Source organism: Hylobates moloch, unplaced genomic scaffold, assembly GCF_009828535.3.
Source record: "Hylobates moloch isolate HMO894 unplaced genomic scaffold, HMol_V3 SCAFFOLD_5, whole genome shotgun sequence".
NCBI classification, from domain to species: domain Eukaryota; kingdom Metazoa; phylum Chordata; class Mammalia; order Primates; family Hylobatidae; genus Hylobates; species Hylobates moloch.
The window spans coordinates 141,896,295-141,968,383 of NW_026652280.1; the positions used below are offsets into that span (position 1 = coordinate 141,896,295).

Sequence of the window (72,089 nt, forward strand, 5' to 3'; positions counted from 1 at the left end):
CCTGTCCCTAAAAGCTCACAGACTTGTAGGGGAGACAAACATATAAGCAAATAATTACAACACAGTAAAATAAAAAATAGAGGCATGTGCAAGATATACAGTGGGGAAACTGAGATGAAGAGAAAAAGTGGTGGGGGAAGAGTGTTAGGGAGAAAAGGGTACCCTAGAAGTTTCCCTAAGTAGGAGGTGTTTGGATTGAGTAAGTTCTCCAGGAAGACAAGGAATAGGGAGGGAGATTCCAAACAGAGAGAGCAGCATGTGTAAAGAGTCATAGATATGAAACAGGATAATGTGTTCAAGGAAATGCAAATCCCTTAATATTATGGGGACATAGGTGCAGGGAAGGAAGAGAATTAAAGTTGAGAAGGGTTGACTAGGAGAGACTAGAAGAATATGAAGGAATTTGGAGCTTTACTGGAGGTAATGGTGAGCCAATAAATAGAAGCAGGAATGACACAATGAATTTGGTGTTCAGATAAATTGAACTCCAACTTCTTCCAATTGATTATCACACATAAGCAATGTATTAAAAAGTAATTAAATATATGAGATTTTTATATCTCTAAAGTGGCCATTTGCAGTGAGCATATGTCTTTATGCCTACCCAGAATCCATTCTTCTTGTTTTTTTTTTTTTTTGGTAATAGCATCTGATTTTCTTTTGGGGACTTACCCACCCCCAATGCCTACAGTGTCCTACCACTATGAAATAAATTGTTTTACCCTCCTTGGCTGAAGGTTGGGCAAGGGATCTAAGAAAGGGCCCTCCAACTCCTTCAGAAATTTAAATTGTGTGAGTGGTTACTCAAGGATAGGACAAGATTAGATTTGATCCATCTGGTATCAGCACTCCCAGGGGATGGTGCTGCACTTTTGGTTATCCAGGTTACCAAAGTGATTTCACTTTCTGAAGCTAGGTGTTCCCAGATTGCCTTTGATTTCCTGAACTTCCCCATAATCTTCCAGTAAATTCCATGTTTGCTTGAGGTAACAAATTCTGCTCAAGTCAGGTGCAGTTTCCTTCTAAGCTAAGAACCTTAATTTATATGTCACCTAGGAGGATGATCAGCTTACTTTTATCTGCTGAAAATTGCTGGAAGATCTGTACTAAGGTTGTTGTACTCCTATCAGCGTAGACACAGCAGGCAGCCTTTCTCTCTCTGGGTCTTGGTGCTGAACCTGTGTGCTGGCAAGAAATGGGCTCACATTTGCTTTGCTCTCAGAACCTGCAGACCTTCTTCACTCTCCTTCTCTTCTCCCCTCGGCCACCAACCTGAAACAGGAGGAATCTCTACTTGTGAAAGTCCTTTTAAGTTTATATTTCTGATCATGACACTTTTTAATGTTTAGTATAGAACATCTCCTTCACAAAAACACCTATGTTATCCCAAGACTTTGGAAGAATAATGAAAAAGACTTGCAGGCCTCTTCTGCTTACCATCCTGCCCCAAAGCTACTCAGAGGCCATAAACACATAATTATCTATGTGCTTGAATGTTGGGGGATGGGAGGTGCAGGTTGAAGATAGAACAAAAATGAAAAGGCACAAGGAAAGAAAATAAAGCAAGTTAACAATTCACAATACCTCAGTAGCTTAGTAATAAAAATAATGGTGCCTTTCAACATATCTTTATTATCATTCTTTATAATCATTTTGTTTTTATGTTTTGTCTTATATTTTACCCACAGATGGAGAGTATAAATTTACTGCTTCATATATTGGGTTGCTTTCCTGGGTACATAGTAGCTCTTTTAGTCACTGTAATATCAGCAATGATGATGCTTGTATCTGAAGATGAACAATATTCATGCATTTTCCAAATCATCTGAAAGAGCTATTGGAAGCCACACTTCCCATCACACAGCCTGTCCATCTTCAACACTGGCTTTTCAGTCACTGGCTAGGGGTTATTTAGTCAACTTTTTCATGCACACCTTCGACTTCTGGCATGCAAAGCTTTCTGCATGCTTTTATGTAATGTGAATCCAGATGGTGGATTGTATGTGGGTGCAATAAATGACTGAATGTTTTAACATGTTTCTTGGCTGGAATTTATAATGGTGGAGTTTCTTTCCTAAGCCTCCATGACTGTCACATTCTGCAATAATTTTCACCAGGTTACATAGATGTTCTGATAGAATCAGGGACCAAGGAAGCTAAAATGGTTCTTCCTCTAATCCTGATCACACTGTCTTTCCCTCTCTTCACCTAGTTTATTTCTCTGCTACGGAAACTTGGAACTTTGCAGTACAGAGAAGACTGAGGCAAACAGGGAGAATAAAGGCACTGAAAGGAAGGGAAAGCCAGTAAAGGAAGTTGGAGAGAGAATTGAAAATTTTAAAGAGAAGGTGGAATCAATACCCTTAAAATATTTTTAAGTATTCAAAAGCAAACAATTAGAATTAGTGAATACTAATAAATACTACAATAAAATACTAAAAAAGGGGGCACTTATGCCTCCTCTCCTCATACACCTGCACCCCCATTCCCCCATCCATTTCCCCTTCCCAAGCCATTCTGATACATGATGTTTCAGCTGCATGTTGTGTTAGAGGCCATTTCACAAAAGTCACAATGGTCTTGAATGTTATTTTAATATGCATCTTAGAGCTATTGCTCATTATTACAGTATTTAGATTCCTCTAATAAACAGAGAACTGCTTTGAACTGCTTTGTCATTACTAAGTAGTGAAGTTATCCCTCTTACAGGGGACTGCTTGAGAAGATAACCAAAGACGGGAATCAAGATTTTGACCTACCTCTTACTACTCTCCTCATGATGGAGGTAGCTTATATTCTGGACGCTATAGAACAACTTTGTATTCTTGTTCATGTTTGTAGTTTACCTGCTGTGATTTCTTTTGTGAGATGAGGTCTCACTCTGTCACCCAGGTTGGAGTGGAGTGGTTTGATAATGGCTTACTGCAGCCTTGACCCCTGGGCTCAAGCAATCCTTCTGCCTCAGCCTCCTCCTGAGTAGATGGGACTACAGGCGCATGCCACCATGCCTGGCTAAATTTTTTTTTCCTTAAAAGACTGGGTTTCCCAGTGTTACCCAGGCTGGTCTCAAACTCCTGGGTTCAAGTCGATCCTCTCAGCTTGGCCTGCCAATGTGCTGGGTTTACAGGTGCAAGCCACTGCTCCCAGCCTGTGATTTTTTTTTTTTTACCTGTATATCCTTGGTAGTATTTGAAAACTTGTGTTTGACTTCATCTGTTTTCTTTGGATATGAATGTAGCTGGTAGTAATATAAATGGTAGTTTGCTTGAGTGATGGCAAAGGAAGCCTATTTCATTCGTTTTATTATAGGTTTGCCTTCTAAGTGGAAGCTACCTTGAGATGAATTTAGCATTATTTTTGCTAGCAAATGCTTGTGTCATTCTGATATTTCTTTTTTCTCTCTCTTTTTTTGATTTTGTGATAAAATAATACATCTCTTTATTCTTTCATCCAGTCGGCTTAGAAGGGGAATGTGAAAGATGACTTCATCCATTTTTTTTTTCTTTGGAGATTTGCTTTACTAATTACCCAGGCTTTGGTGTCCACATTTCCACATTTGCTACCATTCCTTGATGCTATAGTGGATTTCTCTCATAATCTCTTATCCTTTTAACTTTACTTCCCAGAGGCGAAGGACTTGCTCTGTACCTGACTGCATTACGAAACACCTGTTTGCCTGACCCACCCCTCCTCAGGCTGCAATACCCAGGACACTATGAAAATGAAGTTGCCACTGACTGGAAGTCAGCAGTACTGCACTGGGTGCAGATGAACATAAACCAACATGGAATCCCCAAGGCCATGCTCTAGAGGGTCAGCTCTTAACCTCCTTGAAGTAAGTGTTCAGCCAGGTTATTAATTCGTTTAGTGTTGGTTTTTGAATTGCTACTTTATTGGGTCTTTAAAAATTTGATGCTTGGCATAGAGGACAAGGTCTCTAAATGTAGGACTTCACTGAATGAAGGTGATCACTACCAGGCTGTCTTCTTTTCTGTTTATAAGGGCCTATTTCTCTTTTGTTGGCTTTTATTTTTTATTTTTTTTTTGACGGAGTCTCGCCCTGTCACCCAGGCTGGAGTGCAATGGTGTGATCTCGACTCACTGCAACCTCCACTTCCCGGGTTCAAATGATTCTCCTGCCTCAGCCTCCCAAGTAGCTGGGATTACAGGTGCCCACCACCATGCCCAGCTAATTTTTGTATTTTAGTAGAGACGGGATTTCACCATGTTAGCCAGGCTGGTCTCAAACTCCTGACCTCATGATCTGCCCGCCTTGGCCTCCCAAAGCGCTGGGATTACAGGCGTGAGCCACTGTGACCGGCCTTGTTGATATTTTATACTCTGTACCTTGGAAGAAATACTTCCTAGGAAATTATTTTATTTTGCAGCAGGCTGGCAAAAATGAAAAAGAGACTTGACAGGAAATTGAGGTAAAAATTCAAGGATTAATTAAATTCATACAGTTTGTCTTAGATTTTATATGGCTCACAGACAATCTGTATAATTTGTCTGATTCTCACAGATTATCCCAAATATTATTTGTTATTCATTCAACAAGCATTTATTTATTTATTTATTTATTTATTTATTTATTTATTTATTTATTTTTGAGATGGAGTTTTGCTCTTGTTACCCAGGCTGGAGTACAGTGGAGCAATCTCAGCTCACCGCAACCTCCGCCTTCCGGGTTCAAGCGAGTCTCCTGCCTCAGCCTCCCAAGTAGCTGGAATTGCAGGCGCATGCCACCACGCCCAGCTAATTTTTTTATTTTTAGTAGAGACAGGGTTTCTCTATGTTGGTCAGGCTGGTCTCGAACTCCCAACCTCAGGTGATCTGCCCGCCTCGGCCTCTCAAAGTGCTGGCATTACAGGCGTGAGCCACTGCGCCTGGGCTAACAAGCATTTATGAAATTGAGCACTTTGAAAATAAAGAGGGAGAGATTTCAACTAGAAGGTGAGCTCTATGAGCACAGGAGTTTTGTTTATTTTGTTCACTGCTCTATTCCTAGCACTCAGAACAGTGCCTGGCACATAGGTCATACTCAATAAATATTTGCTGATAAATAAATAAATGAATGAACACTAGTGTGATTTAAAAATATTTATTTTAGAATAAGAGGTGTATTATGTACATCAGATGTAGGATTGTGAATATAATAAAGCCTATCAATTAGAAAAGGGCCCTAGAATGACTTGACATGCAAGTGTCAGAGGAGATATGCTCCTTTGTGTTCAGAGTGGGCAGCTATTTGATGGTCCAGATTGTTTTACCTCAAAAGAAGAATGTGGTTAAATTTTTGTTGTTGTTGTTGTTGTTGTTGTTGTTTTTGGAGACGGAGTTTCACTCTTGTTGCCCAGGCTGGAGTGCAATGGCGTGATCTCCACTCACCACAACCTCTGCCTCCCAGGTTCAAGCAATTCTTTTGCCTTAGCCTCCCAAGTAGCTGGGATTACAGGCATGCACCACCACGCCCGGCTACTTTTGTATTTTTAGTAGACATGGGGTTTCTCCATGTTGGTCAGGCTGGTCTTGAACTCCCAACCTCAGATGATCTGCCTGCCTCGGCCTCCCAAAGTGCTGGAATTACAGGTGTGAGCCACCGTGCGTGGCCGAATGTGTTTAAATTTATCTTTTTCATTTTTACTGCTATTTAGAAGGTAAAAAGACTCCTATTTATAAAAACAATGAATTAGTTCTATTTATTAGTCTTTCCGTGTTCATTTAATGTCTGTGTCTAAGGAACCTAAGGCATTGACCAGGTGGTCTTATTAAACCTCACAGCTCAGCAAGGAAGTTGTGAGCAGAGCCAGCTCTTGGGGTAGGCAGCATGTACTTCTGCCTAGAGCTCCTATGGCAGTGCCATGCCAACTCTCACTAGAGGGTCTGTTTTTGAATTTTGTGTTTGCTGTTCCTCTATTTCTGTATGCTTCTTAGAGCCAGAAGTAAAGAGACGGGGAATTTCCTTTCCTCTCTACCTAGCTCTGAACATCTCTTTCCTCCTTTGCTCCTCCAGTGGCAAAGTCCAAGTGGGCACCAAATGCAGACTTGGCCAAGTGAGGTACCCAGGTGGAGGGGGGCACCATCACCTCTTTTTTATTGTCTCAGGATTCACAACTTCAGAGTAACCTTTTGGAAGTTAGGCTGTGTCTATGGCAGTAAGAACAGAAGTTCTGCCTTAGGCTTTAGCCATTATACTGTGCTATAAAAAGCATGTAACATAGCCTAATAGTTTTATGTTGTAGTTGAAGTGTTATGGGATTTTATTTTATAAGAACTTAAATCCAACACATAAATCTCTCTCAGATCAGCCAGGCTTTGTGTTTTTTCCTTTTGTAACTCATTCTGAGTTGATCTAAGACAAACATTCCTAAACTAGCTGGGTAGAAAGGACACTGTGGTGTAGCGGGAAAAGCCCAAGAAGGCAAATCAGGGCTCAGTTCTAGATTGGACTTGGTTGCTAACTGGCTTTTTATCCACAATGAGTTGATATCCTGGGCCTCACTTTCTTGGTTTATAAACTAAGAGAATCGCATGAAATGAACTGTAGCACTGCTTTCAGCTCTCATCTATTTAGGCTCAAGACCTTTTGCCCCTTCTTTCTACCATTTTGAATAATGGAATATAAAGTGTTGGAAAGAATCGGCTGAGTAAATGTTAGTTAAATCTGAGTTAAATTGAATATAGCCAACCCACTCAAGTTAATAGAGGAGGGAAATACACGAGTACAGAAAAACCAAGTTACTTGCTTAGGTCACACAACTAATTAATGGCAGAAACCTGACATTCTAACCACAAATCATGAGTTTTTTTTCTCAGAAGAAACTTTTGGTGATCATGGTGGGTGTAGAGGAAGCAGTAGTTTTCACAAAAGTGTTAAATTCTTATTTCTGCTAAGTTGGTTAGCATTGCCTATTATGACAATCCATGAATATCTTGTGCCAAAATGCTGCTGGCTGTTGTGCAGAGACATGTGTTGGTTGCTTTAGAATTAAGCACAGACCAGAAACTCCTGGAGAAAAAAGTCCACCCCTTTTTTAATCACTCTCTTTAATTTTTCCTTCTGACTTAACTTTAAAAATTGTGCTGATTGTTCAAATAGTAGAAGAGGTCAGAAAAATCTGTTCAGGCAGACAAGAACCAGGAGTTCTAGTCCAGTCTCTATATGGGGTTTGGAGAATCTGGGTGGCTGAGTGGCATAAACTAACATGAAATTGGTAGCCGTCTTCTCCATACACTATTTCCCTGCTTAGAAATGAGTGTTGTCTAAGTATGAATTCATCTTCCTCTCCGAGGCTGGGCTCTTTCTGACTTCCCTGTTTCTTTGAACACTGTAACTTCTTCAAGTTACTCACCCTTCAAACCTTAGTAATCTCTGACTCCTCCCCTTTCTCTGATACACTGAAACAGTTGCTAAACTTCATGGATTCCTCCTTCACAATATGTTCTGCATTGGTTTTACTTCTTCATTCCTATTATTGTTCACATATGTCACTTAAAGTCATATCTTGTGAGTAGTTAAGAATGTGAGTTTGGAGTCAGGTAGAACTGGGTTTGAGTCCTAGCTCTGCCACTTACTACCCGGTGTCATTGCTTAATCTCTTTGTTCCTTAATTACTTTATCTTTAAAATGGAAATAATAATTGTGTTGATCTAAACAATTGTGAGAATTAAAGAACATATGTAAAATACTCAGTACAGTGCCTAACATATAAGTGTTCTAGTTTTTTTTTTTTTTTTTTTTTTGAGATGGAGTCTTGCTCTGTTGCCCAGGCTGGAGTGCAGTGGCACCATCTGGGTTCACTGCACCCTCTGCCTCCTGGGTTCAAGCAATTCTACTCCTCAGCTTCTCACATAGCTGGGATTACAAGCTCCCACCACATAATAGTAATTATTATTGTTCACCCTCCTAGTTCATCCTACTTCCTCCTAGCAGGTAAATCCCCCTAAAGCCTGGCTCTGACATTGTCTCTTTCTTACCCTCAAAGAGAAGCATAGTCTCAGGGTTGTTGAAAGTTGGCCTCCACAGCTGGACTGCCTGAGTTACCATTTACTAGCTGTGTGATCTTGAACAGCTTCTTAACTTCTCTTTGCCTCAAGTTTCTTATCTGTAAGACAAGGATAATAGTATCCACTTCAAAGGGCTACTATGAAATTAATATTATTTAATATTAATAGTATTTTAAAATGTTTAGAATAGTAAAATGTTTTAAAATTTAGAACAAATTTAAATTGTTTAGAATTAATATTTGTCAATATTAGTGTTTGATAAATAAAAACTTACACTGACTTCTTGAATATCTGCTATTTCATGAATATGCCTGGTATTTCTCTGTATTCATTTCCTTGATTTTGCTGTATCACCCACATAGAATATAGGGTGGATTAGTGGAAAGAGTACTTCTAGCCATGGGAGAATGGTAGGTTGTACTTATGTGCCAACTTTGATTTCTTAAGAGTAACTACCTGGAGATCTCTGTTGCAAAAAATTCTGAAGCTTTGCATGATTTCAGTGGGAAAGATTGACTAGTTGTGCTTCCCATGGACCCTGAAGGAGAAGTGGAGACCTATCTTTACATTTTACCACAATAAAGAAGAACTTACAATGTTTTCAAAATAAAAATAAAAATAATTCAATTTTCAGGGTATAGATAAATTTTCTTTTCTTTTCCTTTTTTTTTTTTTTTTTTTTTTTTGAGACAGGGTCTCACTTTGCCACCCAGGCGGGAGTACGGTGGTGTGATCCCAGCTCACTGCAGCCTTGACCTCCCAGGTTCAAGTGATTCTCCTGCCTCAGCCCCTCAAGTAGCTGGGACTACACGTGCGCGCCACTACACCCGGCTAATTTTTGTATTTTTTTGCAGAGACGGGGTTTCACCATGTATTGAACTCCTGAGCTCAAGCGATCTGCCCACCTCGGCTTCCTAAAATGCTAGGATTACATGCGTGAACCACTGCGCCCGACAATTTTCTTAATACTGAGGGCTAAAGGAAAAGATTTTCCATGGCTCTTTATAAATAATAAATAACTTTCTTCTAATTGCTTGAATTCATTAATTTCTCCCAGCATTCTCTGAGGTAGGTAATATTATTGTCTTCATTTCCCTTTTACAGATAAGGAGGCAAAGGCACAAATAAGTTAAATAACTTGCATCAGATCACACAATTAATAAATGGCAGAGCTGGGATTCAAGCCCAGACAGCCTAGCTCCGAAGTCTACACTTTTGGCCACTCTACTAAATATGATTCCAGGTAACACAGGTCTTTGGGTTACTTCTTAAGTTTCATTTAACTTTAAAATAAGGTATCTCTATACAATTTGAGTACATTTGATTTAGTACTTTCAGAGAATTAATTCTTCACGGGCCTTAGTCACTGTTCAAATGTGTATCACTCTGGTGGTTTGGCTTAATCCCACAATAAAATTAAGAATGTCTTGAGCAGTGGATTCAAACCACTTCCTGCAGAGCTCTAGGCTTGGACAGAGATGTTTCTGGGGTCTGAGGGATAGTGATGGTGGGTGTCAAAGGGGTCTGAGCCTCCACTTCCACTTCAACCAGGATATCCTTGTCTTATCTATTTAATAATTGGGGTTCGAATTGGGATTTATTCTGAAGAAAGGGATCTCTGCCTTTTAAAATGTGTTTGATCATAATTTTACCTGACATGGGAGGTTTATATATATATGTATATACACACCTTTATGTATTTAGAAAACCTAGCTCTTCTTGTTGTGTTGATCCCTTTACCATTATGCAGTGCCCTTATTTGTCTTTTTTGATCTAAAATCTTTTTTTATCAGAGACTAGGATTGCAACCCCTGCTTTTTTTTTTGCTTTCCATTTGCTTGGTTAATATTTCTCCATCCCTTTATTTTGAGCCTATGTGTGTCTTTGCACGTGAAATGAGTCTCCTGAATAGAGCACACCAATGGGTCTTGACTCTTTATCCTATTTGCCAGTCTGTGTCTTTTAATTGGGACGTTTACATTTAAGGTTAATATTGTTATGTGTGAATTTGATCCTGTCATTATGATGTTAGCTGGTTATTTTGCCTATTAGTTGATGTAGTTTCTTCACAGTGTTGATGGTCTTTACAATTTGGTATGTTTTTGCAGTGGCTGGTACTGGTTTTTCCTTTCCATGTTTAGTGCTTCCTTCAGGAACTCTTGTAAGGCAGGCCTGGTGGTGACAAACTCTCTCAGCATTTGCTTGTCTGTAAAGGATTTCATTTCTTCTTCACTTATGAAGCTTAGTTTGGCTAGATATGAAATTCTGGGTTGAAAATTCTTTTCTTTAAGAATGTTGAATATTGGCTCACACTCTCTTCTGGCTTGTAGGGTTTCTGCAGAGAGACCCGCTGTTAGTCCGATGGGCTTCCCTTTGTGGGTAACCCGACCTTTGTCTCTGGCTGTCCTTAACATTTTTTCCTTCATTTCAACCTTGGTGAATCTGACGATTATGTGTATTGGGGTTGCTTTTCTCGAGGAGCATATTTGTGATGTTCTCTGTATTTCCTGAATTTGAATGTTGGCCTGTCTTGCGAGGTTGGGGAAGCTCTCCTGGATAATATCCTGAAGAGTGTTTCCAACTTGGTTCCATTCTCCCCATCACTTTCAGGTACACCAATCAAATGTAGATTTTGTCTTTTCACATAGTCCTATATTTCTTGGAGGCTTTGTTCATTCCTTTTCATTCTTTTTTCTCTAATCTTGTCTTTATGCTTTATTTCATTAAGTTGATATTCAATCTCTGATATCCTTTCTTCTGCTTGATCAATTGAGCTGTTGATACTTGTGTATGCTTCACTAAGTTCTCGTGCTGTGTTTTTCAGCTCCATCAGGTCATTTATGTTCTTCTCTAAACGGTTATTCTAGTTAGCAATTCCTCTAACCTTTTTTCAAGGGTCTTAACTTCCTTGCATTGGGTTAGAACATGCTCCTTTAGCTTGGAGGAGTTTGTTATTGCCCACCTTCTGAAGCCTGCTTCTGTGAATTTGTCAAACTCATTCTCTGTCCAGTTTTGTTCTCTTGCTGATGAGGAGTTGTGATCGTTTGGAGAAGAGGTGTTCTGGTTTTTGGAATTTTCAGCCTTTTGGTGTTGGTTTTTCCTCATCTTTGTGGATTTATCTACCTTTGGTCTTTGATGTTGGTGACCTTTGGATGGGGTTTATGTGTGGACATCCTTTTTGTTGATGTTGATGCTATTCCTTTCTGTTTGTTAGTTTTCCTTCTAACAGTCAGGCTCTTCTGCTGCAGGTCTGCTAGAGTTTGCTAGAGGTCCACTCCAGACCCTGTTTGCCTGGGTATCACCAGTGGAGGCTGCAGAACAGCAAAGATTGCTGCCTGTTCCTTCCTCTAGAAGCTTCGTCCCAGAGGGGCACCCGCCAGATGCCAGCCAGAGCTCTCCTGTATGAGGTGTTGGTCAACCCAATGCTGGGAGGTGTCTCCCTGTCAGGAGGCACAGGGGCCAGGGACCCACTTGAGGAGGCAGTCTGTCCCTTAGCAGAGTGCGAGCACTGTGCTGGGAGATCTGCTGCTCTCTTCAGAACCAGCAGGCAGGAAGGTTTAAGTCTGCTGCAGCTGCACCCACAGCCACCCCTTCCCCTAGGTGCTCTATCCCAGGGAGGTGGGAGTTTTATCTGTAAGACCCTGACTGGGGCTGCTGCCTTTCTTTCAGAGATGCCCTGCCCAGAGAGGAGGAATCTAGAGAGACAGTCTGACTATAGTGGCTTTGCCCAGCTGCAGTGGGCTCCACCCAGTTCAAACTTCCTGGTGGCTTTGTTTACACTGTGAGGGGAAAACTGCCTACTCAGGCCTCAGTAATGGCAGACGCTTCTCCACCTGCCAAGCTCAAGCATTCCCAGATTGACTTCAGACTGCTGTGCTGGCAGCGAGAATTTCAAGCTAGTGGATCTTAGCTTGCTGGGCTCCACGGGGGTGGGATCTGCTGAGCTAGACCAGTTGGCTTCGTGACTTCAGCCCCCTTTCCAGGGGAGCGAATGGTTCTGTCTTGCTGGCATTCCAGGCACCACTGGGGTATGAAAAAAATCTCCTGCAGCTAGCTTGGTTTCTGCCCAAACAGCCACCCAGTTTTGTGCTTGAAACCCAGGACCCTGGTGGCGTAGGCACCCAAGGGGATCTCCTGGTCTGTGGGTTGTGAAGATCATGGGAAAATAATAATATCTGGGCCGGAGTGCACCATCCCTCATGGCACAGTCCCTCATGGCTTCCCTTGGCTAGGGGAGGGACTTCCCCCACCCTTTATGCTCCCTGGGTGAGGTAATGCCCCACCCTGCCTTGGCACACCCTCCATGGGCTACACTCGCTGTCTAACCAGTCCCAGTGAGATGAGCCAGGTACTTCAGTTGGAAATGCAGAAATCACCCACCTTCTGCGTTGATCTCGCTGGGAGCTGCAGACTAGAGCTGTTACTATTCGGCCATCTTGCCAGCCACCCAAAAGTTGTAGAATTTAAATGGTGATAGGAAACCATCACTTTTTCACATTTAAAGTTACCTTCTTAAAAGCTTTTGCAAAGAAAATCTTATGGAAGTTCCTACAGAAGGCAAAATCTTGACCTGAAGCAAGATTGCATTGTTAGTGCATATTCACACAGAATACCTTCCAATGGGGTTTTATAAATGCATCTGTGTTGGGTTTCTTGCAACATTAACTTTAATTGAGAAGATAATTTTGGAGAAGTTGTACCAATAGTCATATGGAAAATTATGCTTTTTTTTTCTTTAGTGGTTTTGGGTTGATGGTGATGATTCATGTCTGTGACTTAGCTAAGGAAGTAGAATCTTTGGTTTCTCTGCACAACACTGCCTCCCTGTGTAATGAGAATTATCTTCTAGTCCATGAGTGTGTATATATATGTGTATGTGTATATACACACATATATATATGTATATCCATTGTAATTCAGTGGCTTCAGCACTGAAACCAGATAGGGTGTCTTTTTAAAGAAAATTTGTGTTGTGCCCACACTTGATAATTTCCATTGATAGGACAAAATGTCTTTTTTTCGGAGATTGTTTGCCCAGCTTGACATTATCTCTGTTTTTTGCTCTTACTCCTAATCTCTCTTACTGTACTTTAAGTTGGTGGTGAGGAATAGACACAGTGGATGAAAAGCAAAGCACTACTTTTGCTATTTACTACATCATCTTTGGGAGGTTTTGTGGAATAGAAGATAGAAATCTTTGGATAAATGAAAAAATCCACGAATCAGAGGATGTGATTTATATAAGTGTTTTAATTTTATCAAAAGCAATTGGTTGGCCAGGTGTGGTGGCTCATGCCTGCATTCCTAGCACTTTGGGAGGCCAAGGCAGGAGGACCACTTGAGGCCAGGAGTTTGAGACTAGCCCAGGCAACATAGTGAGAACTTGTCTCTACAAAACTAAAACATTACCAAGGCACAGTGGCACGTGCCTGTAGTCCTAGCTTCTCGGGAGGCTGAGGTGAGAGGATTGCCTGAGCCCAGGAATTCAAGGCTGCGGTGAGCTATGATCGTGTCAGTGCACTCTCGCCTGGGTAACAGAGAGAGACCCTGTCAAAAAAAAAAAAAAAAAAATGGCACGGGCAAGGACTTCATGTCTAAAACACCAAAAGCAATGGCAACAAAAGCCAAAATTGACAAATGGGATCTAATTAAACTAAAGAGCATCTGCACAGCAAAAGAAACTACCATCAGAGTGAACAGGCAACCTACAGAATGGGAGAAAATGTTTGCAATCTAGTCATCTGACAAAGGGCTAACATCCAGAGTCTACGATGAACTCAAACAAATTTACAAGAAAAAAAACAAACAACCCCATCAAAAAGTGGGCGAAGGATATGAACAGACACTTCTCAAAAGAAGACATTTATGCAGCCAAAAGACACATGAAAAAATGTTCATCATCACTGGCCATCAGAGAAATGCAAATCAAAACCACAATGAGATACCATCTCACACCAGTTAGAATGGCAATCATTAAAAAGTCAGGAAACAACAGGTGCTGGAGAGGATGTGGAGAAATAGGAACACTTTTACACTGTTGGTGGGACTGTAAACTAGTTCAACCATTGTGGAAGACAGGGTGGCGATTCCTCAAGGACCTAGAACTAGAAATACCATTTGACCCAGCCATCCCATTACTGGGTATATACCCAAAGGATTATAAATCAGGCTGCTATAAAGACACATGCACATGTATGTTTATTGAGGCACTATTCACAATAGCAAAGACTTGGACCAACCCAAATGTCTAACAATGATAGACTGGATTAAGAAAATATGGCACATATACACCATGGAATACTATGCAGCCATAAAAAATGATGAGTTCATGTCCTTTGTAGGGACATGGATGAAGCTGGAAACCATCATTCTCAGCAAACTATCACAAGGACAAAAAACCAAACACCGCATGTTCTCACTCATAGGTGGGAATTGAACAATGAGAACACATGGACACAGGAAGGGGAACATCACACACCGGGGCCTGTTGTGGGGTGGGGGGAGGGAGGAGGGATAGCGTTAGGAGATATACCTAATGTAAATGACGAGTTAATGGGTGCAGTAGTACACCAACATGCACACGTATACATATGTAACTAACCTGCATGTTGTGCACATGTACCCTAAAACTTAAAGTATAATTAAAAAAAAAGCAGTTGGTACAAAGTAGTAAAGCTTAATGAATTTGTTACATATTTTTTCACTTTTTCCTATTTATTTTTGGTTCAGGCAGTTGGTGCTATTTGGCTTCATTCAATTCATTCAACAAATATTTGTACCTGTTTAGGAACCAGGCACTCTTTTACTGCAGAGAACAAAATAGAAACACCCTGCCCTCATATAGCTTATTTTCTAGATGGGAGGACTGACAAAGATACTGAAGTAAAATATATATTATGTAAGATGGTGATAAGTGCTAAGGAGAAAAAATAAAACAGAGAAAGGGGAGAGGTAATGTCCATAGCGGGGAGTAATACTATAGTGTTAGATAGAGTGGCAGGAAATCCCTTACCTAAGAGGTGAAATATTTGAGTGAAATTGTTGAGGAGTCAGAGAGCAAACTATGGGGATATATGGAAGAAGAAAGTTCCATGCACAGTTAATAGCACTTGCAAAGATCCTGACTAGAAAATATCTGTTGACAAGAAACAATGTTAAAAGATGCTTTCTTTACTTTTATATATAGAAACTCACACCAGTCACACAGCTGGTGTGAAACTTACGCCAGCTTTTACACAGTCCTACTTTCCAGAAAAGTCTTTATTTACATTGCACTGTTTGTGTTTTCCTAGAATTACATTAAATGCACTTGACTGCACTGCATTGCTATCGTACTGAATTCACTTTATTTTTTGTAATTAATGCTTGGAAAACTTTAACATTGTTACTTCCCAAACTAGTCCCTGACAGCAGACTGCAGTTTCTATATATACTGTAAGAGGTTTAGAATATTTTTTTAATTTGCAGAGATTCCTTATGGCACCCTTCCACACAGGTATCATTAATTTGAGTCTTAAAATCTATAATAGTGTTGAAGATATTCCACTAACACTGATATGAGAGCTACCAAAGATCCACCTTCCCCCACCACCCACCGCCAAGAGACTCTATCCCATGGCTTGATACTCACAAAAATCTTTCATTATTTGTTCATTCAACATACATCTGTTGAACACTTACTACACATGCAGGCTGCTGTGGGAGGATGAAGATTTTCAAGAGTCAAAAGAAATAGCCTAGTGAATGTATAGATTGCCTCCAATTTATACTTTTCTACTAATAGCATATGTCCTTAGGTGTTATTAGTCAAACTAAAAATGAATCCTAGCTTAATAAAATATTACAAATATGTGTAGGACATCACCTTTTCTTTATTGACCATGGATCTGAGTATCACTGTCTTCTCTCTTCATCAGGCTTAGAATAGACAAGGATCTATTTTCATTTATCCTTCTACTTCCCATCCATTTCCAAAGTTCTTAAACATTTATTTCACCTTGTCTTATTATAGATGCTAATTCCCTCTCATTAGCCAAGCTTGTTAGTTTGACACAAACCCAGTATTCAGACCTTGAGGAATAGCTCTGTCAATTCTAGGAAGGATTTTCACCTGTGTTTCCTTAATTATGTTTCCCTTGATACCAGAAAGAATCCCAGCTTTTTGCCTACTCTGGGTTTAGGGCCAGTTTTAGTTGCAGTGTGGAATTTTCCTAAGCACTCTATAGTCTTGTTCAAGGGCCTTCTCCTTTACAGGCCCTCAGGGCCCCCCACACTGCCCTTTGACTCCTTGAGTTCCCTCAGGATCACTTGACAGACCCCCTTCATCCCAAGAGCACTCTGGGTCTCTCCTAGCCACCTTTCCTTCTTCAATCCTCCATCTAGAATTTTACAGGATAGATTTTTGAGCAAACAGATCCTTATGGATCTCCTTAAACCATGGCAAATATCAACGTTCCACCTTTAGGGTAGCTGCTTCATAGAATTATGATCATAGCATATTTTTAGAACTAGAAAGAACATTGGAGCTTATCTGTGTTTTTTTGTTTGTTTTGCTTAATCAGCATGATCTTTGCTTAAAAGAAACCTTATTTGGATATCTAGTTTATAAAACAAGTAAGAGTGGAGCTGTGCTGGATGGAGGGGCAGTGGGTCCCCACTGTCCCTCAACTTCTCACCCCTGAATTCCCAGAACAGCCTACACATGCCATCAACATATTACTCTACAGAAGACCTCCGAAAACTGCCTGATTTGCTAGATGAAGATTGCCAAAGAGTTTCACTTTGTACTTCCTCCTGCCCCTTGGAGGTCTGAGCTCTGTTCTCATGAACTTCAGACTATTGTCTGCCTGCCTCCAACCTACTTAGAGGGTCTCACGCCAGCTCCCTGGCAGTCACAGGCTTAACAACACTTTGCAGCAGTGAGTGTCATGAGGGTAGGTTTGATTGATGAGGGTCCTTGAAAATATTCCAAGAGCCTGTACACAAGTGCTCAGTTTTCTCTTATTATAACATTACACTCTTAAAAATATTTAGCAAAAATAGAGACTTGCGAAAATGTTCTCCTTTCCAGTGACTGTGGTGAGAAAGTACTTCCCTGTGAGTCTGCAAAGACACAAAACATTTCTTGTTCTCACTTCAGCTTTTGACCAGCAAAATCCAGCTGAATTTTCTTTCATATCAATTGTTTCTGTCCTCAGAGGAATCTAGATGCATTTGCATTACTTAGTGGAAGCAGAGGGAGGATTGGCATGAAACTGATAGTTGTGATAGTTTCTGGAGAGGTCCATGTTAGAGAAGAACAGATTGTTTTATTTACGTGCTCCATATGACAATTTAGGACAGATAGAAGATAACCAGGAAGGCTTGATGTAGAAATCTTAATTTAGCTTAGGCTCTGATTTAAAAATAAAATCTATGTGAATGGTGGGGGAAGAAGAAGGGAGCAATTGGAGGACTTCTTCATGTTTTACAGCTGGTAATTAAATTTTGCCATCCTGTTAGACCATATATTTTGAGAAGGCAAGGGAATATAGAAGAAAGCATGTGGGCTGTCAAGTCCTTCCTTCCTTCCTCTATTCATTTTTTTGTACATAATTTATGATTTATTTTTCTTCCTTCTTTCTTTTCTTTCTTGAAAATTTTTTTAGGCTCCTAAAATGTGCTTGGCCTTGTTTGCTGCTAAGGACACAAGACTGAACTACACAGTATGGAGCCTACAGCCTGGGGAACATTATCATTCTACCTTTGTCATTTACTAGCTGAGTGACCTTGGGAAAAGAATAACTTAATCTCTCTGAGCTTCAGTTTCATCTTCTGTAAAATGGGAATAATACTGACTTCTCACATGGGGGCAACAAATAAATGAGAATTGAATGAGATAATGTGCAGATTACTCCCACAGTATGCCAGGTACATAGTAGGGGCTTAAAAAATTGGATCCTATTCCCCTCTTACGGTCATTGTAAGCTGATATTTAGGTTCATCTTCCCACATTCTACAAGGGTTAGGGCATCAGGCTCTTAATTCACTCTGCCTCAGAGTGCTCCCCTTCAGCAATGTATAGGCCTTCCTAGCCATCCTGAATTCTCAAACCCCCTTCCAGACTTCAGCTCTGTCTTTCACTCTCCCATTGAATCAGCATTTCCATCCCTTCAGCCTCTCTGTTCTCTGGATCCCATCTTAGTGTCAAAAACTGTCAACCTCACCCTTCCCCCTTCAGCCCATCCTTTCTCTCCATGATGACTTTATTTCCTTTCATGTTCCTCCTGCATGCCACAGCCAAACAGTCAGTGCCGCCATCTCACCAGGACACCACTCTTTTGTCTGCTCCATTGGCCATGGCAATCTATAACTCTGAATCTACCCAATTACTAGTTTTTTTTCTCTCACCTTTGGTTTACGTGCTCAACCACACCAATGTTCATCTCTTTCAGTTTTATATTTCTCGTTTTACTGTTCCCTTTGTACTGCCTCGAGAAGCTTTTACACATTTTTAGTTGGTTTGATCTTCCTTTCCTTCAATAACAACTGCTGTAGCACGCAATCTTTGCCTCTCTTTGCCCTCATCTCCATGCTATCTTCCTAAAATCATCCTCCACCATTCAAAAGTCACGTGTACCTCCTTTCCTACTTCCTAGTTGTCCAAGAAGAAAATGTATTCTTACTCTTTTCCAAACTCAATTAGTGCTCTTGTTCCTTTCCTCCCTCCCAGCTTCTCTTGAATCTGGTAGAACCAATAATTTCTTCTCTTGTTTGTCTCTCCCTCTTCATTGGCTCTTCCTCATTAACCTTCAAACATGGTCAAGTCAGTCAGTCTCTCATCAGGGTGCTACCTTGCTTCTCTTGATTATTGCCAAATTTCTTGAGTGTGTTGTTTATCCTCATTACTTTTACTTTCTCATTTATCATTTAAACAGCCACTAAAATTGGGCTTTCACCCAATTTTCACACTACTATACTGAAACTCTCTTGGGGTCACCAGGGTCCTCTTAACAAAGCCAGTGGTTTCTTGAAGTTCTCATCCTTCTTGGCATGTCTTTGGTTTTTGACACTGTTGACTTCTTTCTTGAAATTTTCTTCTCCTTTGACTTCAATCCAATAATAATTTCCTTAGTTTTTCTCCAAAATCTCTAAGCTTTCTGTTTCACTTTTCCATTAATGGTTCCTCTTCTGCCTATTCTTTAAGTACTGGTGATGTTCCTCAAGTTTCCATGCTCAATCCTCTTTTCATTTTCTATATTCTTTCTTAGGATGATCTCACGCATACTCATGATTTCAACTGTAACATATAGGTTGATGATTTTAAAATTGATAACTCCATGCCCCAGTCTTTCTCCTGAACTCTACTCCCTCTGCTGATAGCTAACTGGATAAATTGCAGGCACTTCACATTAGGTGGGGCTCACCTGCCCCATCACAATCTGACGAGGCCACTCCTACCACTTCTCAGCTTTAATGTTAGATGCATTCAATAAAACCTGAGGTGCAAGACACTTAAGACCTCTGTGGAATTCTCTCTCTTTCTCCTTTTCTTTCATTACAAGTAACTAGTGATTAGTAAAAGTCACTAGTTAATATTATAAGCAATTTCCTGTCCTGGGCCTTTACAAAAATTCAGTGGCATCCCAAAATAATTTTATTAAGGTGAGAAGGATCTGAGTCACCAGGCCCACCCTGAGTCAGAAGAAACAGGCTGGGCGTGGTGGCTCATGCCTGTAACCTCAGCACTTTGGGAGGCAAAGGAGGGTGGATGACTTGAGGCAAGGAGTTCAAGGCAAGCCTGGCCCACCTGGTGAAACCCCGCCTCTACTGAAAATACAAAAATTAGCTGGGCCTTGTGGCACACACCTGTAGTCCCAGCTACTTGGGAGGCTGAGGCAGGAGAATTGCTTGAACCCGGGAGACTGAGGTTGCAGTAAACCGAGATCATGCTACCATGCTACTGTACTCCAGCCTGGGCGACAGAGCAAGACTCTAAAAAAAAAAAAAAAAAAAAAAAAGAGCGAGAGAGAGAAGAAACAAAAACAACCTCAAGCAGGGGCACATGGTCAGAATTTGCTTTTTGTCTCATATGTAGCAGGAAGGAACATTTCAGGCATCGTTTCAGTAAGTTTCTGATATTCTTGCAATACAGTTTTGCAGGTAAAGCCCAAAGTTATTTGCTAAAGATGTCTAATTGCCCTTTTCATTTTGTTTTAAACTGAAAAAAAGCAAAACAAGAAAACAATTTCCTAGACTTCTTGGTCAGCAGGGGGAGCACTATCACTTTGCTCTGGGAAGATTTTCACCAAGGCAACAACTATCTTTTAATATAGACCACATCCTAGCAACCAGGAGGAAAAAAATAATGACACGATCGATACATTTACTCTCTGGTGGTTGCAATTTTTAAACATAGCTTTTTTTTTAGCCTTTGTATTTGAAAAATGTTTGCTTAGGAAGGGGTCATCAGCTGTCTTTTTTTTTCTGTCCTGCCTTTTAGTCACTTTCTAATTTGAGAGAAAGATATTTAATCCAGAAGACAGGGTTTTAAATGTGTCATGGAGGCTGGTGTTACAGCACCTGGTTAGTATCTGGGCTATGTCTGTGTGACACAGAAATAAAGACACTGATTTGCTCATTTTATTTAAACTAGTCAATACAGTGAGAGAAATCAGTCAAACTGGATTTCTGTCTAAAGTGACCTTTTGTTTGAGTGAATTGATTCAAGGAAATTGAAATGGGGACATGGTGTCCTTCTCAGACTCAGCTGGAGCAAAGCCTATCAAGCGAGGGTGGCAGCATCGTCAACAGGAAGCATCGGGCAACCGGGCTTTCATCAGGCTTCTGTTCTGTGATCTTGGACAGAACGTTTAACTTAATTCTTTGTACCATGATTTCTTCTCTTATAAACATCTCACACTTTTATGATGAGGAAATTATAAAATGGATTTGGAAGCATCTTGAAATATCAAGAAATGTCTATATAATAATTTACACAAAAGACCTAGCTTTGCTCATATATATTCAGACATATATAAGCTGTAGAGGCATATATAGTACATATATACCTTATGTGTACATATGTATATACGTGTGGATGTAGCTAAATCCATATATTTATATCTATATAAGATATATATACACACACATATAAGAGATATTATAATTATACACATAAAGGAGGTGTTTAGGTGAAGACAATTCTTTCTGAAAGTATGACAGTTTATAGTAATTTCCCCACTTACAGAATAATAATAGCTTACAGGCAGAAATAATAAAGAATCCAGGACTCTTTTGATAATCTTTTACTTCCTAAAATTCTTATTTGGTGAAAAGAAGTTTATATCACTTATTTTCCGTGAACATTTTAAAAAGAAGGAATTCTAATCTGTAGATGCTGCTTTAACTAAAGCTATCCTTATCTAATAATACACCTGATTAAATACTCTGCCAGAGTATTTTTCTCTCATCTCCTTTGTACCCTGAATGGAAGCATTGCATCAAAATATTTCTACAAGCATTTTAAGAGAAATAGATGAATAAGGGGAAATCTAATTGGCACCAAAGAAAGGTGCATTTTATTCACTCAGGATCTAAAATGGCTGACTCGTTCTTTTTAAGTAAATCTTTCTCTTTTTCCAAATGACAACAAATAACTTAACATGTGACATTAGGCCTTTTTTTAAGTAATGAATTTTTAATAAACAAATGGAATGGCTTTCATTTTTAATAACATATTATTCCATTATAAAGTGCAATTTGATCTATTTGATCTGTGGCTGGTTAACTCAGAGGTTAAGAGTGAGACGTTAACGAATTCAAAGTAATAAGTTTAATTCCTGTGAGGTTCAGGGTTACTCGATACTATGGCTACAGACATATCCCTAATCCTAAATAGTCATCCATCTTAAAAATTATTCTTGCTATCCAAATCTGAGACCACGCAATGTAATGTCAGGTAAATAAGGCAAAACTATTTCTACCATTAAGAGGCAACCAAGGCCATCTGCCCACTTGTAAGTGTTTTCAGTATCGTCTTGGGATAGCTCATTCATAATTATATTTTATATTTTTGGAGTACTTAGGAAAGGTATAAGTTGGGGAATTCCAGGTATTTTAATTAAATCCTACAGGACAACTGTGGTATCATACCTGATAAAAAGCTGAAGTACAGTGAAAAATATCTAGACTGGGAACTAGACATACTGTGTTTGAATCCCAACTCTTCCATTTATCAGCTTTGAGCACTTAGACAAGTCATTTAATCTTTCCCAGCCTTGATTTCCTCATGAAAGTGAAGACAGAAATACCTATCTCCCAGCTTACTGTAGGGTTTAAATGAATTAATGTATATAAATATATATAAATGAATTTATGTATATACTTAGCATGGTGTTTGGCACATGATAAGTACTTAATAAATAGTAGCTATCTCTAGCCTTCCCATCATTATTGGAACTCCTACATAAGAGGTATTGTAAGAATTAAATGAATATTGAATATGGACCACATTTTTTTTCTTTTATTTTTTGAAATGAGTCTCCCTCTCACCCAGGCTGGAGTGCAGTGGCTTGATCTCAGCTCACTGCAACCTCTGCCTCCTGGGTTCCAGCGATTCTCCTGCCACAGCCTCCTGGGTAGCTGAAATTACAGGCATGCACCACCACGCCTGGCTCATTTTTTGTATTTTTAGTAGAGACAGGGTTTCACCATGCTGGCCAGGCCAACTCCTGACCTCAAGTGATCCACCTACCTTGGCCTCCCAAAGTGCTGGGATTATAGGTGTGAGCCACCATGCCCGGCCCACATTCTTTCTTGAACTGAAGTTATTTTGTTTATCGGTAAGCATTAAATTCATAGTAAAATATGACTATCTCACTGGGGGCAATTATCTCTTTATTCATTAATTAAAAACTCACATGACAAGTTATTGTGTATTATGCACAAAATATTGAGATAGGAATCACAAGGGATTTTTTTTTTAAAGTGTGAGTATGAGACTTTCACTTCTGGGTAAGATGTAGAAGTCCATGGAAGGCCAACACTCTCAGTGCAACAACTTGGGGTAACCTGGATAAATGTAGTCCCAGCTACTCGGGAGGCTGAGGCAGGAGAATGGTGTGAACCCAGGAGGTGGAGCTTGCAATGAGCCGAGATCATGCCACTGTACTCCAGCCTGGGCGACAGAGTGAGACTCAGTCTCAAAAAAACAATATTATGTTTTAAAGGCATCAAGTTTCTGTGGAAGCATGTGGATTAGATGAACCAAAATTCCAGATAGAGTAGAATCCTTGCCAAAGTGAGCTGACACTATCTTATATTTTTTCACCAGATATATGCCAATCCTGAGTGTGGGTTGAAGGATTTGCCTACACAGAGAATCTCTGCTGGGACAAAGAAAAACCGGTAAAGTTCTTGACAGTTATAAAGGGATGACATGACAAATAGGAAGAAGGCAACTCAAACACATGGCTGATTTTCCTGTAACATATTTGCTGAATTCTGGTACTGCACAGAGGGATATGAAACTAGGGCAAAAACTTTTAAAAGAGTGAAATCTATCTCTCATTGTCTTGTGATGCTTAGGAAACAGGTCCTCTGGAGACCTTCCCTTATATACACCTCCAGTTTTTTTCTTAAGACATTTGCCAAGTATTGAAGCTATGAGGGACAGAGGGCTAAAGATCTAGGCTGGGACTTCTGAAGGACAGAGCTGGATCTCCTGCAGTCTTTCAGGGCTGAGGAGATGAAGACTCCAAGGCTCACACTCACAAGCCCAGAAGGAACACGCCCTTGAAGGAGCAAATTAGGGTAGAGCAAGTCTTAATAAAAATGCAGCTCACACTCAGCCCAATTTCTCATTGTATCAATTTCTCATGTAATCGAAATGACCAACTCCTTACCCTCTCTGCCTAACAAAGGAAAGGGAGAACCCTCTCTGTAGAAGATAGCATTTGGAATCTTCACATTTTTTCTATCCCATGTCTGACACATAATAAAAAACTAGTAGATATGGGACAAGGCAATAAAATGTGGCCAGTAATAAAGAGAAAAGGCAGGTAATAGAAGCAGACTCATAGATGATCTGGATATTAAAGCCAATAGACAAAAACTTTAGAGCATAAGGTAGAGGCCAACAAAAGAACCAACACTTCCAATATAGAGTAATAATTATTTATGGTTGAGCGATGGTTTGTAGGGGGCTGTCCTCAATTGGGAGAAATTTTCCTGTTTCTCTTGTCCTTATTGAGGGAGAGGAGTTGGTAAGAATAGAGGAGAAGTGGTCCTTGGACTGTACACCAGGACCAGGCCTCGTGGCCTAGATTGTGAGTGAGAGTAAATCTTCTAGAGTTCCAGAAGAGTGGTAGTGAGGCAGATTGGGAGAGCTGGGTAACCAAGTCTCAAATACCAAAGAGGAGCAAAGAAGCAGAGGCAAAATGTCCAGGAATCAAGGAGAACTGATGCATGAAGGTGGAGACTAAAGACATTTCCTGATTCAAAATGCAGATAAAGCGCACATAGGAGGCAAGCTGGAGGGAATAGATTTGAGATGTTAACGAGGCACAATCAAGCGGTGGTGGTAATTGTTTGGATGAATGAATGAATGAAAAAAAGTCCATATGTCTCCAAAGCCAGGTTACTGGATTAATGGTTCTCAGAAAGGGAAACTCAAGGAGGAGCTGTTCTGATGAGCAGATAGGAGTCATGAATATGGTATGTTTTCAGTGTCATCTAGGTAGATGTATTTATTACATGTATTTACTACATGGTTTTTCACACCCACATGCATGTGCATGCAGACACACACACACACACACACACACACCAAGTGAGAACTTTGTCAGAACTTTTTCAGACAGAGAAAGGGAAACTTGAAAGGAGACCCAAGTAAGTCAGAGGAAGAAATGAAAGAAGGTAAAGCAGAATCTCAGGGATGTGGAGGAGAGTGTGGCTTAAGAAGGGGGCACAGGCCAATGGGCAAAGGATACAAACAAATTTTTTTTTTCTTTTTTTAAAGCATTGGAACTTAGCAAGAGAAGAGTCACTGGAGAGGTGGCCACAAGATTGAGAGCTTTTCCTACAAGTTTGATTGTGAAGGGAAAGAGAGGTACAGGTCAGTTCTAGGATAGGGTGTGGTGCTATAGAATCCAGGCAGGTTTTTTGTTTGTTTTGTTTTCAAGGTGGGAGAGCCTTGAACATGTTTACATGGTAAAGAGAAAGATCTAATAAAGAGCAAGTGGCTTAAGAAGTGGGAGGAGATAAATAATGGTGTCAACTCCTGGAAGAAGTAGGAAGATATGAGATCTATTTAATAAAATAATCAGTGGTGAGATTTGTTTAAAAAATACACACTGTGTGGCCATGTGTGCACGTGTGAATGTATATATGTGTGTACAATATACTTATATATCAATAAGAACATATAAGTAAAAATTGATTCTTTCTGGATGGGGATTTTTAATAATGTAGTCTATCTAATATATTAAGTGGTGGTACTATTAATTGTCAACATATTATAACCTAAACTTAAATGCCAATTTTAAAATTTTATTTTAGAGAGTGATTTTTCCAAAATGTTTTACATAGTATGTTGCCTTCTTAAATGAAATATTCGGAACTCAATTTGACCTTTTCTCGATGACTCACTTTGAACATCAATCATTGTTCAATTCTGTAATACTGCCATGCCCTCAGGAGCCACTAAGGTCCACAGGGCTGTTCACCCAATGTTAAATGGCTCCAGACAACTGTGCTGTTAAGAGTTCTTCTGTCTTTCCACCCTGTCATTTGTCACTTCTCTGCTGTTGTCATTGTTAGCCAAGGCATCCTGCTTCTTTTTCTGTTTTTTTTTTTGTTTTTTTTTTTTTTTGAGACAGAACTGTGCTTTGTTGCCCAAGATGGGAGTACAATGGCGTGATCATGGCTCACTGTAGCCTCAATGACCTGGACTCCAGTCCTGCCTTAACCTCCCAACTAATTGGAACTACAGGCATGCACCACAATACCCAGCTGATTTAAATTTTTTTTTTTTTTGTAGAGACAAGGTCTCACAATGTTGCCCAGGCTGGTCTTGAACTCCTGGGCTCAAACGATCCTCCTGCCTTGGCCTAAGACTTCCTGCTTCTTATATGTTGCCTTCACTCTGTATAAACCTGCTGAGTGAAGACCTAAGAGCTGCTGCAGCCATTCCTAAAGTGCAGACACAGACACAGGGACAACTTGCTCAGCCACTCGGGTGTCTTTTTGCAGAGCCCTGATGGAAAGATGGTTGGACTGGCCTGCCTCCATTCCTCCTACTGGGCCAAAGAATGGACTGAGGTTGGCTGCAAGTCTGACTTCTTGGATATAGGGAAACAACTGGCTTGCAGCATGTACCAGTCTCTCCTTGGTCACCAGACACTGCTCCATCTCACAGAGGTGTGTAGACTTGAGTCATCAGGAGACTGGTTAAACCCTTATCTGCATATGGTCCTGAGCTACTGGATGTTACAGTAAATTAGTCATGAAATCTGACCAGTGTTTTGTTTTTGTTTTTCTGATGGTGGGGACAAATTATTTTGCCTGTAGCAAAAGTAGCTGGATTTTTATAGCTCCTTTTCCTGCTCTCTAGGACCAGCTACCCCAGAGACAGATTGTCCCATTGTTAAAATCTTTGTCTAACACCTCTGGGAGGAAAAACTACCTCCCTGGCACATAAACATCAAAGTGTGGGATTGCCATTTTCTTCCTTTGCCCCTTACCTCTTGCTTCTCATTTGGCTGAGACCAGCTCTCTCTCTAAAGTCAGAGCTCACAGCCCACTCATGAATCAGCAATCTTTTCACCCAAAATGAAAACAAGAGGAAGCAGTTCCCTTTCCAGAAGGTTGTAGATATATGACATTGATATCAATCTATTATTTAGGATAACCATTTAGATTATACCTCTCCTTCACTTCTGGGTTTTTTTTTTTTTTTTTTGAGATGGAGTCTTGTTCTGTTGCCCAGGCTGGAGTGCAGTGTTGCAGTCTCGGCTCACTGCAAGCTCTGCCTCTGGGTTCATGCCATTCTCCTGCCTCAGCCTCCTGAGTAGGTGGGACTACAGGCGTCCATCACCACGTCCAGCTAATTTTTTGTATTTTTTAGTAGAGACAGGGTTCCACTGTGTTAGCCAGGATGGCCTCAATCTCCTGACCTCGTGATCCACCCGCCTCAGCCTCCTTCAATTCTGCTTTAAACACCTCTCAGCCATACAGTGACAATTCGAACATAGGGGAAGCTTAAGACAGTCCAGGTATATTGAAAACATTGTCTTCTGTGGCTAGCTCTCCTGCCAAACCACCAGAAACTTCCTTATAGGAAATGAAGAAAAACAGTGGTGAATGGAAGAGATAGGATCTTGGGATTATATTAGGATACTGCAGACCTAGGAAACTGGGGGCTTCCCTATCTACAAAGGTAATGAAGAAGATCCTGGACTAGCTATTGGGTACACAAAGTACTTCCATTAAAGCCAAAACAAATAACCAAATATTTATTGAACACTTGACTGCCTAATACCCAGATACAAAGTCTTCCTTTGTACTAAAGCACCATGTACACTTCAGATGTTGCAGGCTAGAAACCCTGATCACAATTTTATTCAGCGAACATTGCCCTAAGAGGGTAGGGATGCAATATATACTGCCTGTTTATCTTGTGTAAGAACCTTATACATATTATTTTTCTTAATTTTCTCCATTTTACAGACGAGGAAATCAAGGCTTTGAGGATTTAAGAAAATTGTCTGAGGCTGTAAAGTGCCAGGACTGTAATTTAAAATTCCAAAACCCTATTCTCGTGGCGTCATGAGTGTTTGCTCTGTAAATAATTACAGCAGCACCTGGCCAGGTGCGGTGGCTCATGCCTGTAATCCCAGCACTTTGGGAGGCCGAGACGGGCGGATCACGAGGTCAGAATATCGAGACCATCCTGGCTAACACGGTGAAACCCCGTCTCTACTAAAAATACAAAATAATTATCCAGGCGTAGTGGCGGGCGCCTGTAGTCCCAGCTACCCGGGAGGCTGAGGCCCGGAGAATGGCGTGAACCCAGGAGGCGGAGCTTGCAGTGAGCCAAGATCGCAACCACTGCACTCCAGCCTGGGCGACTGAACAAGACTCAAAAAAAAAAAAAAAATAATAATAATAATAATTACAGCAGCACCCTTTAATCTGCTTGTTAATGTTATAGCAGGAACTTATGTTCATACTGACAGCATTTGCAAAGAACTTCATGGATGTTTATAAGGCATTTGGGCTTGTGTTTGTAGCTTCCTCTTCCTTGAGAAGATTTCTTCTACTTATTTCCTCTTCATTCGTCAAGTATGAGATAAAGTAAGAAAAAGATTGGTTTTTATCTATTTGTCTGTTATTGAGAAAACACTGTCACCGTGGAGAAAGGGAACAATTCCAATAAATAGCACTCTCAGTTCCTTTATTTCTACCAATCTGTTACACTGATTTCTTCATGGAATTGAGTACTTGTTAGGATGTGGTACAGACAGAGCATTTGCTTTCCCTCAACTTGTGAATTAATATGATTAATTTAGTTAATATTTATTGTTGTTCTGCCAGTTAAAAATGGAAGATAAAGTTTTTGTGTGCTAGGCACTGAACTGTTTTACATAGATTGCCTTATGCCTATCATTAGCATTCTTGTTTTTCAGTTTAGAAACTGGCTTAGAGAGGTTAAGTAATTTGTTCAAGGTCACACAGCTGGTAATTGCTCAAGGTTGACAAAACTAGGTTTTCACCCACGCTGTGTGATTGCAGAGCTGTTATATTGTACTCTGCTACCACCCAAATCCAACTGGGTTCTCATGGGATGTCATACTTAATTGATTCAAATAACACTAATATATTTAACATTTCCTTCAAAGAGCTTTGCAAAAAATATGGGGAAACAACAGGAAAAAAATCAAGCAATATTAGAAATATATCAGGCATGTGGAAAGAGAAGAAAAGAGGGACCAGTTAATAAGGAAGAGAGAGTGTAGTGGGGCTAGGGAAAGCCTGGATCTTGATCTCTAACCATCACCGCTTAAGGCAAGGAGTTGTGTGGATGCTTTAAAGGGTGTTTGGCAGAGAGTTACATGGCAAGAGTTACATGGCAACACACTGCCTACAGAGTGATGAGACATTTTTCTTGTTTGGCTGGCATGGGGCTTCTGAAAGCCTTTTCTAAAGAGAACTGTCAGAAAGGGTGGAAAAAATGAGACTAGGGTATGGGCTTTTAAAGTGATTAACTCAAAAGAACTACATTCGTTTGGCTGCATTCAATTTTAAAGTGATTAATTGGAAAAGATGACATTTATGTAAGTGCTGGTGAGATGGATAAGACATCATTTAAATCTCAATATGGCACTCCCTCATATACCAGGTTATAACAACTAGTGTGTATGGAGCGTGATTCTAATAGGGTCATAGTCATAGGTCACAGATGCTGTCTATTTACAGTAGAGGACATCTTTTCCACCTGATCATGATGAGCCAGCTACCTGCAGGACACTGATGACAAAGGAATCTGAGTGACAGAGTATATGCAAATTCATTTTCATTCTTACACAGGCTTGCATATAGCCTGCCGATGTTCAATAATATGATCATTTTATGATAAATAAGCAAATATTTATTGAGCACCTACTAAATGTTAGGTTCTCATGATGGAAATAACTATAGATATTATTAATTTAGGCATGAAATCATGGTGTTCATCTATCTCCTCAAGAATTTTCAGAGTTTGCTCACTGAGTTTAATTCATTGCTTGGTTTTAAGGTCCTACCTGCATTGCAGCCCCACTCTACCTGTCTATCTCATTTTTCTCAATTTCCCAATCCACATTCTCTGCTCTTGTCAAGCCTAGCTCTGTACAGTCTTCTCCTTGTATGGTACTTAGGTCTGCCTCTGAGACTTTGCTCACGCCAGTCCTTCCTTCTAGAAATCCTTTCCCTCCCACTCCAACTGTCCAAATTCCACCCATCCTTAAAGAGCCCTGAATTTCCACCTCTTCATTAAAGGCTTCTTGACTGTTCTGGGCTTTATTAATCATATCTCTCTGAACTGATAGTATAATTATAATGTGTTTCACAATTTAGTACTTAATTATAGAATTTCAGTACTGAAAAGGACTTTAAGATTGTCCTCAATTTATGCATGAATCCCCTCTACACAACCCTCCCAATGAGTTTTTAGTCTGCACTCAAACACTTATCTTGGGAGATATTGCTGTCTTTTATATTCATTCTTTCAACCAGTATTTACTAAACAACTACGTTTTAGGCATTACACTAGGGACTGGGGATTCAATAGTGAGTGAGACTCTAAAATCTATATCCCCTCATAAAGATAATATTATGTAGTGGTAAATGCTAAAATAAAATAAAATACTGAGTTGTATTAGAAGGTGATTAGAGATGCTAATTTAAATAGGGTGACCAGGAAAGGCCTCTCATAAAGAATTTCTTTAACATCGACGGCCTCGATGATGAGAAGGGGCCAGCTCTGTGCACATCTGGGAGAAAAGTTTTTTAGGCAGTGAGAACAGGTGCATGACTTTAAGGTGGGATTGGATTTGGTGAGTTTGAGGAATAGGAAGAAGGACAATGGATGAAGTGTAGCGAGTGGGTAGGCGAGAAGTAGAAATGTAGCTACAGAGAGAGCCCAGGGAAGATCCTGTGGAGCTCATAGGCCATGGCAAGAGATTTGTTCATTTCTTTTTATTCTTTTTTCTCTAGACTTCCCTTCTCACTTCATTTCATTCATTTCATCTTCCATCTGTGATACCCTTTCTTCCAGTTGATCGCATCTGCTACTGAGGCTTCTGCAATCTTCACGTAGTTCTCGAAACTTGGCTTTCAGCTCCTCCATCTCCTTTAAGCCCTTCTCTCCATTGGTTATTCTAGTTATCCATTCTTCTAATTTTTTTTCAAAGTTTTTAACTTCTTTGCTATTGTTTTGAATTTCCTCCCGTAGCTCAGAGTAGTTTGATCGTCTGAAGCCTTCTTCTCTCAACTCGTCAAAGTCATCCTCCATCCAGCTTTGTTCCATTGCTGGTGAGGAGCTGCGTTCCTTTGGAGGAGGAGAGGTGCTCTGCTTTTTAGAGTTTCCAGTTTTTCTGCTCTGTTTTTTCCCCATCTTTGCAGTTTTATCTACTTTTGGGCTTTGATGATGGTGATGTACAGATGGGTTTTTGGTGTGGATGTCCTTTCTGTTTGTTAGTTTTCCTTCTACCAGACAGGACCCTCAGCTGCAGGTCTGTTGGAGTTTACTAGAGGTCCACTCCAGACCCTGTTTGGCTGGGTGTTAGCAGCGGTGGCTGCAGAACAGCGGATTTTCGTGAGACCACCAATTCAGCTGTCTGATAGTTCCTCTGGAAGTTTTGTCTCAGAGGAGTACCTGGCCCAGTGAGGTGTCAGTCTTTCCCTTCTGGGGGGGTGCCTCCCAGTTAGGCTGCTCAGGGGTGAGGGACCCACTTTAGGAGGCAGTCTGTCCGTTCTCAGATCTCCAGCTGCGTGCTGGGAGAACCACTACTCTCTTCAAAGCTGTCAGTCAGACAGGGACCTTTAAGTCTGTGGAGGTTCTTGCTGAGTTTTTGTTTGTCTGTGCCCTGCCCCCAGAGGTGGAGCCTACAGAGGCAGGCAGGCCTCCTTGAGCTGTGGTGGGCTCCACCCAGTTCGAGCTTCCTGGCTGCTTTGTTTACCTAAGCAAGCCTGGGCAATGGCGGGCGCCCCTCCCCCAGCCTCGCTGCCGCCTTGCAGCTTGATCTCAGACTGCTGTGCTAGCAATCAGCGAGACTCCGTGGGCATAGGACCCTCAGAGCCAGGTGCGGGATACAATCTCCTAGTGTGCCGTTTTCCAGGCCCGTTGGGAAAGCGCAGTATGAGGGCGGGACTGACCCGATTTTCCAGGTGCCGTCTGTTACCCCTTTCTTTGACTAGGAAAGGGAACTCCCTGACCCCTTGCGCTTCCCGAGTGAGGCAATGCCTCGCCCTTCTTCGGCTCGCGCACAGTGCGCTTCACCGACTGTCCTGCACCCACTGTTTGGCACTCCCTAGTGAGATGAAACCGGTACCTCAAGCAGAAATGCAGAAATCACCAGTCTTCTGTGTCGCTCGGGCTGGGAGCTGGAGACCGGAGCTGTTCCTATTCGGCCATCTTGGCTCCCCGGCCATGGCAAGAGATTTGGACAATATAGTTTGCACTTAATTTGAGCTGAATCTGGCTCGCTTGACCTTTTATTCCTTTATCTTAGCTCTGCTTCTAGGTATTATGTAGAACTAGTGTAGACCCTCTTGCACAGAACAGCCTTATGTATTTGAAGACACCTATGCTATCCCTAATGAGACTGTTCAGGGATAAACAATTCCATTTCTTTCTACTGTTCCTTCTGCAATCTCAGGGGCTGTCCCCACTGTGGCTAATTTCTTTTACACATCACCTATATTACTCATAAGGGTGGCACCTAGACCACGAATACAGGATACAGTCAGCCTATTTCCTCACCCTTTCTAGGGTATGTTTTGTTCATACAATTAAAAATTGTATTTTTTTCTTTTTTCAGCCAATTACACTGTTTAGTCATGTTGAGTTTTCTGCCAAAATCTTTGGATAATTTTCTACATCGTCTGTTGCTAAACTATATTTCCCTTCACCCTATTTATCTGTGGTGAACATTGTGTTTTATTTTGTTTTGTTTAAAGGGAAGAATCTTAACATTTATTCTTATTATACTTAGTATTATTTGACTTAATCCATATGCTAGCCTTTCAAGATCCCTTGGGATGCCAATTTCATCATCTGCTGGATCTGTTATTTTTCTTATCTGCATGTCATATACAAATTTAATAAGTGTATTTTCCAAACACTCACAAAAATCATTTAAAATGTTTTTGGAAGAGGGCTAAGGACAGAGTCAAGCATAAGATCTATAAGAGCAGGAACTATCTGTTTTGTTCCTTCTTCCTTCTGTTCATTACAATGCCTGGTAAAGAGTATGTTTAATGGATTCAATTGGAAAAAGTGCTTGGGCTCTGCTATAGTGTGAATATCTTCTCCAAACCTCATGTTGACATTTAATTGTCATTGTGATGATATTAACAAGTGGGACCTTTAAGAGGTGATTACATCATGAGGGCTCTGCCTTCATAATTGGATTAATGCTATTATCACAAGAGCAGCTTAGTTACTGCAGGAGTTTGACTCCCTTTTTCTCTGTCTTGTGCTCTCTGGCCCTCTCGCATCATGTGATGCTTTTTGCCGTGTTTTGATGTGGCAAGAAGGCCCTCACCGGTGTGGCCCCTAGATCGTGGACTTCCTAGCCTGCAGAATCATGAACCAAATAAATATCTTTTCTTTATAAATTACTCAATCTGTGATATTCTGTTGTATCTGCAGAAAATAGACCAACACAAGCTCCCTTTTAGCCATACTGATCTCTTTAGTAAATGGTTGTTCAGATACATCCTCAGATTTCTCTCCTGAAAATACTCTTTCATTCTCTAACATATGGCTAGGCAACACATTTTCCAAATTTTTACCCTCTGTTTCTCTTTTACTTACAAATGTCACTTGAAGGTCAATCTTTTGCTGCCATAACTGAATGTAAGCTATTAAAATACCCCTGCCACTTCTTGAGTGCTTTACTGCTTAGAAATTTCTTCCACCAGATACCCTGTCTCTCCTAACTTTGGTTCTCCAGAATCCAGGGTCATGACCTAGAACTTCCCTGCCTGCAGAGCCATGATCTAAACAAACCTCTTTTCTTTATAAATTATCCAGCCTCAAGTATTTTGTTATAGCAACACACACAAAACCAAGACAAATGCCATTCACCTTTACTGAGAAGAAAGAAATAAAAGAGACAAGGATTTTTTTTTTGGTATTCAGAAACTACCACTAGCTCCATTGTAATCCTGATCCACACATAAATATAAACCATTTTTTTAACTTTAGCACTTTTTTTTTTTTTTACAATCAGTAGCATTGAGGTGTTAGCCTGCATATAACTCTGTGTATAAGTTGATGCCATTCTTTTATTTTTCCTGGTTCATTGATCTCTTTTTTCCATAATATGTACATAGTTAGGTGGTATATATATGAGTTTGTGAGAAGGTAGCCTATGTAGTTACATTGCTTTCTCTAGATTCTTCCTCCCTTTCCTCCTTATGGAGAAATAACATAGAATTTCATTTTAATCTCTTGAGCTGCATTTCCTTCAAGAGTCTTTTGCCACTGAATCACATTTTCTTTTGTAGTTCAATCTCAGACTTTTAAAACTTCAGCTGTATTCAGTTTTTCTTTCCCTGATGATCATCCAGGGATCCAGGGACAGTTTTCTCCTGGGACATCATCTTTTCTTTCTTTTCTTTCTTTCTTTTTCTTTTTTTTTTTTGAGACAGGATCTCGTTCATTGCTCAGGTTGGAGTGTAGTGGTGTATTGCTCACTCTAGCCTTGATCACCTCCCAGGACTCAGGTGATCCTCCCACCTCAGCCTCTCTAGTAGCTGGGACTACAGGTGCACGCTACCATGCCTGGCTAATTTTTGTTGTTTTCGTTTTGTTTGTTTGTTTGTTTTTGGTAAACACGGATTTTGCCATGTTTCCCTGGCTGGGCGTGACCTCCTGGGCTCAAATGATCCACCGCCTCAGCCTCCCAAAGTGCTGGGGTTACAGGCGTGAGCCACTGTGCCCAGCCCATTATTTTCATTTCACCAACAAACCTCTCCTTGTCTGTAAGACTTAGGTTCAGAATGGAAGTTCCTCTAGTTATTTCATCTCTTTGGAAGATGGCATTGTCAGTGAAGCCAAAGTTAATCAAGAATTATATTCGCTGAATGAAATCGTTAGTAAATGTCTGAATATTTGAAGCCCCATCATTGCTCTTTCTTATTCATTCCCACCAAGTTCTTTCTGTTGCTTCCTATGAAAGCATATTCTCCATCCTATGCTACAATCGCAAGTTTACTTCTCTTATAACTCATGTTCTGTGTCAGTCTGTAAAACATCTGAGATTATGAGACTATGAGAATTGTTTATGACCTATGTCTTAATGATTATTTCAAGTGAAATGATTTGGATCTGCAATCACAATATCATTCTTGTTTCTATATGACCTTAGACAAGAATTGTTTGCTTGCAGAAAGCAGGAACCTACTGAGACTAACTTGAACTTAAAATAGGGGCATTTAATGAGAGACTATAGGGGTATGTCATAGACTATATAGCCAAAGAGACTAGTTCAGCTCTGCAAGGAACTCAGTTGACATCTGGACAGTTGGGGATTGATTTCATTCTTTCCGTTCTCCTGTGCTTCTTGCCGTGTGTCTGCACCATTCTCCAGCTTCTGCAGCCCCACATTTTCTGCTTTGGCATGCATATGGCAGAAAACAACAATCTTATCTCCAGTGCACATGACCTTCAGATCAAGTGTCCAATCCTGGAAACTCAGTCTTGGTACCTCTACTTTAAACTCTCTCCCACATCTGATTGCCTTGGCTTGGCCTATGATTTACTTTCTTTGGTGTCACAAGCCCACTCTTGGTCCAGTCATTTGGAGCTGGAGAGAAAAGGGTCATTGAATACCAACAGACTGTGGAAAATTATTTTTCTAAGAAGGGTGTGAGGGCAGAGCAGAAATGGTTTGGCATTTCCACATTAGAACTGCCATTCTCTACTGTGTTTATTTCTGTTTTTATTTTACCTTCTCCACAATCACATTAAGTAGTTTCCAGCCAAACACAATCTTACACTTTTTTGTAAGATACACTCTCATCTTAGACTTGTCTTTCATTACAATATTTGTGTGTGTGAATATAATCAAATTATTTATTTATTTAATTGACACATAATAATTGTACATATTCATAGGGTACAGTGTGATGTTTTGATACATGTATACATTGTGTAATGATCAAATCATGGTAATCAGCATATTCATCACCTTAAACATTTATCATTTCTTTTCTGTGAGAGTATTCAAAATCCTCTCTTCTAGCTATTTGAAATATACAATGCATTTTTATTAGCTATAGTCATTCTGCTCCACAAATAGAACACCGGAACTTACTCCTCCTAACTGTAACATTATTCCCATTGACCAACCTCCTCCCACCTCCTCCATTCCCACATTCTCCCCAGTCTCTGATAACCACTATTCTACTGTCAACTTCTATGAGATCAATTTTTTTAGATTTCACGTATGAGTGAGATTGTGTAGTATTTGTCTTAATGTGCCTAGCTTATTTCACTTGGAAGACTGGATATCAACATGCAAAAGAATGAAATTTGACTCCTATTTCTTACTATATAAAAATCAACTCAAAGTAAATTACAGATTTAAATGTAAGACACAAAACTATGAAATTACTAGAAGAAAATTCAGGAGAAACACTACACGACATCAGTCTGGGCAAGGATGTTTTTACACTAGACCTCAAAAGCATGAGCAACAAAAACAAAAATAAACAATTGGGACTACATCAAACCAAAAAGCTTCTTTACAGCAAAGGAAGCAAATCAGTAAAGTGAACAGACATCCTGCAGAATAGGAGAAAATATTTGCGAATTATACACTTGACAAGGGATTAATATCCCGTATTTATAAGGAATTCAACTCATTAGTAAAAAATATAATCTGATTTAAAAATGGGCAAAAGACTTGAGTAGACTTTTCTCCAAAGAAGACATACAGAGGGCCACCAGGTACACGAAAAAAATGCTCAATGTCATTGTGTTAGTCTGTTCTCATGCTGCTTGTAAAGACATACCAGAGACTGGGCAACTTATAAAGAAAAAGAGGTTTAATAGACTCACAGTTCCACACTTGGCTGGGGAGGCCTCATAATCATGGTGGAAGGCAAAGGACGAGCAAAGTCATGTCTCACCTGGCAGCAGGCAAGACAGCGTGTGCAGGGGAACTCCCATTTATAAAACCATCAGATCTCTTAAGACTTATTCACTATCATGAGAACAGCACGGGAAAGACCCAGCCTCATGATTATGTTACCTCCCACTGGGTCCCTCTCACAACACATGGGAATTATGGGAGTTACAATTCAAGATTTGGGTGGGGACAGGGCCAAACCATATCAGTCACTAACCATCAGAAAAATGCAAATCAAAACCACAATGAGATATCATCCTTTTTTTTTTTTTTTTTTTTTGGGATGGAGTTTCTCTCTTGTTGCCCAGGCCAGAGTGCAATGGCACAATCTCGGCTCACCACAACCTCCGCCTCCCAGCTTCAAGCAATTCTCCTGCCTCAGCCTCCCGAGTAGCTAGGATTACAGGCATGCGCCACCATGCCCAGCTAATTTTGTATTTTTAGTAGAGACAGGGTTTCTCCATGTTGGTTAGGCTGGTCTCGAACTCCTGACCTCAGGTGATCTGCCCACCTCAGCCTCCCAAAGTGCTGGGATTACAGGCGTGAGCCACCACGCCCAGTGATATCATCTTACCCCAGTTAGAATGGCTATTATCAAAAAGGCAAAAAATAATGAATGCTGGTGAGGATGTGGAGAAAGGGAAACTCTTACACACTGTTGGTGGGAATGTAAATCAGTACAGCTATTATGGAAAACAGCATGGAAGTTCCTCAAAAAATTAAAAATAGCTCTACTGTATGATTCAGCAATCCCACTACTAGGTATACATCCAAAGAAAATGAAATTAGAATATCAAAGAGACATCTACACTCCCATGTTTATTGCAGTACTATTCACAATAGCCGAGATATGGAATCAACCTAAATGCCCATTAATGGAAGAATGGATAAAGAAAATGTGGTATATATATACAGTGGAATACTATTCAGCTATAAAAAGGGATGAGATCCTGTCATGTGCAACAGCATGTATGAGCCTGGAGGACATTACATTAAGTGAAACAAGTCACTCCAGTTTTGGAGGGGGTTTGTTTTTGTTTCTGTTTTGAGACAAGGTCTTGCTCTGTTGCCTAAGCTGGAGTACAGTGGTGTGATCATAGCTCACTGCAGCCTCAAACACCTCGGCTTGAGGGATCCTCCTACCTCAGCCTCCTGAGTAGCTAGGACTACAGGCACTCACCACCATGCCTGGTTAATTTCATTCTGGTATTTAAAATCATGATTTAGAACTTAAATTTCATTCATTAATATCACCCATATTCTCCTCTTTTTCCTAAAGGGAATCAATAAAATTATCCCCTATTTTCTAAAATGTATCAATTTCCCTCCAGTGATATTATTCCCAAAGATACTTCCTCAGTCTCCCTGCAGGTATCAGCATGACTGGGTAGCAGTCCTGGGCATATGCCTGAGAAAGATTAGCCCTCTTTGGTTTACTGTGGTTGCCTTTAGGTTCTACAACAAGGAGTTACCATCACCAAGATATACAAACGCCCCTCCCATGGTGTGTATTAGGTATTCTTGAACTACCAGGACTGTTCAATTCCTTTCCAGCATTTTTTTCTTCCTCAAGGAGAGTCTGGCCACTTCCTATTTCCCCTTCAGCAGGAATCACATCCGGAATGTGTGTCTCCAGTGGGCCAGCGTGTTCTTTTTCTTTGTTATACTCCTACACTCTTGATTACATGAATCTAATTATGATTCTCCTCTCCTTCAGATTCAGGGGAGAAGGCTCCTACCTATTACGTATTTTTAGTCCAATAGAATTTCTTCACTTTTGCTTTTTTTTGCCTTTTCATTCATCTCTCTATTTACCATTGGATCAAGTTTTGGCCCTCTTTACTTTTAAAGCCAGGATCTTGTACTTTAAAATTTTTCTCTTATATTATTTGGATTACTTATGCTTTTTTGGCCTCAGATGCTCTCTCAGAGGCCAAATAATGTTTTTCAGGCCTCTTTATATTTGCAAGCATGTTAGTTAGCTAGATAGCCTACAACATAGTTTATGCTTGCTCCTGACAGGAAAACCAAGTTAGTCTTTTCTCTGTTTGTCATTGAACTAGTGCCATGAATTTTGGTTGGTATTGAGATGTTAAGATCGATAGCCTTAGAGGTAAGATGGACCTCTATGATACTAGGCAAGTTCCTAAAACTCTGTAGGCGTCAGTTTCCTTGTCAGTAAAATGGGGATAATAACAGTTCCTACTACATAGAATTGTTATGAAGATTAAATAAAAATGTAATTAATCGGCCGGGTGCAGTGGCTCACTTCTGTAATCCCAGCACTTTGGGAGGCCGAGGCGGCGGATCACGAGGTCAGGAGATTGAGACGATCCTGGCTAACACAGCGAAACCCCGTCTCTACTAAAAATACAAAAAATTAGCCAGGTGTGGTGGCGGGTGCCTGTAGTCCCAGCTACTCGGGAGGCTGAGGCAGGAGAATGGCACGAACCCGGGAGGCAGAGCTTGCAGTGAGCCGAGATTGCGTCACTGCACTCCCGCCTGGGTGACAGAGGGAGACTGTCTCAAAAAAAAAAAAAAAAAATTGTAATGAATCCTGAATTAATATGAGTTGAATCCTTATTACATAGTAAGTGTTCAGTAAGCGCTAGCTTTATTATTGTTGTGATTACTTTTTCTAAGTTGTAAGCTCCTTGAAATTGTGAACAACACGTATGTCAAATGTTATTAAGCAATTAGTACTTAACACAAGTTTATTATTATCCATTTATATAATAGTTACACTTAGTGATAAGAATGCCAGAAAAAGAAACACACTGAAATTAAGATTATTGCATTTGGCTGGGTGCAGTGGCTCATTCCTGTAATCCCAGCACTTTGGGAAGCCAACGTGGGAGGATTGCTTGAGCCCAGTTCAAGATCAGCCTGGGCAACAAAGCAAGACCTCATCTCTATTATTAAAAAAAAAAAAAAAGACTATTGCATTTGATTCTGGTTTCATTATGTTACACTTCTTTATTTCCTTCAAGTTGATGAGTCGCACTTATGCAGTTTTTTTTCTCCTAATGTGACTTTAACATTCTTCTTGTAAAATATCACTCATTTCTGAAACTTATTTGTCTTTTTTTTGCTGGAATTCAAACTCAAATGTCACCATTATTTTTAAGTGTCATCTATGTGCCGGGCTCTGTGCTAGGTGCTTGAACATACCTAGCTATTATCTCCCTTTCATAGATTAAAAAAAAACAAGGTTCAGAGAATCCAAGTGAATGGCTCAAGATCATCCAATTAGTAAGTAGTAGCTGAAAGAATGACAAATAAGTCTTAACCGTAAACCAGTGAGAAAGAACTTTAGGAGCAATATGATCAAATAGTATGGAAGAATATGCAGAGAGAGTTATTTGCTTTTCTTCAAAAAAGGGTGGGGAAGAGAGTCAGGGGAGTCTTTGTGAAGGAGATAAAATGTAATCTACTAGGTGGCCAGTCAATCCATAAACAATTGGGAGTTGACTAATGTGGAAAAATGTTTTTCTTTTTATTTCCTCTGTTCTCAGTTGTGTATAATAGTTTATGTCTGTGATATATACTGCAAAGTAAATAAACTACCATTAAATAGAAGATTAAATGGTAAACATGAGAGAATAATGTTTTATTTTGTGATTTGCAGGTTATGAGTATATTCACAGGCCTTTAAAATATAAAAAAGGTGTAATGGAAGAAGACCCATTGTCAAGGTTTTCAATGATAGTACCTGTGTCCTTTCACCAAGTTTAGTTACAGCTTTCATAATATAATACTAATCTTTGAAATGCTTGGTAAATATGCCAATTCTGGGTACAAATGAATCCTCCACTTCTGAAGGCTTGGTGTGGACTCCGATTTAGGTCTCCAATACATGTCCAGCGATTTTTGGTGCCCTTTTGGGAAATACACCACTTGGCATGATCCTGATAAGAACTGAAATAAGAGTGTCGTGATAACTTAATTGCTTTTATATTGTAGACATGGTAAGGAAGGGAGCAGTTTGAAGCAAGCTCTTGTCTTTTTCGCTGCCAGGTTTCTGTTAACAAGTGTGTCTTCAGCCGTTGAGCCATCCAGGCTGCAAAGATGTCTAGGGTTTAGGAGGAGAAAGATAGTGAGGTTGGTATTTACACGTAGATTAGTCCCTGAAAATATACTCTGGAACGGAAATCATCTTTCACCCCCATATGTGGATGTCGCAAGCACAATAATAACAACATAATTGAGATAGTGGATGAGAAAACATTTTGTAAATGCTAAAGTGATGTGCAAATGTAAGTTATTATCATCATTACTATGATGATGTTGGTGTTTGCAAACATCTTCTGTTCTATAAAATGAATGAAGCAATATATGTCTTTGTCCTGGAAAGACCTTTGGAAAAAATTAGGCTAGAGAAGGAGTCAGGGCCAGTTTCTAGGGAACTTGGTAAATCATGCCAAAATGTTTGGATTTTCCTGAAATCAATGGGAGTTTTTAAAGGAATATTAGTAAAGAATTAATAGAAACTGGTTTATGATCATAAATATCAGTTGAGAGGCAATGGGCAGGATGAATTGGGAAGGACGGGTTAGAAAGAAGAAAGGAAAAACATAAGGCTGTCACAATAACTGTGTCAATAAACACAGGTGTGGCCCATGGCAGTGGCAAAGAGTTTGGAGAAGATACAATAAATGTGAGTGTTATTAAGGATCTGGAACTGACTGGATTTGATGGTTTGATAGAAGGGTCAGAAAAAGAAGAGATGGGGAGTGACTGGGTGACTATGCAGAATACAAGAAAAAGTAGATTTGTAGGGGATGATGATGCAGTTGAGTTTGGCATGTTGAACTTGATGTGGCTGTACCACCTTCAAGTAGAAATGTCTCACTTGCTGTTAAATACATCAGTCAGTATAGAGGTCTGGGGTAGAGATCAAGACTTGAGAATCATTGGAGGGCTTGCTGGAATTGCCCAGCATGGGTATGTAGAATGAGATAAGGAAGGGTAGGGGCCACATGGCAATCCAGTCACCTAAAGATTAGTCAGAGGAAGAGGACCTGGCAGAACAAACTTAGAAGTGGGAGGAAGATCAGGGGACTGCGTATTCCCCCAAATCAGTGAAGGTGAGAGTTTCAAAAAGGAAAGAATTTCAACAGTGCCACATTCTGCAGAGACTATCTCTGTCCTGTCAAGTTTGAGATCTCTAGTGCCTAACACAGGTCTTGGCTAGTAGTAGGCATTCAGTAAATTTTATTCAACGTATAAAGGAAGGAAGCAAATAAGCAAGGAAGACAGTGAGGTCATCTAAGACAGCCATTGGTGACAGGGGAGAGATTCGAGTGTCTACAGACAGAAGGAAGACTGCAGTGAAGGAACATTGAGCAAGTGAAGGCCCTGATGAGTTTAAAAAAAATAAATCTGAAAGAAAAGGAAAAATAGAGCTATAGAAGCCTTAGAGTTGAGGGAGGGTTTTAGGCATATTTGTATGTTATGAGGAAGTAGCCTGGGGAGTGGGAGAGCTGAAACGGAACACAGAGAACAGATCAGGTGGACAAATCAAGGTATGCTGAAGCTGAGATAGGTTTCAGAGCACAGGGGGTGCATCACTTGTTTGGGGGTTGGGGAAAACCCTGCAAAAAGGAAGGAGAACAGATAAGATTGTTGGAGGGGTGGGGGGGCATATTGAAGTGGTTTCTCCCTAGTGATCATTGTTCTGTTTATGAAGGAGAAAAGGAAGCTATGAGTGAGGGGGCAGAGTAGTGTAAAGGGCTTGAGAGTAAAGAAGGCTTAAAATAACTGCTCAGGGAATGGAAGAAATGGAGATGGCTGTGGCCCCATGCCAAGCAGAGGATGGAGACTGTGAGTTTTCACTGGCCCCTGGCTGGATGGTTGTGAGATACTTTTGTGGTTGACTCAGCAACCTGGTTATTCAAGTATAGCAGGCTGATGTTCGAACTGATCCTTGACTTTCCTTTTTCCTTTTCTTTTGCCCCCTTTTTTCTTTTCTTTTGCCCCCTTTTTTCATCTCTCTTTCTCTGAATACTCAAAATATTTCTCTAAGCTATCCCTAGTCAGTTCAACAGCAGAATTATATAGCATGTTGTTTGATGATGGTCTTTCATACCGTCAAGAAAAGAATCCGACTTTGCAAAATGGAGGAATTTTTGTCCCTGGGCTGACTGAAGTGTGGTGAGGAGCCTGCCAGGAATCTCTGATGAGCTGGCCCTGGTGCACAGCTGGGGCATGTGAATGAGCTCCTGGTGAAAGGTGGCCGGGATGGAGCAGCTATAGACGTTTGGGTTGCAGACCAAGAGCTGAGAATCTGAATCAAGAAACAGTAAAGAAAAGTTGAGAATTAAGACACAAATGGAAATACCTGCTGTTATTATAGATCTTGTTGTGGATTAAAAACAAAACAACACAAAAACAAAGGCGTTTCTTTCTTTAAACCAATAGCCTTCAAATAACTTTTCGATTAAATAACTGACACCTGTTAAGCAGTTCCTAGTTTCCAGACATGGTCCCACAAGTTTTACATGGGTTTATTCATTTAATCCTCACAGCAAACATATTATCAGGTAAATTCTGTTGTTATCATTATCTTTACTTTATAGATGAATTAACCGAGAATTTACATCACACACCCAAGATATAAAGTTTGTAATTGATGAAATTGATATTCAAACCCAGGTAATCTTGCCTTGGAGACCATATACTTTTTCTTCTAAATGTACATATACATACTCAAAAGTTGAGAACTCCATGTACCAAACAGCTTTAAGAATCATCAGCTCCTCAGTGTGCATGCCTAATCTCTGTGATATTCAGCATCATTACATGATTTCAACTAGTGAGACTAGAGCTTGACTTGGATGAGGAACTCAGTGATCCTTGCCATAAGATGGAAATTTGATGAGAAACATTTTCTAAACCTCCTGTTTCTTTCTATAGGCAAGTTGCTTTTCACTACTATTTAGCTACCAACCTGTCCCTACTTCTCCTTTCCCATCACAGTTTGCCAAATCTAAGTATTTTTGGCTGAGCTTGAAATCTTAAAAGGAGGGCCGGGCGCGGTGGCTCACGCTTGTAATCCCAGCACTTTGGGAGGCCGAGGCGGGCGGATCACGAGGTCAGGAGATCGAGACCACGGTGAAACCCCGTCTCTACCAAAAATACAAAAAAAAAATTAGCCGGGCGTGGTGGCGGGCGCCTGTAGTCCCAGCTACTCGGAGAGGCTGAGGCAGGAGAATGGCGTGAACCCGGGAGGCGGAGGTTGCAGTGAGCCGAGATCGCGCCACTGCACTCCAGCCTGGGCGACAGAGCAAGACTCCGTCTCAAAAAAAAAAAAAAAAAAAAAGGAGATTATCTGGCTCAGAGGTGTCATGTTGGTGGCCTACAAGGAACATGTGGCCTGGAAAACTTCAAAAACAAAATTAAGATTGAGCTCATATTTAGAAATCAGTTTCTCTCTCTCTCTCTCTCTGTGACACACACACACACACACACACACACACACACACACACACCCTAGGTTTCTGGTACTTCATGAGAAATATGGAGATCTGTAATCATTAGGCTTGTATTCCTGTAGAGCCACAATATGATGGAGCTGAGGCTTTAGGGGAAGCTAGGCGAGTCAACACCCCAGTTTGTCACTATCCTCACTTCCCATGTAACATCTGTCTGTTTCACTCATATATGTTATCTACCAGGTCCCTGTATACATTTGAAACCACTGTCCTGATCAAGTTCAACAAGTGCACTGGTGGATTCAGAGCCAAAGCCCAGTAAGTGAGCCTGCCCAAGACCTCACCATGGCAAAGCCAGCATTAGAATCTAGGTATGAGAGGGTCTGTGAATGGATTAACAAATGAAGTGACACATTTATGAATATATTTCCAAATCCTTTCTTCAACATAGTTATCTGATTTTTTTTCTCACATACTTTAGTTTTACCTATTGCCTCATACTGGTTGTACTTGAAAGTTATGCAGATGCCACTTTGTCCATTTCGTCTCCCTGTGGGTGGATAATCATAGCCTTCTTCCGGAATTGGAGGAAACTGAGGGATGGAATGAATCAGCCAGAACCCTTGAACTCTGTTCCACAGCAGTAAACCTACCAAAGACACATTTAACAAAGATAAAATCAGAAAAACAAAGCTTCTTTTATAATAGGGTTCACAGTGGCAACATTTAAGCCCATTTATGCTTCAGACTAGTGTTTTATTAGGCTAATAATCACAAGGATCATGCTTATTTTTCAAAGATTTCAAATACAATTCTGGCACATATCACATTGCCTGATTACTGATAAAAAGCTACCACAAAAAGGGAACCAAGGTAGCCATCCTGTGAAGAGTTAAGAGGAATTTCATTTTGAAATCACAAGGAAAATTTGTTTTGGCCGAATGCAAATTTGCTAAATTGGAATTTGACCTTGTTAAACTATACAGTCACCTAGCAAGATTTAGATAGTGTCTTCACTGCTAAGCAGCTAGGCTCTCTTCAAAAGCCAACTAAAAAACAGAGTTGAAAGAGAAAATATCAAATGAAGAAATGTACTCACAATAATTTGTTATAAAAAACTGTTGCCCATTTATTGGCAGAAGAGTCACTATTTCTACAAGCCCAATAAAAGAAGCAAAGAGAAAAAAAGGAAGCTGTGCTAAAGCATCCTAGTTAATTACATTTGTAAAAATCTCTAGAGCAAAATAAACAACATGAAAGCCAATAAGGAAGAAAATAGAAAGATTTTTATCGTTTTGTGACATACCAGAAAGAACTTTGTAAAACAGACATCTGACTATTTTTGTGTTTAGAAATTTATCGTGGTAGGTTTGGTATGATAGCTAGACTTTCCAGTTTGCGTATGACTATGCAAACATAAGAGTCACTCGTGTTTGCCTAATTGTTAGATTAAAAACCAAATGCCTTCTAGTTATTTTTTTTTGCAAAGTGCCTATTTTAAGAAAGCATACTGTTGTTCTTTGGGTGGAAATAGAATCAATACCTGTGTCAAGGTGGAAAATATTGAAAGTTCTGTTGTGTAACAGAACTGGATAACCTTCAAGAGTTCTCCTCTGTGTAGATGAGTGTGCCAATTTGCTGGAATCCTATCCTCCTGGTACAAATGCCGTAGGATATTAGGGCATCTGTTGGCCAAGAGAACCCCTCCACTTGATACTGTGCCCTACTCCTTTACAGCCATTTCCCCAAAGCCTTGTGGCAGCTAGCAGGGTAGAGCAGGAATGGTGTAGGAGATTGTTGGAGGAGAGGTTGAAGAATGTAGCATGTTATGAAAATTGTTGGGTTCCCAGTAAATAGGGCATTCAGGAGAGCAACTTTGCTAAATAAAAAGCTTTCAAAGTTCATGACCTTTGTCGGCCATTACAAACTATATTCTAAATCAGAGGCTGCAAACTGACATCCTGTGAGCCAAATCCGGCCTATGGATACATTTTATTGGGCTTGCAGAGTATTTTTTAAACTTTGAATTTAGTGCCAACATTTAAAAACTGGGGAGATTTTCCACAAATATTAATTTTCAACATCTCCTGGAAAATTGTGTCCGTATCAGGCAAGTTGAATAGTAACTGCCTCCTTTCACTTGCTGACATCATTTGTCTGCTCCCTTGAAGGCATTTGAATTTGGAACCTTCTGAATACTTGCTGCCATGGAAAGTTATTTATGATATATTAAATTGAAAAAAGGTTGAAAAACAGTCATTACAGTAGTTTTGTAAAAATGTTTTAAAATATGTATTTTAGAAAAAGTAGGAAGGATTAAATATGGTTTATCTAATGGGCATTAGGATTATAGATTTTTTTGTTTACCTGTATTTTGAATTTTTCTATAGTTCACAAACACATATGCAAAGTTTAGAAATAAAAAAATTGTGAAAGTATAATAAAAATTACTATAGGTGATAATGTAAATAACATGATAAAAATTAATATAAAAAACTATTTAAAATACTTTTTCAAAAATGTGTATTTCCAAGGGAACTGTATGTTAAGAAGAGCTCATTTTACTCTCTATAAATTATACCTCAATAAATCTGACTAAAATGTGTTTGTACATATATACTACATGCACATATACATATATACATATTCATGTGCATACATATGCATGTAGTATATATATATATAAAATTGCTGGTGTGTGTGTGTGTCCTCAGTATCAGTACCTGGATTCCTGCTGCTGCAAAGCAAATATTTTAAAATATGTTAAGAAATAAAATGGGATTTCTAAAAACGAGATTGCCAAGTCAAATCATATATTATAACCAGTGATATAGAAGTCATACATTTCAATAACTCAAATAAACTATTAAGAAGAACGGCTATTTAGTATAGAATATAAGGATATTCAAGATGAAATATTTAAGAAAATGTTGATTTCCAATAGGAAAGAGAAACCAAGAATCTTTGTCATACCTTTGGTGTGTCCATACTTTCTGCTGTAATTCACAGGTTTAGGGACTCCATCATTGTATATTAGATAGGCTGTGTTGTTACTCTGCAGGAATATAGTAGGATTATAATGGCGTAAATCTTCCACTTACAAACTCCCACAACAGTTCTACCAGCTACCCAGCCTGCAATACATTGCCTTCATTAATACACATGAGAAGTCATCTATTCCCCTAATAGGCAGCTTCCCCATCAATATGAAGCCTGTGACATGTAAGACAGGGGAAAGGAAGTCCATTTTTAACTATGCATGATTTTTACTCGTGTGACAGGAGCCCTATGCATTGTGATCTGTGTGTGAGGGCAATGTTCCTATTTCTCTTGGTTGTTTTGGAACCAAGTTTCTGATTAAGCAACCAGTGTATAATAAAGGAGTACTGAATTATTTGTTCAGGAAATGAGGTAGGAACAACCAACCAAGGATTACATCTGAGGTTTTTTCCATTGATATTATAGGCACAGTGCAGAACTGGCTGTCAGAATCTGATTTTCTCTGCCCACTTTGTGCTTCACTTCACTGCTGGGTAGTAGCGTTGTGTTTAATCAGGATTCCTCATTATCTGCTCTCCCTTCCTCCCATTATGAGAGGATTTTTCTGCAATCCATTTTTCAGTGTCACTTCGCCTTTCCAACTTGATATTTTCCTGCTTAAAAAAAGTGGTGAAATTTACTGTGTGATATTGGATTTCCTCTGGTAAGGCCAAATATGAGTCAATTTTCAAACAGCCAAATCTTAGAGCCAGAATAAAGCTATTATTTTGATAGTATCTATTTTTCATGTTTTAGAAACTTGCTAATATTTGTTCTAGGTGTTTCCATTTATTTGTGTGATGATACAACTTTTATTGAAGCCAATAATGTCAATATTAAAAAAATCTGAGTGACATTATTAAAAGCAGGAAAGGATAACCTATGTCCTTAATAAAGGCCCTTGCTTTTTTCTTAGAAAACAAAGTCAATAAAGAAGCCTCTCATAGTTGCTTAATTATATGAGGTAATAAATTTTTTTTTAAATTCACAACATAGTCTGTTGTAGCATTCTTGTCTACTGTGCTCAGGAATGCCCTGAAAAGTAAGCTGTTTTCTTACCTTCATTTTCCATAATTGATCATAGCTACTGAATGGCATTCATATCATCATCTGGAGAACTCTGAAGAGTTAGTTACTCTATGAACCTGCATTGAATGTGGTAAGGAGGCCATTTGTGTGCCTTTGGGGTACAACATGGAGGAATTCTGGGATGATCCAGTGAGGAATTTATTTTTTATGACAAATGAAGTTTATTATTCTGAGTGTAACTGCCAGCTGAGGTTAAGTGGATTGTCGCCTTAGTTGGAAGAGAGGCTGTTGATAAAGGGAAAAGATCATAGACTTAAGAGTAGGTAGATGTAGGCATGTGCCTTTGAATAGCTTTATTCCTTTAACACATATGTTCAGTATTGTTTTGACTACTGAGTGTCAAACAAGAGGGGTACAGTCTCTGCCCCCTGTCTAGCAGAAAATATAGTCAGACAAGTACAGGCAATATAGTTTGATAAATGTTTATGAAAGTGCATGGAAGATTCTTATTTGTAAAGGCAAGAGAAGAGAAACAATTCCAAATGTAACCCAGCTATTGGTCTTGGTCACCTTCACATTTGAGATTTAAACCAGTTGGTCTAATCTTGCATTTCACTCTCTGTCAGAGGTTCAATTCCAGGTCAGGGGGTGGAGGAGTAATATTCTCATAGTCACTTCTGGCACATAATTCCAGCTTCCAAAGAACACTGAGTCATACCTGGATATCACCAACTGCTATTGCTCTCTTCTTTTGGCTCTATGCCAATCGGGCATGGAAATCAGTCCCTTTCCTGTCATTTTCCCCCCAGAACCAATCACTCAAGACATTGCATGTGGCAGGTTTTACTAAAGGTAAGAAATATTGAATGGTTTTACATCACCATAAGGCCTTACCCCAGTCTCTCTCCATGTTTCTTATGCTTTTTAATCCCTGGCTTCCTTCTATCCCTTTTTTGTTTAGCAGAGCAGTTTAACTGTGTCTCCCTGCTAGGGTGTGGGGCTACCTTTGCACCTTCAAAGATCATTATTGTATTCGGCCAAGTGAAGGCCTATCTACTCCAACTAAGGCAAATGACAGAGGCTTTACAGTGTTGCTCTTTCCTTCTTCCTCCCCTAGCAGTCTCACTGACGTGGAAAGGACCAACGTAGGCATTATTTTCCCACTAATAGATATGCTCCTGGTCCCCATCCCCAACCTGGGAAGCAGAAGCAGCTGCAGGCGTTTTCATTTTATATAATACGGTTGGCCCTTGGGTTTGAACTGCATGGGTCCATATGTATGCAGGCTTTTAAAAACATATATCAAAAAATTTAGGGGGAGATTTTTGACAATTTGAAAAAAACCTCACAGGTGAACCACATAGCCTAGAAATATTTTCAAAAATTAAGAAAAAGTTAGATACATCATGAATGCATACAATATATGTAGATCCTAGTCTATTTTATCATTTGCTGCCCTAAACTGTGCACAAATCTATTATAAAAAGTTAAAATTCATCAAAATTTACATATACAAACATAGACCAAACATGGTGCCATTCACAGTTAAGAAATATAAACAAACATAAATATGTAGTATTAAGTCATAACTGCATTAAATTAACTGTAGTAATACTGTACTACTGTAATAATTTGATAGCCACCTCTTGTCACCATTGAGGTGAGCTCAAGTCTTGTGAATATCTGCTGAAAATGCCACATGACACTAACAACCTCCACGTGAGCAGTTCTCTCCAGTAAATTGCATACTATAGTCAAAAGTGATCTCTTACAGCTCTTGCATATTTTTCATCATGTTTGGGGCAATATCAGAAACCTTGAATAAAACCATAGGACCTATACTGAGTGCCACTGCTGATGCTGGAAATGCTTCTAAAAAGCAAAGACAAGTCATGACATTATAAGAAGATGTTGAATTGCTTGATATGTACTGTGGATTGAGGTCTGCAGCTTCAGTTGCCTGCCATTTCAAGGTAAGTGAATCCAGCATAAGAGCCACTGTGAAAAAAGAAAAGGAAATTTGTGAAGCCCTCACTGCAGCTATGCCAGTAGGCATGAAAACCTTGCACTTTTTACAAAATACTTTTACAGCTCATACTTAAAATTAAAATGCAGCTTTTATATGGGTGCAAGATTGCTATAAGAAAGGAATACCATAGACTCTAATATGATTTGAGAAAAAGTGAAGTCACTATATGACAAAGCAGAAGGAAGGTAGATCATCTAAAGCTGGAGAATTTAATACCAGCAAAGGATGGTTTGACAATTTTAGAAAGAGGTTTGCCCTAAAAAAAAAAAAATTAAGATAACAGGAGAAGCAGCTTTTGCTGACCAAGAGGCAGCAGATGAATTCCCAGATGACATCAAGAAAATCATTGAAGGGAAAGAATTTCTTCCTGAGCAGGTTTTTAATGCAGATGAAAATTCCTTATTCTGGAAAAAAGTGCCACAAAGGACATTTATTGGTAAGGAAGAGAAGCAAGCATCAGGATTTAAGGCAGGAAGGGACAGACTAACTCTACTGTTTCGTGCAAATGCAGTTGGGTTGATAATCAGGACTACACCTATCTATAAAGCTGCTAACTCTTGAGCATTGAAGGGAAAAGATACATACCAGCTGCCAGTTGTACAATAAGAAGGCCTGGGCAACAAGAACCCTTTTTCTGAATTGGTTCCTGTGATGCTTTGTCTCTAAAGTCAGAAGGTACCTTGCCAGTAAGGAACTGCCTTTTAAAGTTCTTTTGGTATTGGATAGTGCCACTGGGAACTAAAAATCCCATGAGTTCAACACCAAAGGTGTCAAAGTTGTCCACCTGCCCCCAAAAGATAATGTCTCTGATTCAGCCTCTAAATCAGGTTCATAAGGACCTTTAAGGCTCATTACATATGGTGCTCTCTGGGAAGGATTGTCAGTGCTATGGAACACATGATAGAACACATGAAAGGATTACAGTGTTGAAGATGCCATTTCTGTTATAGGAAAAGCCATGAAAGCCATCAAGCCCAAAACAATACATTCCTGCTGGAAAAAAACTGTGTCCAGATGTCGTGCATGACTTCACAGGATTTATGACAGAGTCAATCAAGAAAGCCATGAAAGAGATTGTGGATATGGCAAGAAAGGTCGGGGGTGATGGGTTTCAAGATATGATTCTTGGAGAAATTCAAAAGCTAATAGACACCACACTAGAGAAATTAACAGAACATAACTCAGTGGAACCAGAACCAGATGATGAGCAAGAAGACATAGAAGAGGTGGTGCAAGAACACAAATCAATATTAGACAATCTGGTAGAAGCATTCTGATCATTCAACACTGCTTTTGGGGGGGGGGGCAGTGTCTCATGTCTATAATCCCAGCACTTCGGGAGGCCAGTATGAGTGGATTGCTTGAGTCCAGGAGTTCGAGACCAGCCTGGGTAACATGGTGAAACCCTATCTTTACTGGCCCCCTCTGCCAAAAAAAAAAAAGTAGCCAGGCATGGTGGTGCGTGCCTGTAGTCCCACTCCAGAGGCTGAGGTGGGAGGGTCACCTGGGCCTGGGAGGTTGAGGCAACAGATAGCTCTTATGGTGCCACTGCACTGCAGCCTGGGTGTCGAATGAGATCCTGTCTCAAAAGAAAAAAATAAAAAGATTGCCTTTAACTTCCTTTACAACATGAACCCTTCTGTGATGTGGGCACTGAAACTAAAGCAAATGGTGAAAAAAGGATTGCTACTGTATAGAAACATTTTTGGAGAAAAGAAAAAGCAAATAGATAGAATTCATTATGTATTTTCATATGAAAGTTACACTGAGTATGCCTGCCTCTCTTGCTTCCCCTTCCACCTTCCCCACCTCTCCCATCTCTGCCGCACCCGAGATAGCAAGACCAGCCCTTCCCCTTCTTCTTCTGCTCGGCCGACTCAACAGGAAGATGACAAGGATGAAGACACTTATGATGATCCATTTCCATTTAATGAAGAATGAATATATTCTCTCTTCCTTAATGATTTTCTTAATAACATTTTCCTTTCTCTAGCTTACTTTATTGTAAGAATATAGTATATAAGATATATAACATAAAAAATACATGTTATTTGACTATTGATGTTATCAGTAAGGCATCCAGTCAAACAGTAGGCTGTTAGTAGATAAATTTTTAGGAAGTCAAAAGTTATACATAAATTTTTGACTGCATGAGGGCCGGCACCCCTACCCCAGCATGGTTCAAGGGTCAGCTGTCGTCTGTTTATTCAAAGCAGGTTTGTTGAGACAAATAATTTTGAAAAGCATCTAGAAAAGTGCTTGGCACATCACGTGTTCTCAAATAGCCTACAGATAAGTTTTAACTTTGTAACTTGGCTCTGAAGGCTAGTCTTAATGGCAGGTAAATAACATGAATATTACCACACACCATGACAGTTCCCTGTGTATTTTGAGTAAATACTCAGATACACATGTGCAGTGCCAGAGGCTAAAACAGTATTGTTGTGGGCATTAAATTACTTGACATATGTAAAGGCCCAGCATACAGTCCAGCATATTATAGGAACAGAGTCATGTTACATATTTACTTGTCTATAAGTTATTGTTAGGAAATGCATACATAAGTATAATTGGATGTTAATCATGGCTTGATTTTACTTGTCATGCCTGGTTGGAAAGCAGTATCTTGAAACTAAGCAACAGATCGTGCCTGGAATATTGGGCGCATGCCCATATTAAGCCAGCAGGCCTGCTTACCTGTGTCTCTTTGGCTGGTTAGCTCATTGCCTGATAAAGTCCAGATATAGCAGGGATAATCTCCACCCTGGCAAGTTAGTCCTAGGGCCTTCAACTAGAGTCCTCGTTTTCAGCATATCATTTTGAAAACAATTAATTAAAAGGAAGATCAAGTAGAACCCTTTACTGAGCTCACCACCACTGATCAACACCATGAGATAAACAATCCATAACTCATAGCATGTTAATCACAGATCTGTATTGCCCTGTAGCAGCAGAGGCTCCTCCCCCTATTTCTATTAGATGAATAAGGAAACTGACAGACATTTTGGCAGCCAGAAGACTTCAATATACAATTAATTCACACCTTGCCTAGTGATACCACTGGACATGGTGCCAAGTAAATTTGGCCTTGCTGTAGAGTATGATGACGTGTTTCCTTAGGTCTTAGACAGATTGACTCAGATAGTTGTCTTGAGCTGGTTCTGAGCTAACTTACTTCAAGGTGCTAGGATTGGGGGTTGGGTGGGTGAACAGAAAACTCTGGTGAAGGCTTTGGATTCAGTTTTATGCATTTTATATTATTCAAGTGAACAATTAACTATATAACATACCTTAGAGGCATATGCTTCATACAGCTGTTGTAATGTCCTTCCCAAAACACTCCTGGTGGTATTCATTAGTTGCTCACTCTTCCTCCAGCTTCTAGTTGTAGAGTCTAGGTACAGGTACTCTAACCCAGTCTCTCCACTTTCCTTGTTTTGTCTTTTAGGTAACTTATAAAAAGTAAACCTAACAGATAAAATGATTATGAATTACTAATATTTATTGACTGTTTTCCTGTGGCAGTAACTGTGTTACACAGTTTAATATAACTCTCACTTATGTTTCACAGAAGGCCTCTAAGGAAAGGGATTTGCTCAAGCTCTCTGCCTCTTTCTTCACTCTTATCTTTGCTCCTCCCCAGAGAAGAAAATGAAAATCTGTTTGGATATGTTCTAAGACCTTGGTTATACTGGTGGGTGGAGTCCCTGAAGTGGAAGTACATATACACTGAGAGTGGCTCTTTCTGTTGCTTCCATGATCCATGTGGCTACAGTGGAGAGAAGGCCAAGGCCTAGACCATGCAGTTGGCTGACTTGGTATGAGATTTGGGTTTGGGCTTCAGGAATGGTGGAAGGTATTTTGAGCCCATCCTAAGCTGCATTCCTCAGCTCAGTTTGTCAGCATACTCTGCCTTGATGATTCAAGGCTAAAACCAAGTAATTAAGTAGGCCCTTTCCTTCCTTTACTATTATTTTCCATTTGTATATCTCCCTTGGATATCTCACAGGGAGGAGAGGTAGCTCAGCCAAGACAGCATTAAGGCATTATTGGATTACCTAGCTCAGGGTTTCTCAATGTGCTGTATTCACATTTTCGGCCAGATCATTCTTTGTTGTGGGAGCTGTCCTGTGCATCGTAAGATCCCTGCCCTCTACCTATTAGATGCCAGTAGCACTGCCAAGTTGTGACAATCAAAATTATCTCCAGCCATTATCAAAAATCCTCTGAGGGCAAAATTACCCTCGGTTGAGAACCACTGATCTAGCCAAATACTTTCTAATAGCATGAACCCCACCATTAACCCCTAAACACTCACAGTGCACCAAACATTATAATATATACACTATTGCCATACAACAGTGTCACAAACCCGTAAAAGCTGCACACTCTTCACTTGGTCCCCTTCGGTCTTAATTTAAGTGAACTCTTTCCTGCCCTGCTTATGCTTTCTCACAGGGTCAGGTTCTCACGTGTGGCAGGAAACATGAAATTATTCTTTGGTGCTGACTTGATGGTGTGTTTCCTTACCTTTCTCAATAAATGTTAGCAGCTTGGCAACAAGTTGCTTATATTCTCTCTAACAGACATCGCTAAGTAATATGTCCATTCACTTGTGGCAAAAATGATTTTCTATATCAATCACAATTTGGTGGCCCACCAGTGAAGGGTTTGTGAACGATCAGTGTGCCGTGGCACACCAGTTGAGAGCTAGTACTTTTAAACATTTTTCCTGGGTGACTGTCTCTAATTATGTACTCAAGAGTCTTCAATCTGTTTCTAGCCCAGAACTTTCTGCTGAGGTCCAGAGAAACCTAAACTCAAAGATGTCCCATTAACCCCCAACTCCGTATTTTTGAAAGGAAGTTTATAATATTTTGCTCCAAATCTGCTCATCCCACGCTATTAGGGAACATATTCATGCAGTCACAGAAGCAGAAACCTAAAATTATTTCTTTCTTTTTCTTTCTTGTTTTTTTTTTTTTTTTTTTTTTTTTTTTGAGACAGAGTCTCACTCTTGTTGTTCAGGCTGGAGTGCAATGGCACGATCTTGGTTCACCGCAACCTCTGCCTCCTGGGTTCAAGCAATTCTCCTGCCTCAGCCTCCCGTGTAGCTGGTATTATAGGCATGCGTCACCATGCCTAGCTAATTTTGTATTTTTAGTAAAGACGGGGTTTCTCCATGTTGGTCAGGCTGGTCTTGAACTCCTGACCTCAGGTGATCTGTCTGCCTAGGCCTCCTAAAGTGCTGGGCTTACAGGCGTGAGCCACCACGCCTGGCCAACCTAAAATTATTTCTTAACATCTCCCTTTCTTCTACTGGCTGCAGCCTATCCATCACCAAATCTTCTCAGCATGTCCTTCTTTCTATTTCCATGACCGCTTCTTTAACTCAGGTCCACACCTCTTCTCACCTGTAATGCTGCAAAAGTGCTCCTGGTCTCTGTGATTCTAGGCTGCTCCCAACCAATCCAGCCCTCATAGTACTGCCAGTGGGTTTCCTAAAGTGCAAATCTGACCATTCACACCCCTGCTTGAAGTCCTCCAGTAGCTCCCTTTCAATGTCAAGTTCAAACCTTGTAGCTCAGCACACAGACCCCCTGGCTGTCCCCACCTCTCTAACCTCACCTGCGGTCATCTTCCTGTATTCTCCTGAAGTTCCAGCAGTACCAAACTACTTTGCAACTCCCAAATTTCCACGTTGCTTCTTGCCGCTCTACCTCCTCATTGCTCCTTCATTGGCCTGAGATGCCTTTGCACATCCCTTCTTTTTCTAGCTACTTCCTAATTGTTCTTAAAACTTAGCTCAAAAACTACGTCTTCAGAGAAGTTTCTGGGCTCTCTGTTCCCCAGTGTTCCACCTATGCCCTTACCACATAACTGTGAGGTCCTTGAGGGTAGGAACCACGTTTCGTTCATATTGATATTTTCGAAACTCCACACAGCCCTCTGCTGTTGAGCTCAGTAACTGATGAAAGACTGACTACCGCCTTGAGTATATCTGTGTCCTCTAGCCTGAAGTTTACACAAAAAGCTTGACACCAACCATTATGGCAAACCTAAATAACCCAATTAAAGAGTGAAAAAGTAATTAAAGCTTTAGGAGAACCCATGACTATAATGCAACACAGCATTTAATGTCTTTGATACTGTACAACAGGCCAGTGACCTACCTACCACTCATGGCAGCAGCTGCCTCTGCTGCCAAACAAACCGAGGTTAGGCAAACAGTGCTGTGTGTGACTAGGTCCCCCTTCTCCTTCTCATAAGGAGCAGCACATGCTCCATTTTCAGAAAAAAAAAAAATCTGCCTTCTTTACTCTGTCAGTCTTTAAAAGGATGTTGGAAGTGTTCCGTTAGGAAAAGCCATGATGTAATTAAAAGAAATTGCCAGCTGACAGAAGCTGTCAGCTCAATCCCACTTCTGTGGCTACCAGCCTTGCCCCGCTGAGAACAGTGAATCAGGCCCAAGAGGGGCTGCTCAGCTCTTTTTCAGGGGGAAACTCCCTCACTCAGAAGCCTACCCCTGCTTGCGAGTTTGGCCCATTTGCACACTTTAACTTCCTTTATTTGTAAAGGGAGGAAAGAGAATGGACATCCGCCTTAGGAACTTCGCAGTCAGCCAGGCCAACTCCCATACTGAGGCTGTTTGCATGCAGCAATCCTTCCATTTCATTTACCTACCAGTCCACAGCTTTCCCTTCTTCATTTCTGCATGAAATTGTTGCTGCCCCCAGCACCCCAAAGAGGCCAAGGAAGAGCAAAGCAAAGGATGTCCTTAGCAGTCTTGCCATCATTTTCTGTTTCATTTATTTCATGCCACTGCAGGACACTTTCCCCATAGATTGTGTAGTCTGAGTTTCAAGGTGCTCTCAGGCTGTGCTGGCTCTGACGTTTGATTCCATTTACCTGTTCTGTTCGCTGTTCGGGGCATTTTCAGAATGGGATGGATCCCATGTAATTGTGTGATTTTGTCACAACATGCCAGCGTGACTCCGGATGGCTTTGTGCTGAATTGTTGACTGGTTTGCAAAGTCATCAAAAAGTTCTGCAGAAAAAAAGGGAAATATAGTTAACTCTTTGGAGCGAACACTGTTGTACAAAATTCAGTGGGCAGGGGAACTTCATTTTAATAAGTAGATGTTAAATATATTTCACGTCTTCTCCTCCTGTTTGACTCAATGAATGAGAGCAAAGGCAGGTGGTTTGTACATTAAACAGAAATGATAAAACCTTATGTCTTAGTAATAATTAGGATCTGTCACTTATAATAATCTCTGTCTTACAGAACCAGTTGCTAAGGGATACTTCAAAGGGTTGCTTCAAAGTAACAGTAAATTTAACTGTATTTTACCAAAGATGTTTACATATTCTCTCCCCATCCCTGGTTTTAGCCACTCAATGTGGTGCTTCACTTCAAAGAGGCTTTGGTGTCCAGTTGGCTGCTATGCAATAGGTAAACATATTGATCACCCACTCTTCAGGTTAATAAAAAATGTTACAAACATCTATTTTGCCCAAATTACGCTTTCTCATTCTCGAAGCTAAATCTGAAGTAGAAAACCAAAAGAAAATGGCCCACTACCATAACAACTATAAAAAGGTGAGACCAATTTCTTTGTGAATCAGGGAAGGAGTTGATAGACATATGAAAATAATTTCTTTAATGCATACTTTTGCATCAATAACTAAAGCTGCCATTATAATAAATAGCAGTTTACATCATGCCTGGAAATAATGCTGCTCCTAATCTGTCTCTCTGATAATCACAATGATAACTGTAATAGTTCCAGATCAGAGCATCCATACCAAACTGAACCCTTGTAAATCAGATTACCTCTGTGGTTGCACTAGAACAGTTCACAATTCTCAGGATTCATAGAGAAGGGGAAGGCTTTTGTCTCTTTCCTAAGACAGAGTTTTGGGTGGAGGACTCTGTACCACCTGCCCAATTAACCTGTCGTGCCTGCAGAAAACGCAGAATTCTAGGCCTTATTCCAAACCTGCTACATCAGAATTCTTCCAGTTGGGCTCAAGAATCTATATTTTTAATAAGCTTATTGGTGATGCTGGTGTACCCTAAAGTTTGAAACTCACTGCCCTGAGGCCAAGACTGTGTTGTATTTGGTAGACTTACAGCTTTCTGCAGGGAGCAGACTAGATTGGTTAAATGAAGAAATATTTTTCTTACCCATTCCTCCATGGGTATTATTATTATTATTTTGAGATGAAGTTTTGCTCTTGTTGCCCAGGCTGGAGTGTACCCACCTTGGCCTGGGAATCCATCCACCTCGGCCTCCCAAAGTACTGGGATTACAGGCATGAACCACTGTGCCTGTTCTCATTCTGTTTTATATATTTTCTTCCTGTGTTCAGAAAAAAGGATTTCAACAACCCCAAACTTTTTGTCAATTAAAAAAAATTTTTTTTTAATTATCGGCTGGACTCAGTGGCTTATGCCTGTAATCCCAACACTTTGGGAAGCTAAGGCAGGAGGATTGCTTGAGCCCAGGAGTTCAAGACCAGCCTGGACAACATAGCAAGAACTTATCTCTACAAACAATAAAAAAAAAATTAGCTGGGCACAGTGGCACATGCTTGTAGTCCCAGCTGTTCAGGAGGCTGAGGTGGGAGGATTGCTTGAGCCCAGGAAGTCAAGGCTGCAGTGAGCCATGATGGTACCACTGCACTTCAGCCTGGGCGACAGAGAGAGATTGTCTCAAATATACAATATTGAGAGAGAGAGAGAGAGAGAGAGAGATTACTCTTCTCTGTTAAAGTAAAAATAGGAGACAGAGTCTCGCTGTGTCACCGAGGCTGGAGTGCAGTGGCGCAATCTCAGCTTACTGCAACCTCCGCCTCCCACATTCAAGTGATTCTCCCACATTCAAGTGATTCTCCCACCTCAGCCTCCTGGGTAGCTGAGATTACAGGTGCCCAACACCACGCCTAGCTAATATTTGTATTTTTAATAGAGACAGGGTTTCACCATTGGCCAGGCTGGTCTCAAATTCCTGACCTCAGATGATCTACCCGCCTCAGCTTCCCAAAGTGCTGGGATTACTGGTGTGAGCCACTGTACCCGGCCAAAATAATTGTATTTATTTACTTATTTATCTGTGAGACTTTTTGGTATTACAACTAATAACAGATACACACCAATAGGATTCACTGATGCATTTAGAGAATGTAAGCAAATTGCTTTCAGTTATGTAGGGCTAAAGACAGTTTGTTGAGTAGGATTTAAAATTATTCCTATTTTCTTCTCCTTATTACACACTTAGTGCAGTGCCTGGTAATAGTAAATGATTCATAAATGTTAGCTAAGATTATTCTTACTACAACCTGAGCTTTTCTTGTAAGGTGGTTGGGGGACATCTGTATTAGAATGATATTTGCTAAATCCAATTTTATTTCAAGGTCTGGAAAGACACTGTTAGGTTGGTTTCTTTCAGATGTCACTTTCAATAAACTTTCTTATCTCCCATTGTTGCTAACCTGATCATGCTGGTTGTCAGTCAACAACCTTTCTTATGCAATCACTATTGTGTCTAATACTGTACCAGACACTGAAGATATCCAGGGATTTCAACATTACCTAAAACCTAGAGTCCAGTCTGTTTCAGTTTTTACTAAAAACAGTGAAGTAATTTGGAAAGAAACCTATGAATTTGGTGAATGAGGAAAATGCGAACTGTACAGAATGTTTTTCATAATATTATCTGCTTTTGAAGCCCAAGTAGTATAATGTTATGTACGTGCCATGGTTCCTTCATAACCTGATTGCCTCTAAAAACAGTAGAAAATGCCCTCATTGTAACTTGGCCAAGTACTATATAGTGTACAAGTAAGAATTCTTTCTAGGTAATGGGCTTTTAATTTCATGACTGAAGTTTTGTAGTCACCCAATTATTCTGCAATATCTCAGTCTTGAGCTCTTCAAATAGTGCCTCTTCCACATTCTCTTTATTATGTCCTTCTAGTACATTTTATGTGTTGTTTATATATTCTAGCTCCTTGTATGTCTGCATTAATCCTTATGATTATTTATTTAGATCTTCCAGTTCTCTAATTCTCTCTTTGGCAGCATTAATCTGTTACCTAATATATCTCTTCCAAATAACTAATTCTTTTAAAAAATATTTTCTTGAAAAATCTTTATTTTTTGTTTGTACATTGACAAACCGTACTTATATATATTTCAATTCTTTTTTAGTTATGTTTAATGTGTTTCTTAATCCACTTATTAATGCATTTTTACAAGTTCTATTTTCTTTTTCAAATTCGCTTGGTCTTTCTTATGGTCTTGTTTCTTGCTCATACACCCAATCTTTTCTTTTATTTCTGTAAAAATATTTTATATTTTTGTATCTTATTCAAATACCTGAAGTCTTTGTAGGTCAGACTTTGCTATTTGTTATTTCTGAAGCTCTTTCTTATAATACCTTGCTATTGTGTGTACTTTTGATTTTTGGCTATGAGTTCACATTCTGTGAGGATTTTGGGGGATTGAGATAAAGTTGGTTTTCTCAAGAACCTGGTCTCTACTGGCTTCATCAAAGTTCAGTTGTCCTTTGAGGACTCCTGGGAGTCAGGATGCTGGCTTTATTTATTTATTTCCAATAGCTTTTTGAAGTATTATTTACATACCATAAAATTTATCTGTTAAAGTTCAGCTTATTTTTGTTCATATTTTTACAAGACTGTTGATGGATTGAATAAAATCTAGAAGTTGACATACTGAAGGAAAAAGTCGATGTACTTGTTGAGGGAGGATGGGGAGAGGACTTGAATTATTTTGATGAAAAGGAATGAGACAAGCAAATGATTCAAGTATTTATAGATTAAAGAATTTGAAGATTAAAAGAATTGTTACTGAGAAACGCAGTTAAAGGAAAACATAAATACAATAAGTGGAAGAGGACCAGAAAATTATGTTTGGTTAATTCCTACTCATCCTTCAGGTTGCTTTGAGGATGCCGATTCTTCCTGGAAGCCATCCTTGATCTCTCCCAATCTGGCTTAGGTGTCCCTTCAATATATTCCCAGATCTCACTATTTTCTCAATTAGAGTAATTATCACAATGTGTTGCTAATTACTTGCTTACCTTTCTGAGTCTTCCTCTAGAGAGCAGGGGTCAGAAAACTCCTGTGCCTATTTTTGTAAAGTTTTATTGGAATACATCCACACCCATTCATTTATGTATTACTTATTAGACGCTTTTATGCTACAATGGCAGAGTTTAGTTGCAACAGAGACCCCACAACCTAACAAGCATACAAATTAACTTCTTAATTCTTTACAGAAGAAGTTTGTTCTAGTCTATGAAGGCAAAACAGTGCCTGGTTTGTTTGCTGTTGCATGTCCAGCACATACCACAGTGCTTGTCACCTAGAAGGAGCTAAATAAATACAAGTGAGTATATAGATTGAATGAAAAAGTTTTCAGCCACTGAGTCAGGGGAAAAAACAAGAAAAAGTTTTCAGAGACATCTATTTTGGGGTTATATGGAACTTAGAATGAATTTAATCAGAAAATATATAAAAGTGGGTATATAGTAGGTAAAAATCCCATTAGAAAGAATTTTAATATAATGTTTATAAGTCAGAGAGGCAGCTAAGCATAGTAAGAAGAATCAGCCAGACCTGGGGTCCATGGCTGACTCTGCCTCTCACTTGCCATGTGGTTTCCATCAAATGATCAACCATGCTGAGCTTCAACTTTCTTTTCTAAGGGTGGGGCTTATGATTTCTACCTTCATAGAGCTCTCAGGATTCAGTGAGACGCTATGTGCACAGTCCCTGTCACATAACTGACTCTCATAAATGCTGGTTCCTTCTCACTTGTTTCCTTTTCTTCCATGACAAAGTAACTTTCTTTTCCTTGCAGATAGACAGAAATCAGTCCTTTGGTGAGGTTTTAAATGACCTCAAGCCCATGTTATTTGTGTTTTCAATGCTGTTTATCAGATAAAAGTCTGTGTTCCACTCAAATGAGTGCCATGTTGTTGAAGGCATGAAGCCGATGGGGCAACCACCCTAAGATTTTCCTCCTGTTTCACAGCTTAAACCTTTCCACCATAAACACAGAATTCATCTGAGTTCAGGATCCTCTGTAATTAAAAAAAAAAATGACTGAAGTGCTAGAAAAAGGGATGGTTTGTGCAGGGGTAGCTCTTGGTGTGGGGTAAGTTCTGCCTAGCATAGTGTCTTTTCCATCTCAGCAGGACTTTTTCCAATATATCAGTCTGCCCGTCATCTGTGTGACTTTGCGTAGCTCACGTAACATCTCTGGGCTAGTTACTTTCTTTCTTTCTTTTTTTTTTTGGAGATGGAGTCTCTCTCTGTTGGCCAGGCTGGAGAGCAATGGTGCTATCTTGGCTCACTGCAGCATCCGCCTCCCAAGTTCAAGTGATTCTCCTGCCTCAGCCTCCCAAGTAGCTGGGATTACAGGCATGCACCACCACATCCAGCTAATTTTTTTTTTTTTTTTTTTGAGACAGTCTTGCTCTGTGGCCAGGCTGGAGTGCAGTGGTGCAATCTCAGCCCACTGCAACCTCTGGCTCCTGGGTTCAAGCGATTCTCCTGCCTCGGCCTCCCAAGTAGTTGGGACTACAGGTGTGTGCCACCATGCCCAGCCAATTTTTGTATTTTTAGTAGAGAAGGGCTTTTGCCATGTTGGCCAGGCTGGTCTCCTGACCTCAAGTGATCCACCCGCCGTGGCCTCCCAAAGTGCTGGGATTACAGGAGTGAGCCACCATGCCTGACCTCTCTGGGCTAGTTTATTTTCAAATAGAGTCTCTCTACCAAATCACAGGGTGCTTGTGAGGAATAGATAAGACAATATCGATCCCAGAGGGTGGAAATTTAAAACATGGTAAAGTGGTATATAAATGCAACTTTCTACAGCAGCATGGTCAATTCTCTGCTTTGCTGGAATCAGAATAAATGCTTCCCCTCTTTCCCTAATGAATGGAGGGGCCAGCCATCAAAGTGGGTGTGGGGCCTATGATGTAGTGGGAAAGAGCACGTCATCTAGGGGCACATGGGCTGAGCTCTCGTCTTGTCTCTGTCACCTAGTAATTATGTGACCTTGGGATATTACCTAACCCTACTGTCTTTTTGGTCAAAGTTGGATAATAATACATATTTTACAGGGCTTGTCAAGAAGTAGAGGAAATAATATATGCTAATTTCTTGACATATCAAACTCTTAATAAATGGTTGTTGCTATTTTATTTTCAAGAAATACATTAGGAAACAGACATCTTTCAATGTATGAATTTTAGCAAAATGTTTTTTCAGCTGCGTTTTTGGTGGTCTCCATCAATTATTTATTGTGGGATCTTCTGCCCCTAATCCTAGAAGCTCCTGTGGGCCTTGTTCCAGGTTCAGTGCCCTAAGCCTGTTGGTGCTGTGGAAAGGCTGGCAAGAAAATTAGCATTTCTCCTGGCAATTAGCGATGAGTTTCTCTTTCTTGGTAGTAGGTGAAAGAATGAAAAGAAGACTCCTGTAAATGGAGTCTTTATTAGGTAACAGGTTACCGTTTCTGCCGGAGTTATGCAGATGAGTTGTTATACTATTCTTGAAACATCTGCTTGACAAATCCCTTTAGAGTCACTCTTTGAACATAACATATATCTTCTCCCCAATAGCAATAATAGGCCACTCTGCAGGTTAAAGCAACATGCCATTCTCTACTGGATATCAATATTTTCCCATCAACATTTAGTAGATCCTAGGCAATCAAAAAGATACCAGCTGTCACTAAGATTAGCCACCATTATTGTTCTTATCATTATTGTGTATTGTTAAAATCTACCAAAGTGATATTAAGATTATCCACATGAGTGCTCATTTTTCTCATGTTAGCTCAGCATTTTTCTCTGAAGTCTTTTTGTTCGTGAATGCCCAAAAAATAGCAGGCAAAGGAGAAACCTGGGAAAATAATTGGAAGAACTTCTCTACCACATTCCAAAGACAAAAGAGGCTGTCACCATGAATAATTTTTCCTTCTATCATGGCACACTGCAACTGAATTGATATTTATCTACACGTGATGGGTCCTACATAGCTAGTATTTTTGTATTTCTCTCTATTATAGAGAAGAGAGATGATGCTTTAGAAGCTCTTCTAAGACTTGAGAGAAAATTCTAGTCATTTTAAAATTTACATTTATAAGCTTCTCCTTATCTTTTCTAATATTTTTCCGGTTATTTTTCTCTAATTAAAACTACATACATAAACACACATTTGGTGAGCATACACATACACCAAATAAAAATTCATATTTAAGTACTGGAAAAAGCTAAAATTAAACACAACAATAACCTTAAATACCTGCCTTTGCCAGCAGAGTAGAGAAACTTGATGTTGAAGAATGACATCCTAGAATCAAAAACATAAGACTATAGCTAAAAGAGCCTCTAAAGTGAGGCAGTTCTATGCAAAAAATAAATGAGTATGTGCCAAAGGTTTAGGTAGTTGGAAACTGTGTTATAATATTACTACCTCTGCTAATATTTAATAATATAGAGGCCCATGGGTGGTTTCACGAGGATTTTTATTTTCTGAGAATGATTTTGAGCTCACAAGCCACAAAAATCAACCTTATTTCTTTTCCCTATAAGAGTTCTTGTAGGAAAATATGTACTGATATAGGCTGAATCTCCTTCTACCCCTCCACCTCATCCTGTAACTTGAAAATATGAACCCGAGGCTCCATTGATGAGTGACTTAGAACTGAAAACCATGTTTTTCCTGCCAAAATAAAAATGACCTAAATTTTCTGAACTAATCTGCAAAATGAGGAAGCTTGTTTCTTGGACAAATAATTTATGACAATTTTCAAAGCACTGTCAAGTGCTATGGGCAAATATAAAGATGACTCAATCTTGCCTTCAAGACATTGATATTGGGAATACTAAGATATGTACACACATGAGAATAATAAAGAGTGACCTCAGCAGCTAGTAACTCTTCACCTAGAGTGCACTGGAAGTTCAAAGGCAAGAGGTGTCATTTCCTCTTGGGGGCATTGGGAAAGCTTTATGGAGAAGGTCCAATGTGGAATGAACCATGCTCTGTGGAGACAGGGCATTCTAGGCTGAGGGTAAGAGTGTTGGTTGGTGGTTAAAATCACAGAGACTTGAAGTCAAATCTTGGTAGTGTGGCCAGAGAAATGTACTTCTTTCTGCCTCAGTGCTTAACTAGAAAATGGAGAAATTCATTTGGTACCTGGTACATGTAAGTACAAATATATGAGTGCTATTATTAAAAGGAAGCATGCCTAAATATGCACAGAGCTAAAAAGTATGGCACATGGGTGGAGAAGAATATTAGCTTTATATAAAGATTTGCCCTCTGTGTATAAGCAGCTAGGATTCATTTAAAATACAATTAGTATTGACAAGGATTTGTTTTATTAGTTGTACATCTATAGCACAAAACAGTGTGCACCTGTGTGGGATCCTCAGTCTTCTTTATCAAAAAGAGAGGAAACTCCTGTACTGATCAGTAGTGGGATCATGCCTGTGAATAGCCACTATGCTCCAGCCTGAGCAACATAGTGAGATCCTGTTTCTAAAAATGAAAAAAAGAAAGAGATAAATAAGGATGTCTCCCTATCACTTACTGACAGAACTGATTTGAAATATCCTTTTTTTTTTTTTTTGGTCAGATTGGCAGGTTTGATAATAATAATAGCTAACATTTACTGACACTATGTGCAAGTCACTTTCAACCTCATGACAATTATAGGAAACAGCTTCTGCCATTACCATATTTTACAGATCCAAAGGGGAGGGAACAAAAAAAAATTAAGTAACTTGCCTAGGGCCATACAGCTAGCAGGTGGTGGAGGCAGAAATTAAACTCAGGCAATCAGACATTAGAGCCTTCACCTTTACAATACTGTTCCACTGCAGTTGTACACTGAAATGACCAAGTCTTCTCTCTCCTGCCGCCTCATGGCTAGTTGTCAGACCGTGGCAAAGTCAGTTTGGTGAAAGTGATCCTAACAATTTGGACACCAATTACATAGAGCAATGGTTCTTAAACTTTTATAAGTCATGAGGCCTTTTGGAATCTAATGAAATTCTACGAATGCTCTCCCCAGAAAGATTCACCTTTCCCCTCCCCTAAACAAATAAACTTTTAGTTACAACTTCATGGAGTACACAGTTCCAACCCAAATCCATCCACTGAGACTTCTAGAGGCTAAAAGACTCTAAGGTAAGAACCCCTAGACCTGTAGTGACATCTATATCACTTTCATTATGGCCTGAAAATAAGAGAACACTTACTATCTTATTGCAGAAGTGAAAATATATGAGTCATTTAAAATCCTTGAGAGCTCTCTCCAACATTACTTGCAGACAAGTAATCCCTTTACATTTTAAGACATGTGTAGAAAAGGGGATTTTTCTTGTGTGGAGCCAAGTAAAAATTTATTCCTGGCTGGGCATAGTGGCTCATGCCTATAATTCCAGCACTTTGGGAGGCCAAGGTGGGAGGATTGCTTGAGCCCAGGAGTTTGAGGCCAGCCTAAGCAACACAGTGAAATCCCATCTCTAAAAAAAAACTACAAAAGTTAGCCAGATACAGTGGTGTACACCTGTAGTTCCAGCTACTTGGGAGGCTGATGTGAGAGGATCACTCAAGTCCTGGAGGTTGAGGCTGCAGTGAGCTGTGATTATGCTACTGCACTCTGGCTTGGGTGACAGAGCAAGACCCTGAAAAAAAAGAAAGGAAGAAAGAAAAAAAAAGAAAGAAAGAAAGAAGAAAGAAAGAAAGAAAGAAACAACAAAGGAACAAAGAGAAAGAATGAAATGATTCCTGCTAATATTTTTTCCAGAGTATTATTCTAGGAAATCGATTTACTTTTATAACTTCTCAAACCATACAAGCCTGAGGAATGACAACCAAAGGGGTGAGTATCAGTAATCAAGAACATTTAAAGAAGGCCAACGTACCTGAGGGTAGGCAGGCAGAAGTAGGCCTTATCATAGCAGCAGCCCTTTGATTTGACCACTCCAGCTCTTGATTGGTGTGCACTCTAGATATTTATCTCTGTCAGTAACTTTATCCTTTAATGCAAAATCTGGAGAGTGATTATTATTTATCAATGATAATTATAGCTAATAAGTGCTGATTAATCGAGTGCTGATTATTGGTAAAACACTTTTCTAAGTTCTTTATATTTTTTCTCATCCTCACATCAACCCTTAGAGATGGACACTACTATTATTTCCATTTTATAGATGGAGAAATTTGCCTCTGTTCAGAGCTAATATGTGGCAGAACAAGGATTCTGCCTGGGCTGCCTGACTGCAGAGCCCAAAGCCTGTCCTTTCAGCCACCTGCTCCACTTACCGTATGAGATCTCTGCACCATTCCCTACATTCTACACAATGGGGCTCTGACACCTACTTCTAATTTATCTGATTAGAGAACTAGGGGAGAAACAGCCTTGGTTATGGTCCAGGCCATTATCTGCTCTTTGGGTGCAGGGACGCTTTTGGGTGTCCCACACCAGACTTGTTCCACCTGCTCCAGGCTCAGATGATTGATTCCCTTCATACAGACTCATTGCCAGTAAACTTGATTACTCACACTTTGCTCAAGGGCCAACTCTGCTTAGCCCAGTCAGGGTCCTGCTAAGGAGCCCTGACCTGTCCCGCACATGTCTTGCATGATCTCCGGTCTGGGATAGCTGTGCTGCACTGGAAGGCTGTCTTATTAGCAATGTGAACGCTTTGTGCTGCCTTACCGACTCTGTACTCAATTCTGCCCTTCCTCGGCTTTTTGTTCTTTGGCCAGCTGTGCCTGTGATCTCTAGGCCGTGGTGATCATTGGGCATAAATTCCTTGCCCCACTTTCCCAGGAAAAGGACTTCCTAATTGGGGTCTGAGCTGAAGTGGCTCTTCCTGTATTGAAATCCTTTGTGTGTTTTCATTAACTATGCCGTGTCATCGCACAAGCAGTGGAGGTGGTGGTGGCACCATCCATTCATTCATGACACATTTATTAAGCACCTACTTATGTTCAAGGCATTGTGCTGAGTGCTGAGGTTGCCATGGTGACCAAGATCAAACTTGTTCCTGCTTTCATAGTTTACTGTTTTTGAATGAATCAGACACATAAAGAAGCAGTTGCAATACAATTTGATAAATATTCTGACAAGGCAATAACAAGTATTTGAGAGCGCCTAAAAGGGGCAACTATTCCAGACTTGAAGGGCTGGGGTGGATCCTGGGAGAAGTGGCATCTGAGACCTGAAGGCTATCTAGAAGAAGCTAGGCAGGCAAAGAGGTTGGTAGTTGGGTAGCAAGGAGGAGAAAGTGTTCAAGAAAGAAGGAATAGCAAATCCAAAGGCCAACAGACAGAAAAAGCATGTAACACCTGGGCAGCCGTGATTAGATCAGCATAGCTAAAGCAGAGTTTGCAATGACGTGTGGCCAGATATTATGCTGGTGAGCTGAACAGGAATGGGGATAGGAAGGGTGGCTATCATTTAATCTATGTACCACGTAGGTACCACTTGCCTTCATAGGCTAAACTACTGTTGCTTGAAAATATAGGGGCAGGGATGAGGCTAAGGAGTAACATTTGTCGAGTCCCGGTACATGTTGGGGATGATGGATAATCTCAGAGACCTTTCATTCCAGACTCCAGCCCATACCACTCAAGGGCCCCGACCCAGCCAAATGCCTTCCTCCTTCAGGTAGAGTCCCTTGTGGCTCAAGATGCACCAGAGTCTTCCACCTGTTACTGCCCGCAGTGCTGTCCACTCTGAAAACTGGCGCCCTTAATCAAGGTCCCCTCTGCTACCTCTGCTGCTGCTGCTTCCACAGCCAGGCCTGGCCTCTACTGCTGGGATTAACCTCAGTGTACCACTAGCTACTGGGAACTAAGCCAGGCCTTTGACATTCACCAGCAGCCCTACAAGGTAGAGGTGCTTCTTTCCATTTGCACAAATGGGAAAACGGAGGCTCAGAAACATTAAATTACTTGTTGCAAGCCACAAAGCTTTAAGTGGCAGGGTTGAATTTGGACTTCACTTAATCCCAAAGCCACCACCACACAACAATTTCTCTTTCCCCGACAGTCTTGTAGTTCTTACTGAGATCCCTTGAGTCTGCTCCTTTGGTTTTCTTATTGACCCTTTTTTTCAGCATGAGTCCCCAGATGTTGGGCCAGAGGCTTTTCAGAGGCCTCTCCAAGAGTTTTCCTTAACCTCTCACAAGAAAGAACTGAATTCAGACATCTCAACCCCCGAGGGCATGTTCAATGACCAATAATAGCCTGCCCTGCCCAGCTCTATCTCCAAGATTGGAGGCAGCCTCCCACCCCCCACTTTATGAACAGCAGTACTTTCTGACTTTGGCTAGTATTCTCAAATTCCCCGCAGAGGATCTGGTGATTTTTTATTCTAGATATTTAGGCAGCCCTTGGTACACCTGAACATCCTCAGTGTGGTTTGCAGGTGGTGAGGTTCCTTCTTTGTCTCCCTATCCAGACTCTCACTGCATGCTGTTTTTCATTTACTTTTATTTTTGTCATCTTCTTTCATTATCATTTTAATATTCAATTTCTGTGCTAAATAAAATAAGGTTTTTCTGTTCTTCTGCTCCCTCCTGCCTCTTTCCTCAAACACCGGTAAAGCCCAGGGACAAATCTTGTGGATTCTACCAGTGGAGATGAATGTGTTCACTAGCCAAGGCTCCAGCTTCAGACGAGGGTAGTAATGAATCAATCACCAGGCTTTTATTAAGTGTCTCTTCACTAAAAGCATAGCTCTCCCTGCAGCCAGACAGCCTTGGCTCTGCACTCCTGAAGGTAATCTGGACCCTGTCACTAATTACTCTTCTTCCCGGCAGCAAGTAGAAAAGGCAATTTTCAAATTGTTTCTATTGATCACAGGGCATTTTCTCCAGAATATCACTCTCTATAAAAAGGGCATGCAATTATTTCCAGCTAACATAGTCAAGTTATTTTATAGAAGAAAAGCAGTTCGCCTTCATTCTACAATTTAGAGTCAATAGACTCGAGTGCAAATCCTGGCTCTGTCCTTTACTAGCCGTATGAACTAGGGCAAATCACTTAATATCTTTGAAACTCACCTTCTCCCTCCATAAATGGGAATATTAATTCCCATTTTACACTGGGATTATAAGGATTTTATGGTGCTATTACAAGGATTAGGTTAGTGGGGATTAAATAAAACAGCATAGTTTTGACCCAGGAGGTCCTATTAATGTATTTATTATTATTATCAAAAAAGCCCTGTACCTGTCAGTCTTCAGAACAATCTGATATATTTTCATTTGCTGCTTGGGATTCTCTTTTTTCTATACAAGTTCTCATTCTTCTTCAAAAGTAGAACGTGATATTGCTTCCATATACACTCTGAATCTCATCTTTTACAATTGTATGATAAAATGAAGGCTTAAATAAATTTCACCTAACTTTTGGCTTTCATTTAGCCTTCTTCAATAAGATGCCTGTGTTTTCATTGCAGAATGATGAGGTGAAATTTGTCTGAACTGGCTATGGGAAGGATATGGTAAAAGTTCTCCATATTCAGCGAGATGGAAAATATCACAGCATTAAAGAGGTGGCAACTTCAGTGCAACTTACTCTGAGTTCCAAAAAAGATTACCTGCATGGAGATAATTCAGACGTCATCCCTACAGACACCATCATGTCTTGGCGAAGTTTAAAGGAGTATGTGTCATTCTTCTTAGATGCCGCCTATCTTGATGCAGAATTTGCTATAAAACAGCATGAAGTGTTACTTGCTTATTTCAAATTCCCTTTGCATTTTAACCTATTTTTACATTTAAGCCATTTTTTAAAAAAATGTTCTTTTCTAGCCTAAAGGTCTCAGGATTGAAGAAAACTTTGCTGAAAAACAAACACACAAACCTCACATCTTTGTTTCCTTGGCTCTCATCTCACTGCAATCTTTTAGGCAGAGAATCTTATTGGACAAAATACATTTTATCTCTAGTTAGAATCAAAGGAAAATCAAGGTCCTGAAAGAATTTCAGAATAGAATTTTACACATTTTTGTCATGCATTTCTTTGAGTCTTACCATTTAGTTTTTATTCTTTTAGAATGGTGTGCATTTATAGAAGAAAATATCACTTCACTTCTTGTTATTAATGCAGAAGAATATCTTGAGTATGAGATACGTTTATTTTTATTGTTGAAATCTATTTTCCAAATTTTAATGCCATTCTAACTTTCCCAACTCTATTACCACTTACTGTTCATATACAGTGGTTATTAGGACTTTTCAAGAGAGACTTAGATCTGATAGAACTGATATTTTAGCATTTCCAGCTCCGGTTTCTTTTTTCTTTTTCTTTTTCTTTTTTGTTTTTTTTTGAGACAGAGTCTCGCTCTGTCACTAGGCTGGAGTGTAGTGGCATAATCTCGGCTCACTGCAACCTCCGCCTCCTGGGTTCAAGCTATTCTCCCGCCTCAGCCTCCCAAGTAACTGGGACTACAGGCGCCTGCCACCACGCCCAACTAATTTTTTTTGTATTTTTAGTACAGACGGGGTTTCACCATGTTGGCCAGGATGGTCTCAATCTCCTGACCTCGTGATCCGCCTGCCTCGACCTCCCAAAGTGCTGGGATTACAGGCATGAGCCACCGTGCCT

General features: G+C 40.1%; 1 protein-coding gene and 1 pseudogene across 1 annotated transcript; one reads left to right on the top strand and one right to left on the bottom strand.

Moving 5' to 3' along the window:
* Positions 1-40,468: 40,468 nt before the first annotated feature.
* On the bottom strand, positions 40,469-57,307 carry DNASE2B (deoxyribonuclease 2 beta). Its single transcript, XM_032151987.2, has 6 exons — positions 57,102-57,307; positions 53,708-53,885; positions 47,294-47,375; positions 44,808-44,969; positions 42,976-43,173; positions 40,469-40,959 (listed from the first exon to the last, which is right to left on the bottom strand). Exons 1-6 carry the CDS (start codon positions 57,224-57,226, stop codon positions 40,619-40,621), a joined length of 1,086 nt encoding a protein of 361 aa, XP_032007878.1. The 5' UTR covers positions 57,227-57,307; the 3' UTR covers positions 40,469-40,618.
* Positions 57,308-69,006: 11,699 nt separating this feature from the next.
* Positions 69,007-72,089, top strand: part of LOC116467973 (uricase-like) — a 21,334-nt pseudogene continuing 18,251 nt past the window's right edge.

Coding starts and splice junctions, on each gene's coding strand:
- DNASE2B (XM_032151987.2), bottom strand. CDS start 57,226: ATGAAACAGAAAATGATGGCAAGACTGCTAAGGACATCCTTTGCTTTG. Junction 53,886..57,101: donor GAAGGGAAAGCTGTGGACTG/GTAGGTAAATGA, acceptor TTTATCTGTTAG/GTTTACTTTTTATAAGTTAC. Junction 43,174..44,807: donor CAACCAGTATGAGGCAATAG/GTAAAACTAAAG, acceptor TTCTTGATTCAG/ATTCTCAGCTCTTGGTCTGC.